General features: G+C 31.7%; 1 protein-coding gene across 1 annotated transcript; it reads left to right on the forward strand.

Annotated features, from left to right (window-relative positions):
* The first annotated feature begins 31,252 nt into the window (after window positions 1-31,252).
* LOC143055170 (uncharacterized) lies at window positions 31,253-36,157 on the forward strand. The gene is made up of 3 exons (XM_076228307.1): window positions 31,253-31,376; window positions 33,926-34,201; window positions 34,772-36,157. Exons 1-3 carry the CDS (start codon window positions 31,253-31,255, stop codon window positions 35,896-35,898), a joined length of 1,527 nt encoding a protein of 508 aa, XP_076084422.1. The 3' UTR covers window positions 35,899-36,157.
* Window positions 36,158-72,089: the final 35,932 nt, after the last annotated feature.

Here is a 72,089-nt window from a genome sequence, read left to right on the forward strand (position 1 = left end):
TGTAAAATGCTCAACTGGTTTAAATAATGCATAAAAATATCCAATATCTCATGTATTAGTCCAAATAATTATGACGTCTGGCAAGGTTATTTAATTTTTTTTCTGTGACGTCTTCCTACGAAGTTCGTAGGAAGGCGTCCCAGAAAAAAATTAACATAGCCTTGCGGTCATAGAAAGGTGTCCCAGAATAAAATTAAAAAAGCCTTGCCAGACGTAATAATTATTTTGACTACTCATATATATATCATTAAAAATACACCAAAAATGTCATTTAGTTGAGAAAAATAAATATATACAAAATGTACAATGAACACCCAAAAATGTGAAAGTTAGTACATTTGTATTTAACTCTTTTTGCTTAAATACTGAAAAAAATTCTGGCAACCCCTTACTTATTTTTACTCTTTTTGCTTAAAATACTGTTAAAATATATATTTAACATGGGTGACGAATTGACTATATCAGGTGTCGATTTAACCAGGCGCTGATTTGTCCAGGTGCCAATTTAACCAGGTGCCGGTTTGACTAGAATTCTTTAACAAATGTTTGAAATTACCTGAGTTTCATTAGACCTTTGATAACAGTAACAAAAATATTATTTACTTAATATTTTGTGGTATCAGGTCTGTTCGCGTCCAATACACTTTCGCACCTTGCAGGTTCGCACCTCGCACGTTCGCACCCAAGGTCCGTTCGCACTCTACTCATTCACGCTCAATTTTAATTCAAATTCAAGTTGAATAATTGGAAAATCATGATTGTTGTTTTAAATTGCTTTGGTGTAAATACTGAATGTATTTATAGCTTGGTATGAGTAAAACATTGAAGATTTTAAAGGAAAAACACAAAAGATAATTGTTTTTAACAGCTTGGTCCCTTTGATCTGAAACAACGAAACAATAAAATATAGGAACCAAAATATTGCAATCCACTATTATAACCAAAACATGATAAAATCTATTCAACACACAGAAAAAAACATAGTCAGAATCTCACTTCATTTTGAAAGAAGTCAATGAAACAAAGTTATAGCAATACACTAACCAAAACATGATTAAGAGTTATTCAACACAAAATAAAACGTTGACAAAATACCACTTTAGTTAGAAAGGATTATTATTATTTTTAACAATACGCTATCCAAAACATGATTAAGATTTATTCAACACAAATAAAAATGCTGTCTCACTTTATTTTGAGACAATGACAACAATTATACACTTGCTTACAGAGTTATTAAACACAAAACCAATTAAGATTGGGTGCGAACATTTAGGGTGTGAAAGTGAAAGGGGGCGAACATGAGTGGGCACGAACGGACCACGATTCAGACTATGTACCAGTGAGAAATATACAAGCCTTTCTACGGTATTTATTTGTACAATTCAGGTAGTCTTGACCTATTCATATGTCTTAAAAAACAGCCAGTTGTCACCTTCACTTCACACACACACATATATACGAATATCAATTATATGCTTACGAGACGTGTTGCATTGTTAAACTAATTACGGTATGTGAAAATCAAGACTTGCATAAAAACTATCCCAATAATAGAGACAGTGGCGTCATTTTTCTTCAGAGCTTTCAGCTCTTTGATTAAGCTTACACTACGGCATATGATTGCTTATTGTTGAATATTGTACAGTTAAATATAGCTGCTTACATCCAAATCAATTTACGTCTATGTGATATTGTCACTAGAAATCATACCACATCTTTGTATTCCTATTTAGTTTAAAACATATCATTTTAATAAAATTAAAAGCAGAATTCAAACAGAGGTGAAATTCTAAAGAAGATTACATTGTTTAATTTTTTTTCTCAGGATTTCGCAATGAACGAAAAAGTAATGGGCTTCTGGAAACTGGAGAAGAAATGGTATAATGCAACAGTCCTAGAAAAAACTAAATCAGGTAAACCATGATATACATTAACGAGAGATTACAAAAGAACGATGAGTAATGAGTTGATTGATTGTCAGGTAGTTTTTTGTTGTTGTTTAAGGCCACATTGTGCACTCTAGGCTATATCATAGATATAGGAAGATGTTGTATGTGTGCCAATGAGACAAGTCTCCATCCATGAATTTTTTTTATAAAAGTAAACAATTATAAGTCAAGGTATGGCCTTCAACACGGAGCTTTGGCTCATACCGAGCAGCAAGCTATAAGGTGTCAGACCACAAATTACTCCCTCAAATTTAGAACGTAAAAGTAGGCCTACTCGGGACAAAAAAGTGCATTTGATGTCATTGTTTACTTAAACTACACAACAAATTTGCAGAAATGAAATTTTTGGTGAAAGAGAAATATATTTAGACCGTTTTGAGCCCAAATTTACTTGTCTATGAGTTGAAATTAAAAATTGAGGATTAATGCGCTCCATAGTATACTAATTTAAGATTTCAAGAAAACCAGGGGTTATTTTTAGTGGTACATCCATTCGGAAGGTCTCTTCTTTCTTATATGGCTTTAAAGGTATGTCGAAAATTGGAATGAAGAAAGGTGATACCTGTACGATTCAGGACATACCTGGTTTGTAAGAGGTTAAACTTAAGATAAAAAATTTAGAAATCTATGAAAATTGCAAAATTTGGTTGAACATATAGGGACTTTTAATTGGTGGTCTGACACCTTTTATAACGGGCCCAAAAAAAATACTAGTTTTAAACAATTCAAACAGGAAAACGAAGAGCGGTCTAATTTATATAAAAATGACCGTTTGCATTTATTGGCTGAGAAAATTGGCGTATCTGGAGAGAACACAGAGCATCACATGTCCAATCAACAGAAACAATGCACATATCATTCGAAGTAAAAGACTCACTAAGGAGTCAACATTTCGATAAAGTCTAGGGAAACATCATATGAAAGGAAAGATGTATATATGTTTGATCTAATTGTATATGCATAATTTGTGTTTGGTTTTCTGTCCCTTTGATTGGATAGTCTCTATTTTACAGGTTACAAAGTCGTATTTGCAGACGACAACTTAGTAAGAGTGTTAGGTCTACAGAATCTACGACAAAAGACATCGAGATGAATTCAGCTGAAGGTGTTTTGTTTTAACAAAACACTTTCATATATATATGAACTTACAAGAAACTCACAAGTCATCTGATAATGTTCTCAAAACAGGATATAATAAACAATATCAACAACAAAAGGAAGCTGTATTTCCTTGTCCTTGAACAAAAGACATTTAACATCAGTCAAATGATCCTATATATTTATACATGTATACAAGAATGAACAAGGTTATATATGTTATTTAATTTATATTGGGACATTATCATGGTATCTTAATGACAAAAAAACAAACATTCACATAATTAGCTTGTTTGGTCTGAATGTGCTTGTAATTTAATATGACAAACTGTATGTAGAATAAGAAGTAATTATCACACCATCAATGAGACAACATCAACGACGAAAATAAATAGATGAAAAAGTATGCAAAAATCATCAACAACAGATAGATGTGCGTAGAATCGCCAAGTGTGTTACAACATTATGCACATAAAGCTGTTCAATATAGTTGCAATATTAAAATATGTAACAATGTGTCATAGAGCACTTTTTATAGTAATTAGTAAACACAATCCTAGCATATTAAAATTTATGATGATGTACTTGTGCAAGTTATTGAGTTTCATCATTAACAGAATTACTTTTATAAATTCACTAAAACATAACCACCGTTTACATACAGGATAGATATTTTCTGAACATCAACAGCTTCAGGAAAACTATTTGAAATTTGAAAATATCGATATTTGGTATAACAAATTGATTGGAATTGATTTTTAGTAGTGCGGTCGGTAGTGTCTGCTTATTACATTTTAAACAACCATAGATTTAAATTCCTTGTTTGTGTGCGTTTTGTGGTTTTTGTGGTTTCGTAAGAATATAACAATCCCTTGTGTTTTTGTGGGTTCTTGTTGCTTTGTCTTTGGTTTTCTATGTTGTGTTTTTTACTATTGTTTGTCTGTTGGTCTTCTTTTTAAACCATGGCGTTGTCCGATTATTTTCGACTTATGAGTTTGAATTTTCTTCTGGTATCATTTGCCTCTCTTTTAAGGAGGTCTGTTCCTAATGATGACGATTTAAAGTAAGCTCCTCATGTTTAAAAGCAATCTGTATTCAAAACATTCTGCCTTCTTCATACGGATAACCACACAAAATATTCAAACATTTTGTCAGGAATCTGATGTTCAGTAGATGTCGTTTGTTGATGTGGTTCATAAGTGTTTCTCGTTTCTCGTTTTTGATATAGATTAGACCTTATGTTTTCCCGTTTTAATGGTTTTACGCTAGTCATTTTAGGCCTTTTATAGCTTGCTGTTCGGTAGGAGCCAAGGCTCCGTGTTGATTACCTTTTTATACCTATAAAGTTGGTTTTTTTTAACAAATTGGGACCTGGATGGAGAGTTGTCTCATTGGTACACATTTGTTTCATAAGTAGTCAACTGTCTAAACACTGTCTAAATTTCACGACTTGGGATGACAGTTTTAGTACATACAATTATTTGATTTGCCGTACATTTGAATCGTATGAGATTATGGGGAAATTTCCCCAATTTGAAGTCAACAATATCTAATATGAACATGATGAGATTATGGGGAAATTACCCCAATTTGTAGTCAACAATATCTAATATGAACATGATGAGATTATGGGGAAATTTCCCCAATTGATAGTCAACAATATTTTCTATGATTTGAACATAATGAGATTATGGGGAAATTTCCCCATTTGATGGTCAGCAATATTAAAGCTTGTATTTTCCAATTAATAATCTTATCGTGGGAATTTCGGCATTCTGATGTTTTTGGTTGTAGATGTGAATGTGGGGATATTTCCCCATTCTAATGTTATTGGTTTTATATGTGTAGTGTATGTGGGGATTTTCCCCACTGGTACGTTTTTCAATTCAAGAATACTAGTTTTCTTCATTGAGTGGGGAGATTTCCTCAAATTTGATAAAATCATGTAAGCGCATTTCCATTAACTTATAGATTTGTTGACAAAAAGTGTTTATTTCAATTCACATCGTCAACCGAATTTGAAACCACCAAAAAAAGAGAATAAAATAGAAATTCTCTTTTTCAAATAGAATGCGTTTACTGTTAATGTTATACCATCTCCCCTTTTCTATTGGCATTGAATGATTCGATGTTCGGAATTTACAAAGTGTATATATATCTCGGTCATTTATATGTTGAAATAATTCTCGATTCAAAATTTTCCTCAAAGAGCCTATAAGTAATGCATTTTGATGTGTTCTGAATAGCTGAATTCCAAATTTGTTTAAACTGGTCAATTAATCTAAGTTTGATAATTTTTGGTAACAATTTCGTGAGGTTTGTATTTTGCACATAAAATAAGTTTGAAAATCCGGCATTGTCCAATATATTTTTAATGTTCTTTATCCATAAAATATCATCATTGTTTGTGTGATATCGGAAATATACAAATTTATATAAGATTGATGATAACTTATTTTCATCAATTAGCAGCCTGCACCAATATGATATCATTCGACATTTAATGCTTATTTCCAATGGGTATCGTCCAGTTTCACCGTACACAATCATAATTGGGGTAGATCTCTTGAGGTGTAGTAAATGCTTTAAAAATTTGAGGTGAACTTGTTCAATAATGTCATTTTTCCCAAATCCCCATACTTCACATCCGTATAAAAGAATTGGTTTCACCAGTTTGTCAAATAACTCTAATTGGCACTCAATTGATCAATTACACAGCCTCCCTTTTTTTAATAACGTTGTACATAGCTTTTGTTGCTTTTTCTGATAGTATTTTTTTGCTTTATTGAAGGATCCGGATCTGGTTAACAATAATTCAAGGTAGTAAAATTCTTTCACTATTACAATTTCATTTTCTTCATCAATGAAATTAATTTTTTTTTGCTGTCTTCCTTTAAAGAAAATTCGAACTTTAGTCTTAGATGTATTTACTTTAAGTTTCCAAGTATCACAATATTCACTGAAGCAATTTAACTGCATTTGAAGGTCTTCCTTTGTTTCTGACATTAGAACAGTATCATCGGCATAAAATAAAATGAACAGCTTTAAATAGATATTGAGGTTAGTTTCAAGGGAGTTCGATATTGATGACAAACCTTTCACATTATGTGATAAAAAATCAGCGAGGTCATTGATATATAACGAGAATAATAGAGGAAAAAGATTATCCCCTTGTCTAACTCCAGTGTTACATGGGAAAAAAATCAGATTTTTGATTATTGTATTTCACTCGTGATTTTATATTGCTGTATATACAATGTTTTACTGTAAGCATTTTTCCATCAATGTGATTCAATGCCATGTTAAACCATAGGCTGTTTCTCAAAACTGTGTCAAACGCCTTAGCAAAATCAATAAAAACACAGAATAACTTTTTCTTTTGCGATCTAGCTAGGTCGAAGAGACTTTATAATATAAATATGTTATCTGTTGTTGAATTTTTATCCTAACTCCACTTTGATTGTAATGTATTATTGAAAAGTTTTCGAAATATTTCGTTAATCGTTCATTTAGGATGGACGTAAACAGTTTTCCAAAACAGCTAAGAATAGTGATAGGTCTATAATTTTGCGGATCTTGTTGATTTCCTTTATTTTTAAATAAAGGGTGTATATTTCCAAATACCCAATTGTCTGGTATGATTCCTGTATCAAATATAACATTGAATACGGGCGTAATCATTTCATTTAATACATTTTTTCGATATATCTTTCAATCTCTTCGTAGTTAAGCTCTTATTCTTCCTCTATATTTCCTTGATTTAAAATTTTGAAGAAATCATAAAGTTTTCCAATTGAAATATTAAGTTGTTTCTTGCTAGAGCCTCCATTAAGAATTTTCCAGTACTCTTTTGAGTTCGTGGTTTTCATATTTTTCATATTATTTCGCACATTTTTCCTATATTTTTTTTATATTTTTGTTCATTGTATTTTTGTATTGTCTTTCACTGCGTTTTTTATATTCCTGGTTGACAATGGATTTGTTTAATTTATATTTTCTTCTGTATTTTCTCGCATTTTTCCTAGCAATTCTACAATCTATGTTAAACCATGGTTTTTCATCTTGTGATCTTGTACGCTGAGGGGTATTTTCGTTCTTTGACTTATTTTTTAAGGTTCTGAATGTTTTCTTTGAAGAAGTAACAGATATGTTCGTAATATTTTCTACAGCTTTGTTAATAATGTTTGAATCAGCGGGAAAAGATTCGGTTCCTTCAAGACAATTTACTAATTCAGAAATCTTTTCTCTGTCTAAATTTAGAATAAACTCTTCTTTCTTGTTTATAACCCATTTCCTTATGTTCTCTCCGCTCATTGAATTAACCGGCACAGATCCATATTCACATGTACATTTATCTATGTCGACATCTATATCTATAGGCCTGTGAATATCGGAGTATTAACAACTAAAATCTAAAACTTTCGAATTTGAGATAATGCAAATAAAATCTAGCGACCCTATGAAATAATCAACAACTGCAGCATTTTTGCTCGTCCGTTCCCCCGTCATATTTTCTCCTATGCGACCGTTTATAATATACATATTTGTAAATTTGCATAAATCAAGTAAAAGTTTCCCATAATTATTTTTTGTTTTATCTTTATTTTTGCTGGCTCTCGGTATGTTATAGATTTCGAATTTATAGGTGTCGTTTTCTGTAATTTCTGGTAAATTCAGAATATCAGAAATGACATTTCCATCAGTTTGGATGAAATCAGCATCAGTCGATGTTCTGCTGTTGAAATCGCCATTTAAGCACATGTATTTGCATTTAGTTGAAAACTTTAGAATATCAGTTTCGATTTCGCGAAAGGCGACGGGTGAACTTCATTTGGTGTTTTCCGGTGGAATATAAACAGACCCAATGATTATTTCAGCATCTAGTTTAGTATATGATGGTGAGATTTCAAACCATATAACACAATTACTATCATTCGATAGGACTTTCATATGATCGCATAGTTTTTCTTTATATAGAACCATAAGTCCACCAGATTTTCTAAATGTCATATCGTGTTTGTTTTTCGTTTTACTGATATAGCCAGGTACGAAAATTTAGTAGATAACAAATATGCAAAGCTAATCGGTATCAACATTTGGACAAAATATGAAAAATTAGAATACGCACCACATATGTCATTTGTATATGATTTTATATTTAAAATTTTAATGGAAAATAAGTTGAAAAATTTTCGGATGGAAACTACTTTAGCATATTATTCCTACAAAGCAGTTCTATTAAAGTGGAAAATATCTGAGAACGATATAGCAATTTTTGTAAATCAAAAGAAGAAGATTACTTGCATTTCTTTATTACATGTTCATTTGGGATATTTGGGAGAAAGTACATTATCTTCTAGCAAAAATGATTTTTCAAAACAAGATATTAGCAAAACATATAGCATTTGTATACAAAATATCAGATAAAGGGTACAACGGTTTTAATTATTTCTTGACAATTAGTGGTTTTTGTATTTACAAGTCGTAATATGTATCCGAGCAAAAACTGAAATTTTTAAATGTGTATGCTATGTTTATAAAGAAGCTACGAAGGTTTATGAATGAGAACAAAACATTATCTCCAAATTTATGTTTCATGAGGTTAAAAAGATTGATATAATTGATGGAAAAAAAAATTTATATCTTATTATATTATGTGTATTTTCCTGGATACTCAGAAAGTATTTCACAGGGATACTTTTGGACACTGAAGTAAAGTTGTAACAAGCAATTTGAAGAATAAAGAAAATTTATTTGTTGAAAAAAAAAATATTATTGAATCGTAAACAAATATTAGTAGTTTTGATACCTCACGCTGACTCGTATAACAAAGTTTATTTTACTGCATCAACCAAAACTGACTTTACTTGCACTTCCTTTTGTTAATATATATAGCTTCATAGAAAGTCAGTTATATTTCTATGTAATTAAGGATTTTACAACAAAGATGACAGCAATGTTGGAACACAAATTACTACAAGATTTGGTCCTCATCAATTTATCTTATTTTTGCTTGCCTTGGATTATCGATTCTGTATTTGCCAAATGTTTAATCGAAAGTTGTTCAGTCTATCCAAAATGTCTTATTCCATTTTTACTTTATAATTAAAAGAAAAACAAGTTCGATTGTTAATAGTATACTGTTAGTATATTATATCGGTTGATTGATTTTGTGTATAGGCTTACGGCCATGGCAAATATATCATTCATCTAAATTGATGAGATGATACATGTTCTTATTTATTCAAACACTGAACAATTTTCGATTGATCATTTAGAAAATACAGAATCGATAATCCAAGGCAAGCAAGTTTAATTTAAGTACATATTAAAATGCAAACGCATCGTAAACATAGTTTAATATGAATAAAAACAAATGTTTAATAAATGTTTACAAGTTTAATTTAAATACATATTAAAATAGGAAACGCATCGTAAACATAATTTAATATGAATAAAAAACAAGTGTTTATGTTAGTCGATATTTGTACATGTTCTTCTGAAAAGAAAATATACAACTTCTATACTTGAAGTTCTCGTAACTATTTTTTTGCTACGATAAAAGTTGATATATAAAAAAAAAACAGTTTTGAATTGCTTCGGTTTTAGACACATATACTTACAATATCAAAGTAAAAGTGGTTTTAATACAATGAAATAAATGTACAAATGTTTCTGAAGTTTATTACATAATTTACATGGATTATGACAGGGTTATAGATATAATAACCGGGCCAAAGGAAGAAGTAACAAAAAGTATTAATGTTTATTCATTAGGAAATACTCCTGTTAAACTATCAGTCCAGGACAATTATTTAGAATTTTACCCATGTAACAATGTAGCACATGAAATTATGTCTAGTTTCACATATGTTTTTTCATTAAAATATTTTGACTCAAGGAAACCAAGGGAGATTCCAATTTAAGAAAATCATTACAGCTACCTAACATGTTGAAAAAAAAATAATGAAGGGAGTTCCTGTAATGCTACAGTATCCCCAGTGCTTGTTAGAGCACTGTCAGTTGTCATGTCAGGTACAAAATAACATTCATCCTCTGATGACGATTCACTAGCTAAGTCTGAAGTGTCTGTAATTATACCTGATTTAGGTTTCTGTGGTGATTTTATCGGTTTTAATCTTGGTTTCGGTTTTGGTGGAGTTTGAACAGTTTTGTCTGAAATATGGCCAATAGGTAGAAGTAGATTTCTATGGAGTGTTCTTAATCTTCCTTCTCCATTTTCCTTTTTAACATTGAAAACAGGTTTTTCTAAATTTGGTTGTGATAAAATAATATACGGTTCATCCTCCCACTTATCGGCAATTTTATGTTTTCCGTGAAATGCAACTTTTCTAACTAAAACCTTGTTTGCTTTTTCAATTGCTACACCTCTTGCTCTGATATCATAACCTTCCTTTTGTTTCGCTTGAGCTTTCTTTGAGTGTGCAGCTGCTATATCATATGCCTTAACTAATCTTTCTCTTAATTCCTGCACATATTTTGTTTGCGGTTTGCGTTGTTTTTCAGTAACTAATCCAAAAGCTAAATCTATAGGTAATTTCGGTTCTCTTCCAAACATTAAAAAGTATGGTGATTGATTGGTTGATTCGTGTTTTGTACAGTTATACGCATGAACAAGTGATCCTACATGTAATTTCCAATTAAGTTTTTGATTCGGTTCCAAAGTTCCTAACATAGATAGTAAAGTACGGTTAAATCTTTCCGTCATTCCATTTCCCATTGCATGATACGGCGTAGTTCTAGATTTTTTAGCTCCTAAAAGTTTACAAAGTTCCTGTATTAAATTCCCTTCAATATTTGGTCCCTGATCTGAATGTATGCGTTTCGGTATTCCGTAATGGACAATGAACTGATGAAATAAAACTTCTGCTGGAGTTTTAGCTGTCTGATTTCTTGTCGGATAGGCTTGAGCGTACCTAGTGAAATGATCTGTCACTACTAACATATGCTGATGTCCTCCTCTTGATTGTTCCAAAGTTAAGAAGTCTATACATACCAATTCCAAAGGTTGTGAAGTTGTTATACTTACCAGTGGTGCTCTAGATGGTTGTTTCTTCCTTTTGATGAAACGATCGGAGTTCTCTATCCAATTGTCAACATCTTTTGACATACCTGGCCAATAAAATCTGTCGTGCAATAATGATGTAGTTCTATCACGTCCAGGGTGTCCCATTTCATTATGTAGAGCCTCTAACACTGTTTTGATATAATCTGATGGTAGTACAAGCTGATTGAGTATCTTACCATTCATATCTGTTACTTCTTGGTATAAGATGTTGTCTATCAGTTTCAGATGTTCAAACTGTCTGAGTAACGGACTCTGTATAATTTCTCTCTTCTTCGGTTTCTTTCCTATCTTAACGCATTCAATCCATGGTTGTAGTTCCTTATCCTGATGTTGTATACTTACCCAATCTATGTCGTTGTAAATTTGATGTTCAGTATCTATTGTTGTTTCATCAACTACTTCTGGTGATATTGAGATAGTTTCCACTAATGGTGTTGAAATCATTCCACAAATAGCTTTAATAGATTCCATTGGTATGTTTGTCTCTTTGTTGGTTGGTATTCTTGATAAACCATCTGCATCAGAGTAGTTTTTGACAGGAAGGTATGTTATATCAAAGTCTATCTGAAAGAGCAGCTAACCACCTATGTCATGTGGCATCTAAGTTGGCCGTTGTTAAAGCATAGGTTAGTGGATTAATTTGAGTGCCGGATAATTCTTTTAAGATTTTGATAGTCCACGGCTTGCGTATGCTATTACTTTATCATGTCCTTCTTGATGTTGATATAAGACAGCACCTAATCCTGATCCACTAGCATCGGTGTGTAATTCAAACGGTTTCGTATAATCGGCATATCCTAAAATTGGTGCTGTTGAAAGAAGTTCCTTTAATTTTACAAATGCATTTTCCTGTTTTTCTCCCCAAGTCCAAAATGTTTGAGTATGAGTTTTCTTTTTGTTCTTTTTAGCTGGTGTCGGCATTAATTCGGTGAATGGTTTAGAAATCTGACTGAAGTTTCGAATAAATCTGCGGTAATATCCTGCAAAACCACTAAATTTAAAGAAGGTACATTTAGATGGTGCAATTTTCAAACAAGCATCTCTAATTCTGTCAAAAACAAGTTTCAATCTCTCCATATGTTCTTCAAATGTCCTAGAAAATATAATGATGTCGTCTTTAAATATGCAACATATTTTCAAGTGTAAATCTCCTAAACAATCTTGCATTAGACGCTGATAAGTTGCAGGTGAGTTAGATAGTCCGAACGGCATCCTACAAAATTCAAAAAATCCTAAAGGGCCTACAGTAAAAGCTGTGCGCTCTTTATGCGGTTCGTAAATCTCTACTTGATGATAGCCTGATTTCATTTCGACGGTAGAAAAGTACTTATTTCCTGCAAGACAGTCGAGTATTTCCTCTAGACGGGGAATCGCATATGCATCAAGACGGGACTTTTTGTTGAGTTGTCTAAAATCCACTCACATTCTTAGACTCTTATCTTTCTTCCTTACTAAGACTTTATTTGATGAGAAAGGACTATGTGATTTCCTTATAATACCTGTTTGCATTAATTGCTGTAAGTAGGATCGGACTTCTTCAAACATTGAAGGCGGTATTCGGCGGTATTTTTGCTTAAACGGTCTATCATCCTCTTATTCTATTCTATGCTGTACAATTGTAGTATGTCCCATATCTGAGTCGCCTTTCGAAAATATATCTGAGTAATCACGGATAAGTTGTTTTCCTTTTTCAAGTTCCTGAGTCATTAAGTTATCTGTACTAACCTTAACTTGTTCTAAAAGCGGTGGAGTAAATTCCAAGTTTTCAGATCCAATATTGTCCTGAATAGATACAGGCTGTATCTCGCAAAGTACAGCATGTGGTTGAATATTTACTATTCTTGTTGTTACATTGCTAATATCAACTGAGATGTCATGATTCTGATGAAATTTATACTAAATGAGTGAAGGTGATAAATCTAAATCAGACGGTATAACGGAATTCTTAGTTGGATGTATCATAGCTGATGTATTGCAATACGGAAGTTCTTTATCTATGTAGCCTGGTAAAGTAACGTTACTGTTAGGTGGTATAATAATGTTGGTATTTCCAGCAAATTTGACAATAGCTAAACGATGGTTGTTTCGGCTTAGTTCCTTTTCTCTAAGTAATATACTTCTGAACGATGAATACCAAGGAGTGTCATAATGGTACTACAATAGTGAAATATTAGGTTGTTTCTTGCTAGAGCCTCCATTTAGAATTTTCCAGTACTCTTTTGAGTTCGTGGTTTCCATATTTTTCATATCTTTTCGCACTTTCCTTCTATATTTTTTGTATATTTCTGTTCATAGTATTTTTGTATTGTCTTTCACTGCGTTTTTTATATTCCTAGTTGACAATGGATTTGTTTAATTTATATTTTCTTCTGTATTTTCCCGCATATTTGCTAGCAATTCTACAATCTATGTTAAACCATTGTTTTTCATCTCGTGATCTTGTACTCTGAGGTGTATTTTCGTTCTTTGACTTGTTTTTGAATGTTTTCTTTGCAGAAGTAACAGATATGTTCGTATTTTTTTAATAATGTTTGAATCAGCGGGAAAAGATTTGTTTTCTTCAAGATAATTTACTAATTCAGAGATCTTTTTCTCTGTCTAAATTTAGAATAAAATCTTCTTTCTTGTTCTTAACCCATTTCTTTATTTTCTCTCCACTCATAATAAAATCTAGCGACCCTATGAAATAATCAACAACTGCAGCATTTCTGCTCGTCCGTTCCCCGTCATATTTTCTCATATGCGACCGTTTATAATATACATATTTGTAAATTTGCATAAATCAAGTAAAAGTTTCCCATTATTAGTTTTTGTTTTATCTTTATTTTTTCTGACTCTCTGTGTGTTATAGATGTCGAATTTATAGGTGTCGTTTTCTGTAATTTCTGGTAAATTCATAAATGACATTTCAATCAGTTGGGATGAAATCAGCATCAGTCGATGTTCTAATGTTGAAATCGCCATTTAAGCACATGTATTTTTATTTAGTTGAAAACTTTAGAATATCAGTTTCGATTTCGCGAAAGGCGTCGGGTGAACTTCATTTTGTGTTTTCCGGTGGAATATAAACAGACCCAATGATTATTTCAGCATCAAGTTTAGTATATGATGGTGAGATTTTAAACCATATAACACAATTACCAGATTTTCTAAATGTCATATCGTGTCTGTTTTTTTATTTTACAGATATAGCCAGGTACGAAAATTTAGTAGATAACAAATATCCAAAACCAATCGGTATCAACATTTGGACAAGATATGAAAAATAAGAATACGCACCACATATGTCATTTGTATATGATTTTATATCTAAAATTTTAATGGAAAATAAGTTGAAAATGTTCGGATGGAAACTACTTCAGCATATTATCCCTACAAAGCAGCTCAGACTATTAAAGTGGAAAATATTTGAGAACGATATAGCAATTTTTGTAAATTAAAAGAAGAATATTACACGTTCATTGTTTTAAAGATATTTGGGAGAAAGTACATTATCTTCTAGCCAAAATGAATTTTCAAAACAGGATATTTGTAAAACATATAGTATTTGTATACAAAATATCAGATCAAGGGTAACACGGTTTTAATTATTTCTTGACTATAGGTTTTTGTATTTACAAGTCGTACTATGTATCCAAGCAAAAACTGAAATATTAAGATGTGTATGATATGTTGATAAAGAAGCTACGAAGGTTTATGAATGAGAACAAAACACTATCTCCAAATGTATGTTTCATAAGGTTAAAAAGATTGATATAATTAATTGAAAAAAAAAGTTTATATTTTATTATATTATGTGTATTTTCCTGGATACTCAGAAAGTATTTCACAGGGATACTTTTTGACACTGAAGTAAAGTTGTAAAAAGCAATTTCAAGAATAAAGAATATTTATTTGTTAAAAAAAAAATATTAGTGAATCGTAAACAAATATTAGTAGTTTTGATACCTCACGCTGACTCAAAGTTTATTTTACCGCATCAACATTTATCCAATCCTGAGAATAATTCAATAAATGATTTTATTGATAAGTTCAGTGCAGTACGTTTCGGTGAACGAAGCTGCATGTTTTATTAATAGACACAACATTTGCCCGTTTTAGTCAGTGTGAGTAAAAGCGTCTGTTCGCTTGTTGCCAATTGCACTGCAGGATTTTGACTTGTTGGAAATAAAATTTACAAGAGCTTCGCATTGGATAATACAGCAAAAAAGCGAAAATGATAACCTTCTCCGTTGTTTAGATGCTTTTCTTGTTGTCGAGTCGAACCAAACATTACAAGTTTGCAATACTTTGAAGATATTCCAAGAGGTATGTGACAAAATATGTATTCCTCTTGCTAATGAAAAATCTACTTTGCCTACTACATTACTTATTTTTTGGGGTTTAGAATTTGATAAACAAAATTAAATTATGCAGCTGCCAATCTTCTTGGTCTGCTGAATTGTGTTTGTAAGGTGGTTGATCAAGGCCACACCTTCTGTTGCAGACTCATAAATTCAACATTTTTTAAAACCATACAATGGTGTCACTGTCATAACCGACAATGTATTGGTTTCAAATAAAAAATTAGAGTAGTTCAATGATAGTGCAGGCGGGTCCAAAAGTGGGTATGGGACTTATTTGGCAGGTCAGTGGGCCCAAGGCATATGGCCTAAACATTAGGTTGAAACTGGAATCACCAGAGATATGACATTACTAGAGTTGTTTCCAGTTGTAGCAGCGCTTACGTCATGGGAATCATATTTTGTTAACAAAAAAGTTATATTGATAATCAGGCGATTGTTCAAATCATTAAGATGAAAACTAGGAAATCAAGTAGAGTTATGACTTTAGTAAGACAAATGGTTTTAATAAACCTAAACACAATATGTCAGTTAACGCAATTTATATCCCTTCAAAACAACACAAAATTGCTGATTGTCTTTCTCGTTCTCAATGGGAGAAGTTCAGAAGCCTAGTAGACCAGTGGCCAACCACAATTCCAACAAAGATCTAGAACATTTAAGTCAGGTGGCGGATTATATTGCCAATCAAATACACAAACATCATACAATTTGGCTCTTTCTTGGGGTACCATATCATATTATATATGAGGAGTTTCATACCATCATGAAATACAAGGCATACAGGATACTACAAAAAAAAATTCTTTATATAATTGCCAAGGCATTAGAAGGAATAACAATACTTCAAGGAGAAATCATATTAGAGCTAATTACAGAGCAATTGTTATCAGATATGATAAGTTGTTTAGATAAAGTATGTAAGAATAATTATCAAGCAGTTTTTTTCAGCAGTTTTTTCAGTTGCCTTCTTTGGTTTGCTAAGGGTAGGGGTAATCACTACTTCAAAAACTAAGTCTGTTATAAATGGCTCCAACCTAACAATTTCTGGAAAAGTCCTGGAGCTAATCGTAAGGTGGTCAAAAACTGACCAAATTTGAAAATCCGTTACTTAATTGATACCTAAGAACAGAAAAAAAAGTACTGTCTGATATGACTCATTTATGAATTCTTAAAGGTACGACCTATCTGTAACAATAAAGATTTGTTTGATCATTATTGGATGATAGCCTATTGTTGTGTAAATTGTATGTTATGTAGTGTCTTTATTTGACTGATGACAAACATTTTGCTGTTATACATATTAACAATAAACCGGTTTATAAGTTCATCTCTCTAAAAATATAATAAGTGAAGTATAGCACAATACAAAAACGGACACTAAAACAGAAATAAAATCATACTATGTATGAGCACGAATAATATCGAAAACTTCGCAACATAGACATAATTGTAAGTCTTATTTCACTTAATTTTATTTCCTTACTGTGAAGTTTAACTAGAATAAAACACTTATGACATGTATGATTGATTGATTGTTGGTTGCTTAACTTCCAGTGGCAAATATTTCATGCATATTCAGGACTAGAACAAGTTCACAATAAATACAATAGGAAGGTTGATTCAATAGAGGCCATCTGGGATGATGGTCGGGGAAATCTAGACTGCCACTGGCAAATGAGGGTATATTGGATAAGGACAGAAATTTTGCCTTGCAACAGGCCACCTACGGACCCCTCAAAGAGTTGTTGCATGGGTTCTTAACGTGCAAAGAGCGTGGCACTTTCTTTACACGAGGCATCGGATTTAACGTCCCCCTTCTGACCGGACGTGACTGCGAACTTTATACATCCCGCACAGCCAAACGGACGTCCCACTTCGGCAAGCGTTTTACTGCCGCCGGTCTGGAGAAGACCAAGTGACCATATTTCTACACCCCAGTCACCCTTGGGGTTTATGACATGTATGATAATCACCTTTAAATGTATTTGTTAAAGTATGAATCAATGAAAATTTTTCAATGAAAAGTATTGGAAATTTCCAGCAGGATTTTCTTTCGTTTTCATCCTTCTACGACTTCATCTTCCTACAACTATAGCGATATATCATAAAAGTGGTGTGGTGGTCAGGAGTAACAACTGTAAATGTGTCTTCGTTGAACAAAGGTAAGATTTCTCTCATTCCAGAAAAAAAACTTCAAAATACTGGTTATTCAAAACAGAAAATTGTCATATTCCTGATTTGGTACACAGTGGTGGATTAAATCTGATCTTAAAGCAAGTTAAAGTGACTAAATATTAGTTTATACATTTTCTTAAGTAGAAAATGGTGGATTGATATGTAAAGTCAGATAAAAAAAATGCATTTACAGTTTTTACTTTTTGTATCATGTCGAAGCCTATTGGCATTGCATTTATAATAAAATGTAGATATTTTAAGTCTTACTTCAGCTACATGTGTCAATCATATTCAAACGTAATTCAACTGTATATATATAGCTAATATAGGACTATGGTAATGATTAAAATTTACACCACTCCAGACCCTTTTGTTGTCCACATAATTAATATTGCCAATAATTAACAAGTTCCGAGTCGAATCCGATACCGATACCAATAGTATATTCCCCTGTTACCTATTACCTTATATGTTCGTTCGGCATCTGACAGGCGCACTATCATACCCTACAAACACGGGTCATAACCACAGGGTTGACATTATTCAATCATTGTCACATTGTTCCCTATTGTAGTATTTTAATCAGCAGGACTTTCTAAGATGACAATACGAATACTAAAAAACTGGACTTAAATTAAGGCGTATAGGTACAGTTTTCATTATTTGTTAGCCGGCATGACGTAAAACAGCGAACCAAAGAATTCAACTTTAGTTATAACTAATATGGAACGATGATGTTGATAAAAAAATACTCCATTCCTGGCACAAGGATAATGCCAGGACAATCAGCCATAGGAATTTAGTAACTGGGATAATGCCAGAATAATCAACCACAGCAGTTTGGTTACTAGGATAATGCCAGGAGAATCAGCCACAGCAGTTTAATAACTATGATATTACCAGGAAAAATCAGCCACAGCAGTTTAATAACTCGGACAATGACAGGACAATCAGCCACGGCACTTTGATAACTAGGATAATGTCAGGATAATCAGCCACAGTAGTTGGATAACAAGAATAATGACAGGACAATCAGCCACAGCAAATTAATAACTAGAATAATGCCAGGAAAAACACAGCAGTTCAATTAGGAGGAAAACATCCGCTCATCAGTAATCTTACTAAGATAATGTCAGGACAAAAAATCACAGCAGTTTACTTACTAAGATAATGCCAGGACAATCAGCTAAATCAGTTTAATAACTAGGACAATGTCAGAACAATCATACAGAGCAGTTTAATTACTAGGACAATGCCAGAACAATCAGCCACAACAGTTTAGTAACTAGGATAATGCCAGGACAATCAGCCACATCAGCTTACTCACTAGGATAATGCCAGAACAATCAGCTATAGCAGTTTAACAACTAGGATAATGCCTGAACAATCAGCCACAACAGTTTAACAACTAGTATAATGCCAGAACAATCAGCCACAGCAGTTTAAAAACTAGTATAATGACAGAACAATCAGCCACAACAGTTTAAAAACTAGTATAATGCCAGAACAATCAGCCACAACAGTTTAATAACTATAATAATGCCATGACAGTCAGTCACATCAGTTTAATTTTTAGGATAATGCCAGGATAATCAGTTAAATCAGTTTACTAAAAAGAATAATGCCAGGACAATCAGCCATAGGAGTTTAATAACTAGGATAATGCTAGAATAATCAACCACAGCAGTTTGATTACTAGGATAATGCCAGAATAATCAACCACAGCAGTTTGATTACGAGGATAATGCTAGGACAATCAGCCACAACAGTTTGATTACTAGGATAATGCCAGCACAATCAGCTACAGCAGTTTCATAACTAGGATAATGCCAAAACAATCAGTCTAACCATCGACCTGTCCTGCATGGGTATCCCTACCAGGAGACGAAGCTCCAGCTGGCATAGCTCCGGGGGTCACTGAGACGCGCAAGCCCCCCGATCCACAGAGTTAATAAAAACCTAGGATCTTTTGATTTAAGGTCCTTTGTCTAAAAAACTGAAAATGAAGGTCATATTCTAAATTTTGATTTTGGCTCATTTTCACTTTTATTCAAAAACGATAAAATATAGACAAATGATTTTTACGTAATGGTTAGTTGCGACATGTCGTAACACGTAAATTTTTATTGCGAGGGAACGTGGAACGCAAAAGGGAGTTTTCTCCCCTCTTGTATTTAAAAATACGCATTTGGTCATATAACTCTTTAACCAAATATAATTAAGAACTATGGTCTTTTGATTTTGGGTCCTTGGTTTATAACCTTGAAATTGATCTCAAGGTCATTTATTGATTTGACTTACTAGGTTTTTACCTTTGCTTTTATTTCATATGTATACATGATAAAGCCATGGAAAAAGCAACTAGAAGTGACCTTGTGTAAACCGGAAGTAGCTATTGTTCATACCTTATTAAAATAAAAGTATATAGAATCAGACATATTTGGAATCACTGTTAAGTAAATATTCAAATAGTATCGGGTGTACCATTTTTCAGACTGGAAGTTACAAATAATCTCCCTTGAATATTGAAACGAAACCATATATTTATTTTATCAGTGTATAATAAACTATCATTTGACGTTTGAAATGACATTTTACACCTAATTTTACTTATTTCATATTTGAAGACATGTTTTTTTGGTGAAAATACCTTCAATTGTTCTCTGAACAATTGGTTTTTAATTATTATTTTTTTTCTTCTGCCAAACTTTATTGTCGGATTACATCCCCTGTAATGGCAGCCACCATGTAATTTTTTGAAGTCCGGGGAAAACAACAAATTACTCAATGAATATGTAATAGAAATACTTAAAAGATTGCAAATATCATAAACAAAACATCGTCTAGAGGTTTTAGTTAGTTCAAAAATATTTATTACGCAATTTTCAATCGTGGTATTGTGACATAGTTTCATCGCTTCATCGTTGATATTTTTGTTTACATGTTACGTCATATATGTACATGTCATTCATAAAGGTAACATTGAAATTGACACACAATTTACTGATATCATCATGGCAAGTCCTTCAAATACAACTATGGAAGATCTGAAAACCCTTATATTGGCAGTAGACACAAAAGTAAATAAATTTAATGAGAAATTAGATACAATTGAAAATAAATTTTCAAATCTAGTGCAGGAGGTAAAACAAGATGTAAAACAAGTTAAGTTAGAGGTCTCAGAAACAGGTCAAGCATTAAAAGAATTAAGGCAAGATCACGATGAGTTACAAAGAGGGGTTGAGGCTATGGAACTCAATGTGCAATCTCTAGAGGTAGAGAAGTTTGAGTCAATGAGGCAGAGTTTTGAGACTGACATGAAAAATTTAAAAGAGAAGCAGTTACTACTTGAAAAACATGACCGCAAATATAACGCTTTAGTGTATGGCATGCCTGAAAAGAGTGATGCAAACATCTGGAAAGTTATTGATTACCTAATGATTAATTATTTGAAAATGGAAAAACCTAAAGCAGAAAGTTTCCCATTTGCAAACGCTCATAGAATACCAGCTAGGCAGAATTCAGGAGAGAAAAAACGACCAAATCCCATAATAATTAGATTTATACATTATGCCGATAAAGAGCTATTCTTATCTCATGGGTCACATTTAGCCGGAAAGAATATCCGTATTGTAGACGATCTGCCTCCATGCATGAAGGAAGCCCGAAATGAATTTGCAAAAATTGCATACAAGATTAGGTCAGATGAAAAACTAAAAACACGCATTCGTCACTTAGGAGTCACTGTGATCCTTGAAACACGCACTAGCTCAAGAGACCAGTGGCATATTCGCAAGCAATTCCGTTGTTGCTAACTTGCATAGAACTTTTATATACTCCGTCACATACTGTTATCACTATTGATAAGTTAATTGACTTTGCCTCAGATATTTTTTTTTTGTCTCCAGTAAAATACATATACTATGCTTGCATATTTGTACATATATCTACCATTTCTGATGTATTTATTATTTCTTTTATACATTTTAGAATACTACAATGAGTGTAAGTATATGTGTGTTGAATTGTTCTTACATGTGCTTCTATGTGCTTTTAGTTTATGAGCTGGCATTTGTTAAAAATCATGCAAATGAGCAATGGATTCAATCCTGAAACTATAAACCTACATGTAACTCTCATTTAAATAATCTAAAATATAGAATATCTCGCGCAAATTACTTTTAAATAATAATTAAATATTCATGAATCAATGAAACAAAAACAAAAATTTGAAGAAAAAAAAATGAAAAGGGAATCAGTTCTCTTTTTCAGACAACTTTCTAAATATACATTTATATATTTATTTTTCATGTGGATATTTAACCACGGGCTGAAATTTTTAATGTCTTAATTGATAAATTAATCCTGAGAGAATAGTTATAGTTTAGGGTTGAACCCAAGTTGTACTTATCAACTACAGCCATTTAGTTTTATTTGCTTTAGGCTTGACATGCTTACTTTTGTAACGGTTTAAACATGTTTGCAATTGCTTGTGTTCATTTATATGAAAGTGCATGCTACTTTATGCTAAATTGGGCTTTTTTGTGCTGCTTTGTTCAATTAGTTGGTTATTTTTTTTTGTTATTGTAGTACATTTTGTACAAGAAATTTGCATCCTCCTTATAAATGACCAACATACATGACATATAAAAGGAAAACATTTTAAAGTGTCAAAATATGTGTCCACATGTTGTATGGTTATGAGACAAATGTCTTTCTTTGGACAATAGTGAAAAATTGAAAAAAAAAATAATACCCTAGAAATTACTAGAATAATTATATAACATTCAAAATAAGACTTTGATAATAGCCATAGAATTACTATACTGACTAAAACCTTGACTGAAACATACATGTTTCGATCTTACAATTAAGGGGAGATAATGTTTTGGATTATCTCTCTTTGATTGTTGAAATTTAGTTTGAGTGGGTATACATTTGTTAGTTTTTTTCTCCATTAACCCCTTTCTTTGGAAACAGGTAATCCCACATTTGTTTTTATTTATAAACAAAAATCAGAAAACATATCATAATATGACAATCATGATTGTTGTTACTCTTGCTTTTTTCAATTCTTATGATGTTTGCACAATGTTTTATAAAGATTTATTTATGCATGAAAGTAGATTTATATACCAACTTGTTTATTCATATATAATATTACAGCTTTGTGTTTTCATTGACAGTTGTATGAGTCAAAGTGTAATTAAAGGAATGAAAATCATAAATGGAATGTTTATGCTTTATCTAAGCTATTTAAATGACTAAGGATTCATTAAAAATTTTCTCATACAACTGTCAAGGTTTAAATTCTAGAGAGAAACGGAGAGATGTGTTCGAATACTTGAAATCAAAGCTCTGTCATATTTACTGTCTGCAAGACACACACTTTACTGAAAAAGATGAATCATTTATTAGAAACCAATGGGGAGGAGAATGCATTTTTAATTCTTTTGCTTCAAATCAAAGAGGAGTTGCCATTTTATTTGCAAATAATCTTGAATATAAAATAAATAAGATAAAGAAAGATAATAATGGAAATTTTCTTGGTGTAGATATTACAATTGAAGGTAAAAATATAACACTTGTTAATTTATATGGACCAAAATAATGACTCACCATCTTTTTATAATAAAGTTAATGAAATAATAGAAAACTTTAATTACCAACAAGTTATTCTGACAGGAGATTTTAACTTAGTTCAAAATCAGGCATTAGATACATATAACTATCTAATTATAAATAATCCAAGAGCAAGAGAAAAAATCTTTGAACTTATTGAAACTTATGATCTAATTGATCCCTTTCGAGAATACTACCCAGACAAGAAACGATTTACATGGAGAAAAGTTAATCCTCTGAAGCAAGCTAGGCTTGATTTGTTCTTATATCTCAGAGTTTCTATCAAAATGTAAAAGAAGTAGAAATTCAAAACAGCTATAGATCTGACCATTCACCAATAGTTCTACATTTTAAAATAAGTGATTTCAATATTGGGAAGGGTTTGTGGAAATTTAATAATAGTTTATTATATGATATAGAATATGTTAAATCTGTTAAAGAAAAAATAAAACAAGTAAAAGATCAATATGCAACTTTAGTATACAATAGAGACTCACTAGACCAGATTGATTGCTTAGATATTCAATTTACAATAAATGATCAGCTGTTCTTAGAAACATTAATGACAGAAATTAGGGGTAAAACAATTTCCTTTGCATCATATAAACAGAAAGAAAAAAATAAATTGAAAAATGCTTTAGTAAATGAAATTCAAAAATTAGAAGAAAATATACAAACAACAGAAGCTCTTGAAGATCTCAACCAAAAGAAATCTAAATTACAAATTTTAAGACAAGAAAAAATGCGTGGTAATTATGTTCGCTCAAAAATGCAATGGATAGAAGAAGGAGAAAGATCCTCAAAATATTTTCTCAACTTAGAAACTAAGAACTTTGTTAATAAAACAATTCCAAGACTAGTCAATAATGAAGGCTGTTTAATAAACAAACAAGAACATATTTTATTGGAAGCTAAAAACTTTTATAAAAATTTATATTCAAAGAAAGATACAATAAATAGTGTTGATCTCAATAAGGAAATTCCATTTTTAGACGTTCCCAAGTTAACAAATAAAATAAGGGATACCCTTGAGGGAAAAATCTCCTATTCAGAATTAACAGCTGCTATTAAAAGAATGAAAAGTAACAAAAGCCCAGGATCTGATGGATACACCAGTGAGTTTTTTAAATTCTTTTGGATAGATTTAGGTAAATTTGTTCTTAGATCAATCAACTATGGGTATAATATGGGTGAAATGTCAGTATCATAAAAAAGAGGGATAATTACTTGTATACCAAAGGGAGATAAACCAAGACAATATATGAAAAACTGGCGACCAATAAGTCTTTTAAACACAATATATAAACTCGGGTCTAGCTGTATAGCAGAGCGTTTGAAGTCTATTTTATCACTTCTAATAAATAATGATCAAACAGGGTTCATTCCTGGAAGATACATTGGTGAAAATACTAGACTAATTTATGATATTTTATTGTATACAGAAGAACATGATATACCTGGTATTCTCCTCCTTATTGATTTTGAAAAGGCATTTGATTCAATTTCTTGGAGTTTTATTGAAAGTGTTTTAGACTTTTTTTAATTTTGGACCTTCTATTAAACATTGGATCACTACTTTTTATACCAAAACTCAATCTGCAGTAACTCAAAATTGCCATCTCTCAGATTTTTTTGAGATACAGAGGGGCTGCCGACAAGGGGATCCCCTATCACCTTATATATTTTTACTATGCGCAGAAATACTTGGTATACTTATACGAAATAATGACAAAGTTAAAGGAATCACTATAGATGACTCAGAGTATCTCATCTCACAATATGCAGATGATACCTCTCTTATACTTGATGGATCACCTGAATCTTTGGATGCATCTCCCCGTACTCTAGATAAATATGCAGAATTATCAGGTCTTAATATAAACTTAGACAAGACCAAGGTTGTTTGGATTGGGAAGAAAAAGTTTAGTCAAGAAACTATGTGTGTTAAGTGGGGATTGGAATGGGGTTCCAGCAGATTTACACTTCTTGGGATAAATTTCTCAGTGGATATTAGTGAAATTGAAAATTTAAACTATAACCCCAGGTTGAAAGAAATTGAAAACATTATAAAAACTTGGACTAATCAAATACTCTCACCAATTGGAAAAATAACAGTGATAAAAACACTTATAATATCAAAATTAAACCATCTATTCCTGTCCATACCTAGTCCAAATAGCACAAAGCTTAAACATTTTACTGAAAAAATATTTTCCTTTATTTGGGATAACAAACCAGATAAAATCAATAGAGACACCTTATCCAAACCGCACTGTTTAGGAGGACTAAAAATGATTAATATTGAAAACTACATAAAAGGTCTTAAATTAACCTGGATAAGAAGAATAAATAGAAATAATTCAAAACTAGTAAAACTATTCCTCTTTTCAGAAAATCTGAATTTTTTGGAAATGCAATTTCTTGGTCCTTATAAAAAGTTGAATAATCCATTTTGGAAAGAAGTATTTGATGCTTGGCAAGATCTTCAAAATGTACAAAATAACTCTCAAATTAAAACATGCCCTTTATGGAAGAATGATGGAATAAAGATTGGTAACCATTCAGTATTATATAAAGATTGGACAAAAAATGGGGTTAGGCTGATCAATGACTTGTTACAGGAAGATGGAAACTTTATGACTTTTGATAACTTTAATAATGTATACAATATTAAAACTAATTTTCTCACATATCAAGGCCTAATTTTGTCAATAAAAAAGTATTTAAAAGAATATCAAATATGTCCAAATGACTTAAAGAGAGAAAACGGTCCAGTTTTGCCCTCAGTATTAAAGGTTTTTTTTAAATCCCAGAAAGGTTCAAAAGATATGTATAATATTTTGAATGGTAAAAAGTCAAATCCTAAACAAAAATGTGAACAAAAATGGTCATTAATTCTCAATGCGAACTTCAATTGGAAAAATATCCATGTATTGCCTTTTTATATTACAAAAAATTCAAAATTGCAGTGGTTTCAATACAGAATAATACATCGAATTTTAGGCACCAATGAACTTCTCCTTAAAATAAAAATTAAAGATACAAATATTTGTAGTTTTGGGTGCGGAGGGGTCGAAACAATAGAACATATATTCTGGACTTGTCCATATATATCAAAATTATGGGAAGACCTTGACTCCTGGATATTTGAGAAGACAGAAATAGAACTAACTTTAAATATTGATTTGGTTTTATTTGGTATTTTAACAAAAACCGATAAAAATGATATAAGAAACATAATACTTCTGTCAACAAAATTCTACATTTATAGAAGCAAATTAGCTATGGAACAAACCAATATAATAGCACTTAAAAATTATTTAAAGGAAAACTTATTAATAGAAAAAAATATATTCTATAAAAATAAATTACTCAGTAGGGCAGAAAACTGCTGGAACCCCTGGACTCCTTTATTATCATAAAAACAAAAAACAAAAACCAAATAGACTCCACATATAATGTATATATTTCATATCCAAACAACCTCTGTCTCTTAAAATCATTATCTGCAATGTATCAAACTAAAACTGCTGTGTCTATTAAATAATATATTATATATCTTCTTTTTAGTGTATATAACTATTATGCATACAAAAGTGTGTAACTTATTTTGTTTATGTGCAAATAAGAAAAAAAGAAATTTAATACAAAGAACAATATATATATATATTTTTTCTAAACCTGTGCATTTGTTATACAGATAATTATGTTTGAAAATCTTAATAGTAAACTTCTTTCTTTTTGAAATTACTGACATGGTATATTTTTTTATTTTTTTTCCAAATATTGAAAATTGAATGTATAATACTAACAAATACTAACAACTGTATAAATATGATGTTTACTAATGTTAACGAGGCCGGGATAAGGTACCGGTACTTGATGTTTTAAACTAACAAATGTACAGATTTCAATAAAATATGATAAATTAAAAAAAAAAAAAACTTTATTGTCGCGTAAAAATTTAGTTTTGCTAAGATATTTCTTTTACAGTTTGATACAGTTTAACATGTTTAATATGCGTTTTTTTTTTTATTTTCATCCATTCTAAGCCGAACTTTTTTCTTTGTAAGAGTTATCTCCGTATTTATTGTTTAACAAGTGAGTGCATCTTCTTCGTAACAAAAAAAAAAAAAAATATCGACAATTTTTTTTTCTTTGTTCGTTACATCCGCTGAATTTTTTGACTAATTAGGACCTAAGTTAATTCATTGACAATCATATAACATCTGTATTGATTTTAAAAACTGTAAAAACTGCATCTTAAGGTGGTACCTAACACTACAGGGAGATAACTCTGTAAAATCAGCTAAACGTTTTAATTACGTTGTGTTGTTAAGGGTATATTAAGCTTCTCAATGATCAAAATAAGAGTGTGTCAAACTGCTATATAACCAGTGTAATTTTTCTGATAAAACGGTTGGTTCAAATTTTTTGAAATTTTTATATTTTTGTAAAAGGGTCAAAGTAAATACTTTGTCAAAATTTTAAGAAAATTAAACAAGCCAAATTAATTTTAGTTAAAGTGTTAGGTACCACCTTAATTTCACTGATGACAAACATTTAGCTGTAATACGTATTAGCAATAAACCGGTTTATAAGTTCAACTCTCTAAAAATATAATAAGTGAAGTATAGCATAACAAAAAAACGGAAACTAAGATAAAAATAAAATCATATTATGTATGAGCACGGGGAAAGTCGAAACATCGCAAAATAAACTAAACATAATTGTAAGACTTATTTCAATGTTTCACTTCATTTTATTTCCCTACTGTGAAGTGCAGCTAGTAATAAACACTTGATCATTCAATCTATTTGTTAAAGTATAAACCAATGAAAAGTTTTCCACGACAAGTATTGTAAATTTCCAGCAGGAAGTTTTTCTTCTTTCGTTTTCTTCCTTCTACGACTTCATCTCTCAACAAGTACAGCGTAATATCATAGAAGTGGTATAGTGGTCAGGGGTTTCAACTGTAAATGTGTCTCCATTGAGTGAAAGGTAAGGTTTCTCTCATTCCAGGGGGTGGGGGATTCTTGTACGACTACAGTGTTAAATGATAGAAGTAGTGTGGTGGTCAGGGGTTATAACTGTAAAAATACGTTAATAGTTATAAAAGGTACCAGGATTATAATTTAATACGCCAGAGGTGCAATTCGTCTACATAAGACTCATCAGTGACGCTCATATCAAAATATTTATAAAACCAAACAAGTACAAAGTTGTAGAGCATTGAGGATCCAAAATTCCAAAAGGTTGTGCCAAATACGGCTAAGGTAGTATATTCCTGGGATAAGAAAATCCTTAGTTTTTCGAAATATTCAAATTTGTGAAAACAAGAAATTAACAAAAAATGACCACATTATGGATTTTCATGTCAACACCGAAGTGTTGACCACTGGGCTGGTGATACCCTTTGGGACGAAACGTCCACCGGTAGTGGCATTGACCCAGTGGTGCAAATAGTTATTAAAGGTACTAGGATTATGATTTGATACGCCAGACGAGCGTTTCGTCTACATAAGACTCATCAGTGACGCTCATATGATGAGTTATACCAATAGTACTTTCATTCTTTTTTAACTCGTATTTCACTTTGAATTATGAATACGGCCTTTTACTGTTAGTTTCATATGCTGATATACCACATTGCACTATTGTTGTTTCTCCTTTATTGGTTTGGACATAAACAAAATTTAATACAAAGTGTGTCCCTATTACATGTGTATATTTACATCAAGCTTATCAGGTACAATCGATAACATATAAAGCAATATTTTGACTGTTTGATGTGGTTTTCTGGCAATGCATGTATACAAATAAGAATAGAGTGGAGATTAAAACAGATGATTCAAAAAGAGATGTTTCGGTTAAGTCCATTGATATAAGTGTTTATCAGGATTTCAATGTGTTTGTTTTAACAAAAACAATAGAACATATCATATGAACAAGTTCTTTACAATAAAACTCAACTCCTCAAACGACGAGAATTACAATAAAACAACCAGGAAGAATATTGTTTTCTCCTTGCTCAACTCCTCAAACGACGATATAAATATTTCACGTGATATTGAGGTAGAAAGACACAAATGTTTATTCAGAACTCCCATGAATGTTTTCCTTTTAATTGTTTTACATTTGTATTTTCGGGGCCTTATCCAATTTAATAACGGGATATCTTGGCTTATTTTTAAAGGCCGTACGGTTACCTATTTTGTAAATGTTTAATGTCATGTGGTATTAGGTGGAGAATTATCTCATTAACTATCATAATACAAACTTGTATGTTTCTGAAAAATATTGAGAAATTGTTTAGTCCAATCTTTTTTTTTTATCTTCATGCGTTTTCCCTCGATTGGTTACATGAAAAGTATTATGCTGTGTTTCGTTTCTGTATCAAACCCGTGTATATCTACACCTCGAATAAAATAACATCATCCTATGAACACAATGACAGTTTAAAACATTGCAAAAGAAACTAATCATAGTTGTAACTCGTTTTTCACTTAATTTTTTTTCCTAACTGTACAGTTGAACTAGTTTTAAACACTTATGATAAGTATCCTTCTATATATTTAAGAAATTATAAGCCACTGAAAGTTTCTTTAGGATAAAGAATTGTAAATTTCAAGCAGAAAGTTTTTCTTTGTTTTCGTTTTCCTGTAACTGCATCGTTAAATCATAGAAGTAGTGTTAGGCAGGGACTATTCTATCACGTTAAAGCTTACTGTCATTAACAAATAAAATATGGATAATTCAGTGTAACTTCAAGTCTCAATCACAACTCAAATATAACAATTAACAATGATTAAGACGAATATAACGTTGTATATCTCAAGTGGTAATTTTTTTTTTAAATGTTTAATAAAAACACATCAAGTCTACATCCAAACTAATCATCAGTAATAGTATCATACGTGTTTGCCCTTTCATTTGGTACACTGTTTGTTATGTGTGTACAACGTTAGGATAACCAGCAACTGCAGTTTACTTATTAGTATAATGCCTGGAAAATCAGCCACATCAGTTGGATTAGCAGCATAACGCATTCTTAGGCTGGTATCCTCTCAACAATCCACAATGTTAAGAGGAACAAAGTTTGAAAAGTCTAATCTTAATTCACTAGCATTGTCAATTGTAATGTGGCCGATCGTTGGTTCTATTCGGAATTCGGAAGTTCTGTGGTTCTTTCTGGTTCCGTCAGCTGTGCGGTTGTTCTTTCTAGGCCCGCCAGCGTCTTATGTCAATAAAACATGAACCTCATGAAAAACCAAAATTACTGAAATTGATGTTAAAAAACAAGAAATAAATAAATCAAACAACAATATTTATATCGACTCTTTTATTTAGTAAAACCATGGTTTATCAAACCCGGGAATTACTTTGTCCGTTTTTTCGAGTTTTGCACACTTTTTGGCATCGATGGAAACACGGTCTAATTAAACGTAGCAGTAGTATACCGCTGTCCAAAATTCATAAATCGATGGAGAGAAAAAACAAATCCGCGTAACAAACTAAAACTGAGAGAAAACGTATCAAATATAAAAAAAAACTATGACACAACAGAGACACAACACCGAAACGTAGCACACAGATAAACAAACTTTCATGTAACAATGGCCATTTTCCTGAATTGGCACAGGGCATTTAATGAAAGAGTTAAATTAATTCATGATGAAAAATATCGAACAGGGCTGTCACATCTCGAATACACTGCTCTTATAAAATAATGTTAGTTTATGATTTCAACTTTGATAATTTCTTTTTTTAGATTCATCATGGACCAGGCAAATGATGACAAAAAGCATTTGATTGGAATAAGAAAATTTACATACTGGAAGACATATGGGGTTAAACGTTTTCCTTACCGTGGAAAGCGCAAATACACCCCATTGGTTTACCAGGCTGATGATGGAGGAATCGTTATCTCAAATGATGTTTTCGGATTGACAATCAGACAGTTTGAACGAATGTATAAAGATTGTTTAGATAGAAGAAAAACACACGAAAACTGGATACTGAATCTTAGATATCCTGACAAAGCTTCAAATGAATATCTGGATTACTTAGATAATTGTATAGACTGCAATAAAGGTACATGTAATTACTTTTTTTTAATTTCTGTCACAAAATAGAGAGTAGTGTGTCTTAAATTTTGATGTAGAACAAAAATAGCAATAATCTTGAAAGATTGCAACAAAAACATGTGTTAATCTAGAACCATAAGTCATAGACAAACAGAGTCAAGACCATATAATTTGTGTTGTTTTTTGTCTTTGTGTATCATCATACTTATTTATTGTTTGTTTGTTTATTTTTTCTTATCAAACCAATCTATTGTTTTGTTTAACATTATTATGAAAAAACCATCAAACGTTTGATTATTGTAATAAGTTGACAACGCCATATTTCTTCTTTCTAGCTTTTTGTATAGATTGGACTGTTGATTTTTTTGTTTGACAAGTTTTACACTAATATGTGCTGGGGTTCTTTACAAAAAAGAATGGCCAACGAAGATACAAGTATCTTGTCTTAGGGAGGGATAAATCATACTTTGTAAAGGATCACTCTGATTCAAACAAAACATTCTCTGAAACTGATATTATCAAGATGCTTGATTTCTTGATTGACAACATATTTGTTACGTTCGGAGGACGTGTTTTTCAACAGACTGTCGACATTCCAATAGGAACAAACTGTGCCCTTCTACTTGCCGACTTGTTTCTTTATTATTATGAGGCTGACTTCATGCAGGAACTTCTTAAGAAGAAAGATAAGAAGTTAGCAATATCATTTAACTCTACTTTCTGCTATATAGATGATGTTCTTTCACTAAATAATTCGAAATTTGGTGACTATGTGGAACACATCTATCCCATCGAGCTAGAGATAAAGGACACTACATATACAGCTAAGTCGGCCTCATATCTTGACTTACATCTAGAAATTGACAATGAGGGTCGGTTGAAAACAAAAATTTAAGACAAAAGAGATGATTTCAGCTTTCCAATTGTGAACTTTCCATTTCCAAGTAGCAACATTCCAGCAGCACCTGCATACGGGGTATATATCTCCCAATTGATACGATATTCCCGTGCTTGCATTTCCTATCATGATTTTCTTGATAGAGGGTTGCTGCTCACAAGGAAGCTATTAAACCAAGAGTTCCAAATGGTGAAGTTGAAATCATCCCTTCGTAAATTTTACGGACGCCATCACGAGTTGGTTGACCGTTATGGAATAACCGTTTCACAAATGATATTGGATATGTTCCTTACGTCGTAACTACAATCCCCTTTCCTTTCATGAATGTGACCTACCGAATTGGACTATTTTACCGGATTTGTTATCACATAAGCAACACGACGGGTGCCACATGTGGAGCAGGATCTGCTTACCCTTTCGGAGTACCTGAGATCACCCCTGGTTTTTTTGGTGGGGTTCATGTTTTTTATTCTTTAGTTTTCTATGTTGTGTCATGTGTGCTGTTGTTTGCTTGTCTTTTTCATTTTTAGCCATGGCGTTGTCAGTTTGTTTTAGATTGATGAGTTTGACTGTCCCTTTGGTATCTTTCGTCCCTCTTTTACAGCTTACTGTTCGATGTGAGGCAAACGTCATTGTTGAAGACCGTACTTTGACCTATAATATAACAAGGAAAATGTGGTATGATTGCCAATCAGACAACTATCAACAAAAGACCAAAATAACACAGACATTAACAACTATAGGTCACCGTACGGCCTTCAACAATGAGCAAAGCCCATATCGCAGAGTCAGCTATAAAAGACCCCGATAAGACAATGTAAAACAATTCAAACGAGAAAACTGACTGCCTTATTTAAGTAAAACAAAATGAACGAAAAACAAATATGTAACACATAAACGAACGACAACCACTGATTTACAGGCTCCTAACTTGGGACAGACACATACATAAATAATGTGGCGGGGTTAAACATGTTAGTGGGATCCCAACCCTCTACCTAACCTGGGACAGTGGTATAACAGTACAACATAAGAACGAACTATAAAAATCAGTTGAAAAAGGCTTAACTCATCAGATGGACAAAAATACAAGTATAATGGGTTTTTTTACAAATTGTGACTTGAATCAAGAGTTGTCTCATTGGCACTTATGCCACATGTTCTCATATCTATGTACAAATACAAAAAAATCCCCCATAACACTAACATGAAAAACATTAAAATTTTGACCTCGAAGGAAATTCAAAACGAGATATTCATCTCTGTAATACCTCTTCTAGGTAGTATTTGGATGAAAACAGTTGCTCAACATTATACATTGTACTGCTTACATTTCTAACACATGTTTATTCAATGATGCCAATAGTAGTACATATTCTTTTTGTAGAAAAGCTTCCATTCCAAATAACATTTACATTGTATCACAATAACATTTACTACCAACTACGGAATGATATATCTTCATCTTCATGTTAAGTAATAGGCCGATGATACGCCAGAGGCGAAATATCCAACAATACAGTTTTGTTCAATTGGTTGTAAGATGCCATTCTTGTCATTGTATAACCTATATCTGGGTATGTTCCTATATATTACGAACGTCATTATACAATTTAATTATGGAGAAGTATATTTATATTTCTTTATTTATTTTATAGAGTATTTGTCTTGGACTGAAAATGATTCTATAGAAAACCAATTAGTTAAACACCTTATAAGAACAGTAGGTACTGAAATAGACATACGTAATAGACAACTTCTGTTTGTCTTACATGATAAAATATGCAATGCAAATAACGAAAATGTAACACATATATCCAGTGGGAGTTTAGCGGAAGGGCTGAATTTACCAGGAAGTGACACAGATATAATGATTGTCGATGATGTAGTAAATGTGACACATATTGACAGGATTATGAAATGTCCAGTACAACGTACTGAATTTGTTATGGAGACAGATACTGATCACCCTGGATTTACTAGACTCAGATTGATAGCAGCAGGGGCAAGGACGAATAAATGTGTATCTAAGGAATGTATTGTCAGTACACAAACAGGTCAATACTTATCAACAACCAACTTTATAAATCGTATGAAGCAGACCATTCCCCAGGATTTATCAACACACGGTCCCTGCTTATCAGATAAAAATCAAACTGTGGATATTGCATTTTGCCTTAGAAGTACATATTTTCCATACCTTGCTATGTCATGGACATTGCGTTATCGACGGCAATGGCCCCCTAATGTCATTATTGACCGGATAATACATTACGGATGTCTGTTTGTAGCTATTGGACCCAGGTATATGCCAAATTGTAATTTATTATGGAGAATATCTTTCTCTGTGGCAGAAAAACAACTTGTGCATTCGTTTAATTTCACCCAACTCTTGTGTTACGGTCTTCTTAAATTAACATTAAAACGTATCGTAAACACACACGACGATGTAAAAGATTTGTTGTGTTCTTACTTTATGAAGACGGCTTTATTTTGGGTCTCAGAGGAAGTTGATATTGACACATTTCAATTACCTAAATTGTTTGTTTGTTTTTTTCTTTGCCTAAATAAACTGATATCATGGGTAAACAACTGTTACTGTCCAAACTATTTCATACCTGAACATAACATGTTTTTAGGAAAGATCAATCACTATAACAATACATCCCTAATCAGTGTACTGAATAGTATAAAGAATAGGGGAATCAGTGGATTGATGCAGAATTTATTTCATTCTTATACATGTAATATAAGTTGTTATCCGCCATATAGTAAACACAGTGACCAATCAGTAATAATGTTAGACTTCCTGTTTTACAGAATTTCTGATATTACGGCGAATAATACGTTAACCATGTCAAATCTTACAAAAAATTATAATGTTCTAACATTTATTGAATCTTTACAAAATTCTGAACAGTCTACATTTAATATCGGTGTTTGTAAGTATCATCATGCTACCATCAGTCAATATGCTGCACAATTATTACCATCACTAAAAACAATGAATACAAATTATAAGATACGCAAACGTTATCATAGACATTTACATGACGGTATACAGAGGGATGCTGTCACAGGTTGGTTGTTATACGCGTCGTTTTATTATGTCACAGAACAATACAATATAACACTTAGACTTACGGAGTATGTGCTATCAAAATTGTCACACGACATGGTATCGAAAAACAAAGCCGACTACAGTGAAGCAGATATAGATAATTACAGACATAATGTACATTCAATGTCACTTAATGTCAGGATGAAAACAGCTGTTGTAGATAATATATTGTACTTAAAGCACTCATCATTAATCCCAAAAGAACTAGAGCTGGAGGTAGAAGACAAGCACTTTGAAATACCACCTATTATAATGTTTCACTTTCTCAGATTTCTATGCTATCATCATATTGGTGATACTTTCAACAGACAAAATGTATTACGTAATTTACGTGTACCATATTATGTGTCAACTGATTCATTTTCTAATTGTTTAACACTAATTGGAGTATGTTGTGAGATATCCGATGATACAGACGCAGCTTTTCGTTATTATGATGAAGCCTTGCAATGGGATGATGGTATATGCAGTTCAGCAGACAAAAGGAAATCAAGACTTTTAAACATCTAAATCAAATTTGTATCGCTGCAATAAGAATGTATTCGTGAACCTTGCTATGATTTTTTAGGACAAAATAAATATACATGTTTTATCGAGTTACCTACATGTCTAGTGCATAAATAGTCGAACATTTCATTCATTCCGCAAAACCAGATCACGTACAGGAGTTTAGCGTCCTTAACAAATATATATATTGAAAGAATATGTTTCGTTTAAAAGCATATTGTAAATAAACATATAACAAAAACATATTTTCAATAAAATACTGTTTTTATATACTTATTTATTTATTTGACTTCGAATTCAAATATTGTTTTATTTTATTGGTCTTTTTTTCATTCATTACAAAAGTGTTCCCTGACTAAACACAAGAGGATACCAAATTGTTAATCTTCAATTAACAATGATTAATAAGAAAACCGATGATGACTGAACAGTTAAAACATATGAAGATATCACATCATGCTGTACATAACTAATGTCTAAATATTCTCATAACTTTTTGACATTACTTAGCCAATGCCAAACATTACAAAACCAAAGATAATAAAAGTGTTAAAACTACGCATAACACATGGAAAGATGAACTTAATGACAATCACCCTTATACAAACACAATCGAGGGGAATTTTCTTAGATATCCATATAGTTAAGTCTTAAATGAGTAAATGCAAAATGCTTATCTTTTCGAAAGTCAATGATAAAAACAAGAAATCCCACAATGTGCAAGTTCTAGATACGTTTTTTTTACAATTGAGCACCTTCTCTTTTCTTTTGCTAGATTATGCGTGAACTAGCTTAGTTTACAATCATTGTCTATAACTTGGACGTATTGGTTAAGTGCTTTACGTTTCTTTAACCAGGAAGTTTATTGGTCTCATTTTTTTGAGCTTCCTTAAACGACTACTTTAAATAATTCAAGTAATATTGAGGTACCAAGCAAAAACTGTTTATCAAGGAATCCAATGATTTTTTTTTTCCTTTAACATGTTTTACATTTTTATTTTCGGTGCCTCTAATACCTTATTAACGCGGTATATGTTTACTATTTTTAAAGACCATACGGTTACTTATTTATTGTTAATATTGTATCTCATGTAGTCACTGCTGGCGAGTTGTTTCATTGACAATCATACCACATCTGTTTATGTTCCTAAAATTGTAAAAACTATTTAATCGAATATTATTTATATCTACATGCGTTTTCCTTTAATAGATTTATTTGTCTAGTGAGACGCATTTTGCTGTTATACGTGTCAGTTATTGACCAGTTTATAAGTTCAACGCTCTGAAAACATAATATTTTATGTATAGCATTACAAAAGAACGGAAACTAACATAAAAATAAACATAATTGTACATTCCCACAATTGTTTTTCCTCAATGTATTGTTGAACTAGTGTTAAACACAGATAAATAAACGTAAATTTCCTGCAGGACATTTTTCTTCTTTTCGTTTACATCTTTTTAAAACTACAGCGTTAAATCATAGAAGTGGTGTCGTGGGCAGGAGTTACAACCGTAAAGGTAACTCCATTGAACTAAATGGAAGGTTTCTCTTATTCTAGGGGGAAATCAAAATACTGAACTCAAGGGAGAACTGAAAAAAAGTCTCTAAGTAAATTCTAAAATCAAAAGCTCATACAAATCAAATGAATGGATAACAATTGTCATATTCCTGATTTATTTCAATAAGAAAATATGGATATTTTAGTCTTACTTCACGTTTCATCACAATTAAAAATTATTAACTCTGTATTTACAGTGTATCTCAGCTCAACTTAATTCGTTCATAGTGTACGTAATTGTGTCACATTGTTTTCTGATTGAGTAAAGTCATTCCAATTGATAAATTATAGTGTGGTTTTCTATGTTGTGATGTTATACTACTGTTTCAGAAAAGAGAGAAGGTTTGGTACCATTACAACGTTTAATCCCGCTGCAAATGTGTGCACCTGTCCTAAGTCAAAAATCTTATGTTCAGTGGTTGTTGTTTGTTTATGTTGTTAATAAGTGTTTCTAGTTTCCTGTTTTTATATGAATTAGACCGTTGTCTTTCCCGTTTTTATGGTTTAACACTAGTAAATTTCTGGACCCTTTATACCTTGCTAAACCGTGTGAGCCTAAGCTCCGTGTTGAAGACCGTACCTTGACTTACAATGGTTTACCTTTATATATTGTGACTTGGATGGAGAGTTGTCTCATTGGTACGCATACCACATCTATTACATCTACAATACATTTGTTTTGTGTTATTGAGATATATAGATCGTCGGTCATCTCCTTTTTGTTTCGAAATGTTTCATAAAAGAAAGTCTTCATCCAAGCTCAGCATCAGTAATGGTATTATGCGTGTTTCTCCTTACTATTGATATAGTGTTAAGTATGTACATTGTGATTAACTTACAAGGATAATACCAGGAACAAACCTTGATGAGCTCGAGAGTTATATCATTTCTTTAACGTTTTGATTGTTTATAATGAGATGTTCTGTACAATGTACTTACAAGAAAATAGAAGAGTGCCAACGTTAATTTGGCTAAACTCCACTATATCTTGTTTCTGTGTCTGGTCAGTCGTGTATTTTTTCTAGTGGTCGTTTTTTTGCAGAAAAGCAGAAATGTATGTAGTGAACTATCTCAATATATTGTTCATTTGTTTAACTCAAATTTCACTTTGAATTATTATGACGGCTGCATACTGTTTGTCTTCATTTTCTGTGATTTCATTATTGTTATTTCTCTGTTACTGGTTTGAACATGAACAAAATCTACTAAAATGTGTGGCAATATTTCACGTGTATATTTACATAAAGGTTATCATTATCAGTTAAAAGGATAAGAAATAAAGCATTCATTGTTACATGTGCATGAGGTTTTATGGACGTGTATGTATACAAGTAAGAATGGAGTGGGGTTTCGAACGATGTTTCATACAGCTTTGCTTAAATGTCCGTTATAATCCATTGTTATAAGTGTTTTACCCTGTTTATCAATAACTGTTCATCTCTTTGTTTTTAACAAAGCAATACTATAAATCATCTGAAAAAAGGCTTTACAACTCGTTCTCTTTCCTTGACTTCCTTAAATGAATGCTTAAATTAGTTCAAGTGGTAGTGAGTTAGTCAGCAACAAAAATGTATTCAGGACTTAAGGTAAGGTTTGCATGAAACCTGGATTTTTTTCTTAGTGATATTATATCAATATGATACAGAATTTGTTCAGGGAGGACTACCCAATCATTTAATGAAAATAAATCGAACATCGCCCGTCCCGTTTTTTCAGGTGAAAAGCTCAAAATTCCGATTTTTACGATTTCTAGTGAAAATTGTATTTGAATTCTTCTGAAATAAAAATGTATGCGAGTGACTATAAAAAAAATAAAACTAAATAAAACATGTATAAATAAGTGTGGTCCCTTCATTAATAATAAATTTTAATTAAAAATATCATAAAAAAATTCCTAAAAACAAGATTTTTTAATTTTTGGGTTAAAAAAAAACCCGTTGCCATGGCAACAAAGAGCCAAAAATATCCCTTTTCCGGGTCCACCGTTTTTGTAAAAGAACTGTGAACTGAAGAAATTAACTATTTGGATTATAATGAGCTAATAAAATTGGTATGTCCCCGAATTCCGTTTTACGGAAATGGCCGTTATATGTGTTTATCTGTCATTTCTGTAAAACACATAAATATTTTTTTTGTTGATTTGCAAAAAACAAATCATCTTTAATAGCATCTTTTTATAGAGAATCAATTTGTCTTGTAACACTTTGGGATTGACCATAATCAATGAGAGAAAACAGTGATTAACTTTAAAAGGGATGACATCAAAAGATCAATGTAGGATAAAAGACTTAATTCAAATAGTTTGGGGGTGGGGGGGGGATAAAAGTTGCTGCAAGTTTTGTTAATTTGACATCGATTTTACATATATCCATATCGGTTAATCAATTTCCTAAATTAAGTTATGAGGGGGAGGGGGATGGTCAGTGAACAAACTGTGGGAATTAAGTTTTTTCTTTTATCCTACATTAAACTTTTGATGTCGTCTCTTAACTTTTATGCCCACAACTATCAGTTGGAAGGGGAGGTGTTTAACTTTGGTCATACTTGTGTATTAATACATGTACAAGACTCTGATTTTGAAGGAAACACTTATATTCTTTCAGTGCTTCAAACTGTAATATTTTAAATCTTAGAAAAGAATTCAAATTGCCATTAAAAGTAATGAAAATTGCTTCATTGCCCCATATTTGGTAAATTGTTTGTATGCAGCAATTGGAAGAAATGACATCAGTTTTGACTATAGTAAAGTCATTTACATCAGCCGTGTTTATTCCATTCATTTAAATCTAGACATCAACAAATGTTATTCAGATATGATCAAACATTTATGACTAAGCAGGGGAAAGCCTTGCGGGAGAAATATAAGATTACTGGTATTATTTGTCCAATTGTTACACATGATGTTCCGATTTGGGGTCTTTGACCAAACAAACAAACTACATGCTCCTTATACATGTTTAAAGACGAAACAGACGATAGCCTTGAAATACAAATGACCAGCCGTATATGTATTGTTGATATTTAAAATAAGAAATGCAGTTATGTAGACCTGTAATATGAAAATCTTTCACATTTCAATAAATTGAAATCAGTTCAATGAAGTTCACAGGAGTAATGGCACTGTAGTTGAGGAATACCCATCGTCAATTTGCAATATGATGTTCGCAAATGCAGTTTTAAAATCCCCGCGTAGGGGAGACAGTAAAACGGAAATTTGCGACCATCAAATCAAAATTCATTGTGGCTACTCTTCAACCACAGTTATGTTATTCCGGTTATAATGCATCACACAAAGAAATAATACGTTAGAGCTTGGAATAAATGGATAATGTGTCTATGGACACTGATGTTGCCCCCTCTTACATAAACATGAAACATTAAAAAACATAACGTATAAATTTTATAACATTTGGTAACAGCAAACTAAAGTTGGAGAACAGAAACGAAAAATTCAGAAAACGACCTCATAAAAATACTCCGAGCGTCGTCACTACTTTATTATGATCTCTTATATAAGGAGAAAGCTTAAAAACTAACAATTTCCCGGATTTTATAGTAAGTCCGTGTGTAGAGACACATATTACCATCCTTGTTTTTAGATAAATTAATTCAAAGTTGACTGATATGCATAGAAGTTTGTTTGATTAGAGGTTGTAAAATGTCCAGTGGCAAATACTTCAGGCATGTTCAGGACATCACAATACAATAGATGTGTCTTAATGCATCCATAGAAAGATACTATTAGAACACGCCGTCAGTTGTAAATTGATTGATAAAAATAAAATACATTTCGAATGATGTAAACGTGTGGGTTGTGTGCGTATTTGCGGAAAAGACCAACTAAATTGACTTAAAGTGTCACAAAAATGTGCCGTTTTTTATTCAATCCTGCGTGTCTATAATTTGTATTTATACTGTATAAAAAATCGGAAACGGCGTGCATCAGACTTACAAATTCAATAAAAAGACAGCTTGACAGTCAGTGAAAAAGTTACCGGGGTTCTTGAAGCAGAATACACAACACTTCTATCTTGTGAAAGGACAAGACGGGGACAAGCCATAAAAACACAAGTAATTAGACCGATTTCTACTGAAATCAGCTTCCCATACATTAGTTGTTTTTTTTTATAGGTTTTATGGGGGGAGACAAGAGAATTGGGACAGGAGAATGAAGAAAGGTATTCACTGTCCGACCATTCATAAATCTAGAACGGTCAAAGAGACGACATCAGAATTCAAATCTATTCTGTGGTTTTGTGACAAAAAGCATTGTGCATAAGTTTTATATCAGTTGGTTGAGGAAGACTAAAGTTAGAGAATGGAAACTAATTTTGGAAAAACAGACATACGCTATGATACGTACATTCGGATCAACGTACAAACAGACAAGGATATAACTCAATGCCCCCTTTGCTATGGCGGGGGCATAAAAATGTACATTTATGAAAAAAATAAAACTCCGCGAAACTTCAAGAATTGTTTTTGCACAAAGACGTTATGGCTAAACGTGACGTCATATAAATGAAATCTAACAAACTGAAGGTCATAACGTTACTTGTACGATTCAAATTTTGATAAAATTACATCAAAACGACGATTATGAGGTAGATGTTGTTTTATTTTCGATAATATTGTAGTTATCAAACATTGTTTAATCAAAGCGATTCAAAATGGCGGGTCCCCTCCTTTTTTCAATTATTTGAATTCGAGTTATCTCCCTGTGTACGCAAACCTTACCTTAAGTGAAACGTTTTTCCTTTGAACTGTTTTACATTTTTATTTTCGGGGCCTTTTATAGCTTATTTACTCGGTATTGGTGTGCTCATTGGTGAAGGCCTCACGGTGACCTATATTTGTTTAAATTCCATATCATGTTGTCACTGCTGGAGAGTTGTTTCATTGACAGTCATAACACATCTGTTTATGTTTCTAAAAACTGTAAAAACTGTTTAATCAAATATTATTTATATCTACATGCGTTTTCCTTTAATAGTTTTATTTGACAGGTGACAAACATTTTTCTATTATCCTATCCAGTTATTAACCGGTTTATACGTTCAACGATCTGAAAATATAATATTTGATATATGGCATAACAAAAGAACAGAAACAAACTTAAAGATAAAACATAATTGTACCTTCACACAATTGTATTTCCTTACTGTATTGTTGAACTAGTGTTAAAGACAGGACAAGTATTGTAAAAACATTCAGGACGTTTTCCTTCTTTCGTTTCCATCTTCCTAAAACTACAGCGTTTAATCATAAAAGTGGTTTGGAAGGAGTGAAAATTGTTTATGAATGTATCTCCGGTGAACGAAAGGGAAGATTTCTCTCATTACAGGGGGGTGGGTCAAAATACTGAACTCTGGGGGAAACGGGAAACAAAAAGTCTCAAGGTATATGATGTAAACAAAAACTCAAAACACATCAATGAATGATAACAATTGTCATATTTCCGATTTATATATACATTATAAAATATACATATTTTAGTCTTACTTCACGTGTCATACGAAATAATTAAGATGTATATAACGTTGATCGTCTTCTTTTTCTTTTTCAAATGTTTCATACAATACAAAGACTAAATCCAAACTAAGCATCAATAATGGTATCATAAGTGTTTGTTCTTACAATTGATAAAATGTTTATTATGTGTGTGCATCGTTTAGCTAATCAGCCATTGCACTGCGATTCACTTACAAGGATAATACTAGGAGCAAACATTGATCAGCTCCAGGTGTATATCTTTTTCTAATTTTTTTATTATTGTGTGAAAGACTCTGTAAAGTGTTTTCAAGACATTTGTGTACTAACAGGAAAATACAAAAGTGCCAACGTTAATTTGGATAAATTCCACCATATCGTGTTTCTGTGACTTGTCAACATTTTTGTGGGTTTTTTTTCTGGTGGTTGTTGTTATAGAGAAGCAGAATGTAGGTGTTGAGTTATCTCAATAGTACGTTCAATTTTTAAACTCATATTAACATGTAACTTTGAATTATCAATGCAGCTTTTTACTGTTTTCCTCATCTGCTAACATACCACAGCGCATTACTGTTATTTCTCTGTTTGTGGTTCGAACATAAACAAAGTGTACTACAGAGTGTGTCACTAGTATACGTGTTCATTTGCATCAAGCTTATCTGGTACAATCGATAACATTTAAAGCATTCAATGGACTGTTCCATTTGGTTTTGGGGAAATTGATGTATTGAGTGGGGTTTTGAAAATTTTTGCTTACAGTTATGGTTCAATAACGTAAAATTCATTTGCTATAAGTGTGTAACACTGTTAATCAGGATTTTAATCTGTTGGTTTTAATAAAAATAACAAAAGCCATCATCTTAACAAGTGCTTTACAGTTTTTTTCTCTCATGTAGTAATTAATCAACTGTTTGACCAGGAATCGAATGAAGTTTTTCCTATAAATTGTTTAACTTTTTATTTTCGGTGCCTCTTATAGCATGTATATGTCTGTAAATATTGATAATGCTTTTTTTACGGCTAAACTAAGAATTTTTGAAAAAAAATCTTATCCTAGAATTGAAAGTTTATATGCACTACATTTTTTTTCAAAGGTCAAAATATAGGGCTGTGCGGCTTATTTTCAACGTTTATATGCCCTGAACATTTCCGAGTTTAAAATAACAAAATTTTCTTAACTACCCCTACCTCGCAGGAAGGGTTACCATATATTTCAATGTAAACAATACGCACATGTGTATTTACTGTTAACATTACCAAGTCGTGTCTTTATGAGACGGAACACAGAGAGCATAAATGGGAACCAGTATGTAATCAAAATAAATTTTACATGAATATTTTAGATCTCCCTAAAAGAGGCATGATGGTTTGAGAAACAGCTGTATTTACATTGAGCAACCTATATCTTATTAACGATGTATATGTTTGCTATTTGTTAAAGACCATACGGCATGTACGGTTATTATCTTTTTCTTAATGTTTAATCTCATCTAGTCACTGCTGGCGAGTTGTTTTATTGACAATCATACAACATCTGTTTATGTTCCTAAAACTGTAAAAATTGTATAATTGAATATTAATTATATCTACATGCGTTTTACTTTTATAGTTTCATTTGACTGGTGACAAACATGTTTCAGTACTTAACTGGTTTATAAGTTCAACTCTATGAAAATGTAGTAATTGATGTATAGCATAAAGAATGGAAACTAAAATATAAGATTTCTCTCATTGTTGTAAGTGTATCTTCATCGAAGGAAAGATACGATTTCTCTCATTGTTGTAAGTGTATCTTCATCGAAGAAAAGGTATAATTTGACTAACAGGTGTATCTCATTGCAGTAAATGTATCTCATTCGAAAGAAAGGTCAGATTTATCTCAAAACAGTAAATGTATCCCCATTGAATTAAAGGTCAGGTTTATCCCACTGCGGTAAATGTATCTCCATGGAAGAAATTAGATTTATTTCGTGGCGGTAAAAGTTGTTAAAAATAAAATATACATTACAATTATAACATTATTGTCTATTTTTGTTATTTTTTGTGGTTTTCGGGAAATCTTTGTATAAAAGTAGGAATGAATAAGGTTGTCGAAATATAATTCATTGTGTGGTCATTAAGTCCATTGATATAAGAGTTTTACACTGTTAATCAGGATTTAAATCTGCTTGTTTAAATACGAGATGTCATATGAACACGTGCTTTACAATTCCTTAACCAGGATTTTTTTTCTTTTTTTCAACTTCCTTGAACGACTACATTAAATGACTCATGTGATATAGAGACACTAATCAACAAGTATCTATTCAGGGTTCGAATTGGTTTTTTTTCTTTTTGAAAGGCTGTACATATTCGATGCCTTGTATAGCATGGTTATTGACAAAGTATGGGTGTTCACATTATTAAAGGCTAAACGCCAACACATATATGTGGGCAGAAGTTACGACTGAAAATGTTTCTCCAATGAAGAAAAGGTAAAGTTCATCTCATTGCAGTGAGTGTTATCAGAAATCAAAAACCCATTTTAATTACAATTTCATTTGTAACCTTTCGGATATAACCTTATTTCATTATAGGATATTATACAATGATGTAAATTGATGTGCAAACATATCAACTCAATCTTTCTATCGTTTCGGTCATGTCTATAAAGTCGTTGATTTGTACCTCAATATCACAACCGTACCTATCAGAGGTTCAAATCTCACAAATTCATTTGAAGAAAATGGAGGACTTGTGAACTTTGTAAAACCTGATCATTGAACACTATTGTGTAATCTTTAAATAGGATGTTATCAATTAAATAATGTTACTAACAACTGATTGTCACTACAAAATCTATTGTATTCTGACATCATTTATATATGAACATGTCACGAGTTTTCATAGAACTTGGCAATTTTTGAAACGCATGTGTATATGCGATAAAGATCTAGTGCATTTGACCAGATTAAAATTATGTTATATCTAACTATTTTATTTTCACCAGATTCACAAGTTTTGCATTTTTAAACCGCGTGTACATATATATTTTAATGTTTTTATTTTAATTCCTTATATATGAACATGTCACGTGTATTATTCGGGCGCCCTATTATTCATTCGCTTGTTTAAATTGTGAAACATGTGACTTTACTAAGACTGTCCGCATTTAAAATTTGAAACAAAAAACTGCAATTGGCGCAAATTGATTCTGCCCAAACGATAGATACATCGAGGTCGTTTTGCTTGAGTGATTTACCTGTAAAAAGCCCGGGTCTCATCCATGTTTAAAACGAATTAATGCATGTTTGAAATAGCTTAACAGGGGCGTGGCCTATTAGTTTGACGCAACTAACCACTAACTTGATTTCAATTGATCGACTGCAGAGAAATCTATTTGACTGGCGTTAAAATGAATTGATATGAATTGAAATGAATTAAACATGATTTTTAATTTTTGTCAATCTTTATCAAATAACGATCAATCTCATTTCAATAGCGTTAACACGTTTTTGTCCGATCAAGTTAAATTCGGGTTACTAGTGTTGGTACAGGCATTTTCAAACGTAGAAAATGGTGGATTAAACCTGGTTTTATAGCGCTAACCCTCTCACTTTATTGACAGTCTCATCAAATTCCGTTATATTTACATTGATGCATTAAATAAACAGACACATAACACCAGGAACAAAAAATGATCAACACAAAAGGTGTATCCTTCTTTTTTAATGTTAAAAAATGTGTGAAACTCTGTCAAATGTTTTTTTGGAAATGTATGTATAAAAGAAGGAATGAAGGGGGGTTTCGAAAGAATATTCTTACACTCGTGTTTCAATTAACGTAGAAGTCCGTGTATATAAGTGTTTTACATTGTTAATCAGTATTTTAATCTGTTTGTGTCAATATAAACAATAAAAAATATCATCTGAACAACTGCTTTACAAGTCTTCAACCAGGAAGTGTTTTTGTCTGATTTAGCTTCCGTAAACGAGTGCTTTGCGTAATGTATCTGATATTTATTTAGTCAGCAAAAACTGTTTATCTAGGAACCAAAGGAAGTTTTTCCAATAAATTGTTATTCATTTTTATTTTAGAAGCCTCTAATATCTTATAAACACCATATATGTTCGCTAATTTAAAAGGCAGTACAGTTACCTGTATTTGTTAAGTATATATAGATTATGTATCTTTATGTTTTTATAGGGCATTTGTTTTTGACTGGAAATGATTCTATAGAAAACGACTTAGTCAAACACCTTATTAGAACAGTAGGTACTGAATTAGACATACGTAAAAGACAACTACTGTTTATCTTACATGATAAAATAAACAATGCAAATTACGAAAATAAAACACAAATATCAAGTGGGAGTTTAGCAGAAGGATTGGATTTACCAGGAAGTGACGTAGATATAATGTTTGTCGATGAAGTAGTAAACGTTACACAGATTGAAAGGAATATTAAACATCCGGTACAACGCACTGAAGTATTGATGGAGACAGATACTGGATTTACTAGACTCAGATAGATAGCAGCAGGGAGAAGAAATAACTTTATAGCGCAGGAATGTGTTGTCAATACACAAACAGGTCAATACTTATCAATGACAAACTTGATAAATCTTATAAAGCAAATAAACCAGCAAAAGAATTTCTCAACACACGGTCCCTGCTTATCAGATGACAAGCAAACTACGGATATTGCATTCTGCCTAAGTTGTAAATATTTACCATACCATGTCATGCCATGGATGTTGCAATATCGACGGCAATGGCCCCCTAATGTCATTATTGACAGGATAATAAATAACGGTTGTTTGGTTGTACCTATTGGACCCAGGAGTGTGCCAAATTGTAATTTATTATGCAGAATATCTTTCTCCATGGCAGAAACACAACTTGTCCATTCGTTTAATTTAACCCAGCTTTTATGTTACAGTCTTCTTAAATTAACATTAAAGCGTATCGTAAACACAAATGACGATGTAAAAGATTTGTTGTGTTCTTACTTTCTGAAGACAGTACAATGTAACACTCAAACTTACGGAGTATGTGCTATCAATTTTTTTTCCTAAGATGGGGAAGTCAGCTGTTGTAGATGATGTCATGTAAACACAACATTTATCATTAATACCACACGACTTAAATCTTGAGGTAAAAGACACAGACTTCGATATATCACCTATTATAATGTCTCATTGTCTCAGATTGTTATGCTATCATCATATTGGTGATGCTTTCAACAGACAACAGGAATTACGTCAAATATGTTTACCCCAATACATGACAGATAATGAAATATCTAATGCATATACAGTACTTGGAGTATGTTATGAAATATCCGTTTATAAAGATGCAGTTTTTAAATGTTATGATAACGCTTTGCAGAAAAAGGAAGTCATCACTTTTAAACCTTTAAACCAAAGTTTTATCGCTGGAATGATAATGTTTAATTGAACCTTACTATGACCTTTAAGCCAAACTTAATATAATTGTGTTATCGGACTGCACTATGGAATGAATGTTAGTCTTTTATAATTTAAATTATATCACGGTACCAAAATGTATTGATACAATGTCGACAAATATAATGTGAAGGTTTGAATTTTGATATGAGCGTCACTGATGAGTCTTATGTAGACGAAACGCAAGTCTGGCGTACTAAATTATAATCCTATTACCTTTGATAACTATTAACACCACTGTGTCGATGCCACTGCTGGTGAACGTTTCGTCCCCGAGGGTATCACCAGCCCAGTAGTCATGATTCGGTGTTGACATAAATATCAATAATGTAGTCATTTTTATAAAATTTCGGTTTACAAAACTATGATTTTTTCGAAAAACTATGGCAAGCCGTTCTCGTCAAAACTATGTTTAAACCATTTTTCGAAAAATTTACACACTGAGAATTACAAAAAAGCACACTGAGATTTAAAAACTTCAATACGCACACTGAGAATTGAAAATTACACACTGAGAATTGAAAATTACACACTGAGAATTAAAAATTACACACTGAGATTTCATAAAGACGCACTGAGATTACAAAAATGAAAAATGCACACTGAGAATTGAATATTACACACTGAGAATTGAAAATTACACACTGAGATTTCAAAAAGACACACTGAGAATAAATAAACTGAAAACACACACTGAGAATTTGAAATTACACACTGAGAATTTAAAATTACACACTGAGAATTTAAAATTACACACTGAGATTTGTGCGCACTGTTTATGCGCACATATCTAATTAGCATACTTAATCTGATTCTATTACAAACTTAAAACAACAAGGGGACAGAACTCGTTAGTCCTTCGATTTGGTTTCAAATTATTAATAAAAAAAAACTTTAGAAATACAAGAACAAGAAAAATACCCACTTACTCTTATTACAAAATATAACCAAATGGTGAAAAACTTTATTAAAATTATAAGAAAACATTGGAACAATCTGCAAAAGAATGCAGTGAATTTTTTACCCAAGTGTCTATTATACCATATAAACGTAACAAAAATATAAAAGATTAACTAGCGAAATCAAGGAAACTGTTGGAAGACTTTTGAAAAGAGACCCATGTTTAATTACTGGTAGTAGTAATGATCTGAATTATAGGCAACAAACTTGTGAATATGAGCGATGTTAAGTCTTGAAATTTAATACGAATGTTGGTTGAAGGAATCGCATTTCATTATAATGACAAGAGTTCTTGAGATCAAGATATTAATCTGTTGAATTATTCATCTCATGAATATTCATTAGTAATTTGCATATTAATCTCAGTGTGTATTTTTGAAATCTCAGTGTGTAATTAACAATTCTCAGTGTGTGTTTTTCAATTTATTTCATCTCAGTGTGTCTTTTTAAAATCTCAGTGTGTAATTTTGAATTCTCAGTGTGTGTTTTTTTTTTTTTTAAATCTCAGTGTGTAATTTCGATTTCTCAGTGTGTTATTTTAGGTTTTTAAATCTCAGTGTGTATTTTTGTCGAAAAAAGGGTTTAAACATAGTTTTGACGAGAACGGCTTGCCATAAAAAACTAAGGATTTTTTTATCCCAGGCATAGATTACCTTAGCCATATTTGGCCCAATTTTTATGAATTTTGGATCCTCAAATATGCTCTTCAACTTTGTTCTTGTTTGGCTATATAAGTATTTTGATATGAGCGTCACTGATGAGTGTTATGAAGACGAAACGCGCGTCTGGCATACCTTATTGAAATCCTGGTACCTTTGATAACTATATTTATGCTGACAATAAACTATAAAATAATGTAATATCTCAAAACAGATGATGACAGAATTTGCTGAATGTCTTCTATTCACTTAGTATGTTTGTTTAACTTATCATACAACATAAGCATATAATAACAAGATATATTTAATTACTTCTGTGGACTTGTTCATATCGTTATGTCTAGTGCATCAATGGTCATACATTTTTAATGTAGATTCATTTATTTTCGAGGGTAGCAATTTTCGTGGTTTGATGAAAACTTGCATCTTCGTGGTTTTGGCAAACATTCTTTAGAAAATTTGTAATTTGTTGAACATTTAACTTCGTGGTTCAACAACCACGGAAATTTGTCTCCAACGAATACTAATGAATTCAAAGTACTTATTCCGCCAAACCAGATCATGTCTATCGTCCTTAAAAGATACTTATACTTGAATGCATATGTTACATATAAAATCATATTGTAAAAATACATATATCTTTTACCCCCTAACCAGGACATATGTTAAAAAATATACTTATTTATCCTTTTAACTTCAAATTCCAACGTTGTTATGGTTTTTTTTCATTCATTATAAAAGTTTTCCCCGGCTTTATACAAAAAGAGGATAACTGAATTATTAAAATCTGCTTACTAAATACTTAACGGGAAACCGAAAATGACTTAAAACAGTTGAAACATATGAAAATACTACAAGCATTTTGTACACAACTTATGTCTAAATATTCTCACAATTTTTAGACATTACTTAGCCAATGGTAAACATTCCAAAACCCCAGACAACAAGCAACACATTGAAAGAATAACTTATGGACCGTCACCCTTATACAAACACAATCGAGGGGCATTTTTTTAGATATCTATAGTGCTTAAGTCTTACATGCTTAAATGCAAAATGCTTATTATTTCGAAAGCCAAACAAGAAAACCCCTTCGAAAATGCGCGATTTATCATTCTAGTTACAGAAAAGCGAAGATTTTATCGTCTATACCATCAATACACAATGTGCAAGTTCTAGATAATATTTTCTCAATATTACGGACAGCATCACGAGTTGGTTAAACGTTATCGAATATTCGTGAAACAGATGATATCGGATATGTTCCTTATGTGGTGACTAATATCCCCTTCCCTTTTCACGAATGTGACCTGCAGAATAAGACTATTTACCGGCTTTGTAACAACTTGAGCAACACTACATGTGCCACATTTGGAGCAGGATCTCCTTCCCCTTCCGTAGCACCTGATATCATCCCTAGTTTTTGGTGGGGTCCGTGTTGTTATTTACCCCTATTTGTGACATTTTGCTCATGTATTATTGTCAATATGATGGAAACTGATGCGACTGTAATACAGGTGAGAAAAATTCAAAAGGTAAGACCCCATTCGAAGTGCAAAATAAAAAGTTCAAACACATCAAACGAATGGACAAGAGAAGAACTAGAAGAATTGCCCATACATTTATTTGATAAAGTCAAAAAACCATTTGAAGAAGCTCTTAAATAAACCTAGTAAGTGTGTACCTTATATGTAAAACTAAACTGGTTGTTAGTGTTTAAACAAACTTAGTCTATCTGTCCATTTTACCAGAAGTTTTTATTCATTTGCCATTATGAATATTAACATTCTTAAAATAGAGAAAGGAAATGGGGAATGTGTCAAAGCGACAACAACCCGACCATAGAGCAGTCAACAGCCGAAGGCCACCAATGGGTCTTCAATGTAGCGAGAATACCCGCACCCGTAGGTGTCCTTAAGCTGGCCCCTAAAAATATGTTTACTAGTACAGTGATAATGGACGTCATACTAAATTCAGAATTATACACAAGAAACTAAAATAAAAAATCATATAAGACTAATAAAGGCCACAGGCTCCTGACTTGGGACAGGCGTAAAATTACGGCGGGGTTAAACATGTATATATAAAATGCAGTTTATATGCTTTCATATGGGAAAATAAAAAATCAATGTATTTAGTTTTAATGCTGGAGCGTTTCAACTTATTTAAATGAACAATCGTGAAAGATCAAAGATTTTACAGTTATCCAGAAGTTGAGTACGGTGATTTTATCTTCCATTGCTACATTGTAATTAATTTCTGAAACAATAATTCAAAATTGCTTTTAGTGTCAATAATTCAAAATAAAACTCCTGATCATTGCACATCTAGCTACATAGAAGGAGGATAGGATCAGGAATATTAAGAAAACAAAAATATAGTTGTGGTCAGAAACTTTGTTAAAAAGTATAGAATTATCCCAATATACAGAGTCACCAAATTTAAATGAAAAATCTGTAGGAAAAGCGTTTTTTTTTAAGTAATTTCTGAGGTTTGTAATAACAGTAATAATTTCACATTTGAATAATATCGATTTTTGTTTTTGTAACACTTTCTTCTCGCAGCCAATACATACAAGTGAGTTAATTGGTGGACACACTAAATTTGTGGGCCTGAAATATGGACGTTTTTCGTGTAAAAAGTGCAAAATATTATAAAAACAATCTTGATATTGAGTTCACTTTAATCCTCAATTGACATAACTGGTCCGATCCAGTTAGTAATTAGTAATGATGATAGATATTATAGACAAATTTCGAGTGCGATGCATTTCCGACAAAAACTTCGGTTTTACTGAACATCAGTTGTGCGTTTAGGTGCATCGTCACTTTCGTTCCAATGTTGAGCAATTGGTTAAAACACTTTAAAGCTATATTGCACGAAAATTTCGGCAAATTGAATTCTAATAATTGTCATAATGCTCTGCTGTAATTAGATAATTGTGATTGAGTATCCACAGAACAAATAGTATTTCAAGTTTGTTCTGCACAATGGCGATCACTAAGACGCTTGATGAACGTTGATAGTGCAGGGATAAAGGTAATCACCTCTTTCTGGTAAATGACGTCATAAAGGCGCGCATAAATGATGAGTTGCTTTTAGTGACGGACAAACTCGAAAGTAGTCTATTGTGCAATTATTGAAATGGAATATCTATAAGTGCAGTTGATGATATGGAATATCACTTAATTTTTTTCAAGACTTGATTTTGAAAGTCGTGACTATCAAAGTTACATCTATTGAAAAAATGTGTGTATTCCTCATATCAGGTATGAACTAAAAAAAACTTTCACCTCATTTCCACATTAATGCATTTTATGTCAAGATGACATATTTTTCAGACCCTTGATTCTGACTATTGCAGATGCATCTACTGCCAAAACATTAGTTCTCCACGACTTGTATCTCAAACGTGGTTTCTAATGCAAGCCTTAATCAGTCACTCATATGTGAAATGTAGGTCAAGATAATCGTAATTGTTATCAGGACCCCTTAGTTTTTCAAGATGCATCTATATACAAAATTTCATGGACAAAATCTCATGAGCTATAACTTATACTTTCTACAGATAGATGGGGAGTCGTAGTGTCGTGGTTATTGCATCGAACAACTAACACAAAGGCTCCTGTTTCGATCCCCGTTCTGGATCTCTCTTGACACCTTTTGCGTATGTGGTCTTGGGAAACAATGGTAATCCCTCGGAAGGGGACAACAAATTGTTGATTCGTGTAAAGACAGCCATATATCTTAAACGACGTAAAAGACACCCTTGTAGATTTCGGTAAAAAAATGTTAATTCCGCTAAAGGGAAGCACTCGCATCGCACAGTGTAAAGAGATTATTATAATTTGCAATAACTTGTTTCCCAATCTACTATTCATAAATATGCTTAAACTAGATAGATAGTGGACTTGATGGTGGACAGGTGAAACAATAAATCCCTTCCCCAACTTCGTTTGATAACAGATATAAACATCTTAAACATCTTAAGGCAAAGAAATATCAAACTATTCCTCTCTGTAAGGTTGAGAAATCCTAGACATTATATTTTCAATTATATTCGCTTCTGGTGAAATTTAAGAATATCAACAAAAAGTAATAAAAATTGGAATGTAACTTTGTATACTATCTAACCATGAATTCTGTTCAAACCAATGGGAAGGGTCAATTTGAACTTACTACCGAGTATGGAAAATGTTAGTTATTGTTGAATGCCTCATGAAACTTGAAGATGAAGGACAACAATAAAAACTTTCTATACTTGAGTTTTACCATGTATTGATATTAATATTGCCTCATGTGCATTTACATCATATCCTCATCATATTTTCATTGGGTATGCGACATATTAAAGAACTGCGTCATGCTACAACTCAAAACCAGAAAGCTTCAGACAGTAAAGCCAATTATTTTTTTCGTTATAATTGACAAATCCTTCAAACTGTTAGGTTGCCCATGTTGCAATTAAATTGCAAAGTATTAACAAAAACCCAGTGGATATCTATGGGGTTTGAAATTTCCTTTCAGTCACTGAAACATGTTACCTATAAACACTCACGATATCGCTTACGTTGAAAGTAATGGTATCTTTAATATGAATATTTGTCTAAATGATGAAAACTGATATACTATAATCAAAATAGAATATAAAATAAGAACATTACGCAAACTATAAATCAGTTCCCATGTTCCGACGACGAGTTTTTGTAGAAACATGCTACCTTGTTTAAATTTCTGAAAATAACCGTGTTTGGGAAATCTCCAAATACGGGTAACGCATTATGTGTATATATTCTTTTTATATAAAGATTAATAAAAAAAATGTATTTATTTCAATTACTAAAAGCAGTTTCTATGATATTGAATGAGAAACAAATGTTTATCCATAGTTCAAGGAAGATTTATATTTCATTTTTATTTTCTGGGCTTTTTATAGCTTACTTTCTCGGTATTTGTTTGCTCATTGCTCTCAGTGACATTTAGTTGTTTAAATTTGAAGGCATGTAGATTATTTTGGAGAGATAAATCATTGACAATCATACAACATCTGCAATCATTCTAAAAACTGTAAAAACTGCTTAATCTTTGTTTTTTTTTTATCTACATTGTACATGCATTTTCCTTAAACAATGTTGAATAGCTTTATTTGACTGATGACAGATAAAGGCAACAGTAGTATACCGCCGTTCAAACTCATAAATCCATGAACAAAAAATAATCGGGGTAACAAACTAAAACTGAGGGAAACGCATTAAATATAAGAGGAGAACAACAACACAACACTACAATGTAACACACACAGAAACGGACCAAGCATCAGACAAAATCCCACGACAATAACAAATATAACATTAACACCAAATACATGAATTTGGGATAGACAAGTACCGTGACACGTCTTATCGCAATGTGAATTTACACTGGATTTTGCTGTTATATGTATCAGTAATAAACCGATTTGCGATTTCGACTCTCTACAAATAAAGTCATCCTATGACATGTACATGTATGAGTACGAGAAAAAATCGCAAAACATCGAAAAATTAAAAAACAAACTATAATTGTCACATTTTTTTGACGGATTTTCCTTAATTGTATTTCCTAGCAGTGCAGTTCAACTAGTATCAAACACTTATGATGATTATCTTTACATCTTTTTGTTAAACTTTGAATCAATGAAAATTTCTCAAGGACGAGTATTGTAAATTTTCAGCAGGAAGTTTTTCTTCTTTCATTTTCATTTTCCTACAATTGAAGTGTTAAATCACATACGTTGTGTGATAGACAGGGGTTAAAACTGTAATGCATGTCTATTGAGCAAAAGGAAAGATTTCTTTCATTTCAGAAATAATTTCAAAATACTGAACTCAGGGAAAAACTCATAACAGAAAGTCTCTAAATAAATGGAAAAATCAAAAACTGAAATATATCAAATGAATGGATAACAATTGTCATATTCCTGATTTGGTGTGGTCATTTTCTTACGTAGAAAATGATGAATAGTCATTTAATCTCAGATAAAAAAAAAAGTATTTTATTTACAACTTTATTTACTTATCTATCACGTCAGACCCTAATTACATTGCATTAATAAGAAAACATGGATATATTGGTCCTATTGTACGTGTCAATCACAACAAAACGTAATAATTAAGATATATTTATATAACGTTGATCATCTACAGAGCTTTATCATTTTTTGAATTGTGTCATAAAAAACAAAAGGGTACATCTAAACTAAACATTAGTTATGGTATTATATTTGTTTGTGTTGTCAATTGATAAAGTATTTATTATGTGTGTACAGCGTTTAGCTAATCACACAATGTGGATAAGTAACTATTATAATGCCAGAAACAGAGATTAATTAACTCAAACTTGCCTCATTGGCAAACATACCATATTGCATTATAGTTATTTCTCTGTTTGTGGTTTGAACATGTGAAGTGTGTCACTATTACACATGTATAATCGCACAACGTTCATCAGGTACAACAGATAAGATATAAAGCATTTAATGGACTGTTTCAATTTTGTGCAATGTCAATTTCATCATGGAACACTTTTTCCACAATCAAAGGTTCATTTAGTTTTACAATTAAAATATCTATCAAATGATCAATTCAAGTTGTACTTTAAAAAATCCATTAGGTCAATGTCGTAAAGATATCAACTTAAGTATATTTCTCAAAACACTAGGTAAGGGCTCTGCAGTACATTAGGATAACAATACGAATCTACCGGCGGAAGATAAAGAGTATGTATCGGCAATTAGAACATTTCCGCATTAATCTTGCTGCCTAATATTTTAATATCATGGACAGGACGAGATACTCAAAAATACAAGGCAATAACGTCATTTATCAGTGCAGTAAGTGACATGTTCTTGTCCATCCGATCTAAATTTACCAATGAAATGCACATGACATCATTCTTACAACCGAACAACGAACCAAACGTTTTGAACACGTTAAAGTAGATTTACTTATTATTTCATTGAACTTCTTATTCTTTACAAAAAACATAGAGTGTAGAAAGATTGCCGATAAAAAGAAAAATGGTATTTGATACTGACTTCATCAGCTCTAATATCATCTCGCCCTCGCAAGCTCGCTTGATATTCTTGCAAGTAAAGTCAGTAACAAAAAAAAAATGCCATTATTTTCTATCTAATTCACCATTCCTATTGTTTTCGGGAAATGTATAAAAGTAAAAATGGAGTGTGATTTCGAGGGATAACTTGTAAAGATGGGTTTTCGTTAAGTCCATTGATATAAGTGATATACCAGGAAGTTTGTCTTTCTGTTTTAGCTTCCGTAAAACATTTTTAATAATATCTTTGAATGTTTTACATTTCAATTTTCGGGACCTTTTATGGCTTACTAAAGCTGTTTTTGTTTGCGAATTTTTTATTGCCGTACGGTGATCTTAAATTAATATTTGTTGCAGTTTTAAGTAATGGGTTGTGGTGGAGAGTTGTCTTATTGACAATCATACGGCATTATTTTTTATTGTTTCTACAAACTGTAAAATGGTACCTTTGTTAACTATTTACATTACTGGGTCGATGCCACTGCTTTTCGAGGGTATCACCAACCGGATAGTTAGCACTTCAGTGTTGACATGAATATCAATTATATGGTCATTTTAATAAATGTCCTATTGCCAAAACTAAGGATTTTCTTATCTCAGGAATATATTACCTTAGCCGTATTTGGCACAACGTTTTGGAATTTTGTGTCCTCAATGCTCTTCAACTTTATACTTGTTTGACTTTATAACTATTTTAATCTGAACGTCACTGATGATTCTTATGTAGAGTAGTCAAGCGTCTGGCGTATTAAGTTATAATTCTGGTACCTTTGATAACTAATCCATATGAATTTTATCTTCATGCGTTTTCCCTAGATAAGTTAGTATTTTGCTTGTATGCGTAGCTATCTTAAAAAGAATAAAAATCAAAAACATCGCAAAATGACCAAAGCCATATTTAAGACATAATCACTTATTTTTAGTTTCTGACAGTTGAACTAGTATTAAACATGTTAAACAATTAAGCTAATTATCTTTTCATCTCTTTGTTAAATTATTAGCTAAATCAAATTTTATCAAGACTGTACGTGCATGTATCTCCTTTGAAGGTAAGGTATGATTTACCCATTACAGTTATTATTGTCAGAAAACCCCATTCTATTTATAGCTGTATTCACTATTCTGTTACGACAAAGAATTTTGTTAGCATTATAATATTAGAATATGAATATTTTAGTCTAACATCAAATTTTAAAATTAAAAGCAATTAACGTTGATCAGCTTCAAATTTATGTCGTTTTTTGTTTGTTTTAATTATTTATTATGTGAGGCTTTGTAAGATATACCCCTCTAAATTTACACGACATTTGACAGTAACAGGAAAATAGAAAAGTGGTTAATTTAGTCAGGATATTAATCTGTTTGTTTGAATAAATGCAATACAAGATATCATCTAAACAAGTGCTTTATAATTCTTTAACCATGACTTTTTTCTTTCTGATTCTGCCTCCTTAAACAACAGCTGGTAGTAATTCATTCGATATTGAGGTAATAAGAAACACATGTTTAAAAAGGAATCCAAGGAAGTTTTTTCCCTTTAATTTGTTTAACATTTTTTTCAGGGACATTATTAGTTTAATCCGGTATATTTTTGCTGATTTTAAAAGAGGGACGAAAGATACCAAAGGGACAGTCAAACTCATAAATCGAAAATAAGCTGACAACTCCATGGCTAAAAATGAAAAACACAATTAGACAAACAATAGTGCACATGACACAACATAGAAAACTAAAGAAAAAACAACACGAACCCCTGTACGGTACAGTTTCCTGGTTGTGTTAATGATCTATGGCATGTGGGATCCGGTAGATAATTCTCTCATTAACTATCATACGACATTTTAGTATGTTTCTGAAAACTTAAATTATCAGCTAATGAAAATTTCTCTTGGACTAGAATTGTAAACTTCCTGCGGTAAGTATTTCTTCTTTCGTTTTTATTTTCATAGAACTACAGCTAAAAAATCATAGAAGTAGTGTGGTGGGCAGAGGTTACGACTGTTAATGTGTCTCCATTGTAGTAAATGTGTTTACATTGCAGAAAAGGTAAGGTTTATCTCATCGTTGTAAATGTATTTCCATTGAAGGAAAGGTTATATTTATCTCATTGCATTAATTATATCTCCTTTGAAGGAAAGGTAAGATTTATGTCATTGCAGTAAATGTATCTCCTTTAAAGGAAGGTATAGGTATGATTAATCTCATTGCAGTTAATGAATCTGCTTTGAAGGAAAAGTAAGATTTATGTCATTGCAGTAAATGTATCTCCTTTAAAGGAAGGTATAGGTATGATTAATCTCATTGCAGTTAATGAATCTGCTTTGAAGGGAATGCCAGGTTTAGATTATACCAATTAATGTATCTCTATTGAAGAAAAGGTAAGCTTTGTTTCATTACGGAAAATTGAACAAAATATACCTACGGTGTATTTCATTGCAGTAAATGTATCTCCATAAAAGGAAGGTAAAGGTTAATATCATTGCAGTATATGTATCTCCATTGACGGAAAAGTAGGTTTATCTCATTGCAGTTAATGTATCTCCATTGAAGGACATGTCAAGTTTACCTCATTGCAGTACATGTATCTCCATTGCAGTTAGATAATATTTATCTTGTTTCAGTAAATGTTATGAAAAAATCAAATACATTGCAACTATAATTTTGTCAATGGTTCTGAAGACTTAGTATTAAAGTAAATCAGACTGAATGCTGGTGAATGGGTGTGATTTTCCTGTTTAAAAAACTCGTCTAAGTTTCCTCTTAGATAAACTTTTTATACTGGTACTGTACAACTATTTCTATTCAACGAACGACAAATAGTACCACCAACTGCTGAGGGAGCTATATTTTTAATTGGTATACATAAAAAGTAGCTCGTTGCTGTCTTCAAGAAATTGATTTCCTAACTATTCTACCACAGACGCTACATCATGGATAAACGACATTTTGAGCACTCAGTTTCTCCTCAAGGTCAGTTATGTCCTCTTTATCAAGAAATCGATATATGACTGTCCCTCTGTCATCTTTCGCTCCTCTTCTAAAACTCATTACTCTGGTGTAAATTGTGTACCTTCAAATCGGTGTAGGCAAAACATTATAACTGAAAGGGTTATTGAGTTTGGATTCATTGTGTTTGAATTTCTTTCCCTCAATGATGTGCGTAGAGAAAGATGTATATAACCTAAATTTAAAATGCTTTATTAAATAAACAGAAAATACGTTTCTCTTTTCAATCTTTTACTCCCCCGCCCAACAAATTTCTTTTTATCTACTGTATTAATTCTTAAGCCACGTCCATCTAAATGAAGTCTGATTGATCCCCAGCTATTCCCCCCTGTTTTGAAACAAACTGAAAATTGATCCTAAAATAGTCACTTTATAGGAATTGATATTCAAATAGTCATTATAAGTTCCATTGAGTCTAAAACTAATCCAAATTAGATTTCTGTTATTCGGATATTCTTAGATACATTTCGTTTTTTGCAGAAATTACCAAATATGTTTTAACTATCTTTCTGACTTTAAAACCCTCATTTAAGATTTACGTTGTACATAAAATATGATGAAATATTTTATTTCCTAGCTTAGATAAAATAAAAAATGAATAAGAAACCTTTTGTTTTTCCTGTTTTGAAACTACGATGTTTGTTCAAAGTTCAACTTTGTCGTAATTTTAAGGCAGATGGCGGATTCGGGTTTGGGCGAATAGATCGTTCACCCTTGGATTGGACAAAGTATTGTGTTCCTAGTCTCGCTTCAAACGGTGGTTTTTTGAAATTTATTTTATAGAATAACGTCCCTTTCAAAATCCAGGAACTGCCCCTAAATTATTATTGTACAGTAAGAACAAAGAGATTGTACCCTTTTCATGTGTTATTCACTTCTGTTTTTCTTTCCGTTTTTTTTTCTGTTGATATGTTGATGTTCGAAGTCCGTCATTTTTGTGTGTTCGATCTTTACAAATGCATTAATAAAAAAATATATATACAATATGATTCAGCATAAGGATGAAACATTACTTTGTTCAACTAATTCACTATCGAGTTTCCTAAATGTATTTGTATGATTCAATATGCAAGAAAAGAAATGCAATATACCAATGATTACATACACTTTAAGGTTGTAGATGGGAAACAGCTTGTACACATGTATTGAAAGCCATTCAAGCGTTTTAACATAGTGGTTATTTAAACACTGAGTAAGCATTCATGTTGTTTACATTTGGAGAAAAACCAATACATAATTGTGATATGTCCCCAGGGTACTCGTCCCATATTGAATATTACTGATTTTCCAATTATTATTGGGACAGTTCAATTTTGACGTATGCTCATTAAAAGAATGACACGACAGCCTGTAGACGGTTTTGTAGGTGGACAATGATTTTTTTACAAAAACTTCCTTTCTCTTGTGCCTTGTAAGCTGACTTGTTTAAAGATTTTGAAATGTTCAAACGTCAAATCCGATAACAATTTACAATTTTCAAGATTAATAACTAATGATTTTAAGCAATTTTCTGTAGGTATTAAACACTAACTTTTTTTCTGGAAATGGTTGGCTAAAATTTGTGTTACCTGAGCTGGCCAGAATTTTCGTCTTAATAATAATTAAATTATGTTTCTTTTGTATGCTTTAACTGTCATGGGTATTTCTAATGATGATAAAATGTGCAAAACACACAATCCTGTTATATATATATAAGTACGTCTGAGTCAGTGACAACTCTACAACAGATGTATCCATCGGATCGCCATCAATGATGGTGATACATGGCTGTGTACATAATGTATATACAACTCGTCTAAACATCAACCCAACAATGTTAGATCTGTAAATTTGCTTTCGCAAATTTTTAGTTCTTCCCTCGCAGGGATTCGAACCCATGCTACTGTGATATCGTGACACTAAATCGCCTGCACTGCAGCCGTCCCGCTAGACCACACGACCACCTGGGCTCTCAAAAAAAGAGCTTTCGCTGGTCGTGTGTTACCTTTCCTCGTCAATTTTAATCTAGCGGCGTACTACAGTACATGATATATAAGGCATGAAGATGTTATTGTTACAGATCAGCTAAATTATCTATAGTTAAGGATCCTACAAATTAATGTAATATACAGTCACGAGTTATATATATATATATATATATTTGCTAAAGCAAATTTACAGATCTAACATTGTTGGGTTGATGTTTAGACGAGTTGTATATATATAAAAATAATATGAGTCTGAAAGATCTTTCAGACTCATATATATATATATATATAAAAGTCTATAAAAACGACCAACCATACGAGTTATATATATATAAAAATGATATGAGTCTGAAAGATCTTTCAGACTCATATATATATGAGTGGTCTAGCGGGTACCCCAAGACTGGTCATATTCAATATAACCTAAACATGAAAATCACCATGACTTCGGCATCTGATTCATGTACCCTACCCTTTCATTGATATAAATATAAGAAAAATTTAATGAAAGAAAAACATTGGTGTTACCTAGTTATACCCACTTAAGACCCAATTATCTTTTAAATGCCCCAAAGTCTGATTTAGTAAATTTGGATTACGAAAGTGGAAATTCCTGTTGGATTCGATCCAAGTGTTCATTTATTTTAAAGTTCCAGTAAACTTGTTTTATAGCAACGGTAGAATGTTTTTGTTATTGTATATTCTTCAGAAGATGAATATATTTTATATCGTAAATAATTAGTTTAAATTTTAATATATTTCACTACGTCATACCTAAACGAAATTAAAAGCAAAGTTAAACAAAAATATAAAAACCAAAGATAACTAAAATAAGAAAGGAACTATACAAACTTTCAAAACAAAACGTTACACTTTTTGATCCAGCGAAACGGATGAAAAAAAATGTAACAATCCTGAATGCTTCAGATTTATATGATAATGTTGAGGAAAACAATCCTTACTACTGCAAGACTCTTGCATTATGAAAGAGCATTTCTTTGTTTTGAATTAATCATTTGTTTAAAAAAATCAACCGTTTTATACTAGTGTTATGTAAAGAAGATACAACATTGAGATGGAATACGAAATGTTCGTTCCAAGCAAAAATCTAAACCATCAAAATATTATATATATCATTAAAGATAAACTGGTATGATTCCTTCTGTCATACTCTTTTTTCCTGCTATTGTAAGTTATTCGTCGTCTGTTGCCGTTTCATATAAACTTTTCCTTAATTTTACTTATTCAAAGCATACATGCTTTTATATCGCCGAGTTTTCTATCTAAATATGTAAATGCTATTATCATGATTAGGCACGGACTGTTGTTTCTCTTTCTTTATTTTTACTGTTGTCATGTTGATGTGTGTTGTCCGCAATCTTGGTTTGGTTGATCTGAACGAATGCATAGATAACAGGCTAAAGAAAACGAGTCACTTTAGGATAAAAGAGTACTTTGCTTCAACAATATATTTTTGATTTCGGGTTTTTCCTTCTTAATTTATATGGATGATTCAATATCTAAAAATAGAAGTGTAACATAGCAATGATGATATAAACTTTAAACAATAATTAACTTTTAAAAACCTGACAGACTGGATGTGTAAATTTGGATAACGAAAGTGAAAATTCCTCTTGGATTTGATGCATGCGTTATTTTGTTTTTAAAAACCAGTACGATTAATTTGTGGCAAAGGTAAGTTATTTTTTTATACGATATTCTTCAACAAATAGACCTTGTTTACTAGTATATCTTAAACATTTAAATCTGACTTTTAGTATATCAAACTACGTCATACTAAAATGATTTAAAAAAGAATAGCAAAATATCGAACACTCAAGGTAACTTAGAAAAGGAGGACTATATAAACTGTTAAAATCAAAAGTAAAACAGTCCAGGCGATTATTGTTATTCGTAATATTCCTCAAACTTGTAATATTACGACAAATAGTAACATTTTAGCTTTGTGTATTATTTTCTCAGTCACGGTCACATATTATGTGACCGTGACTGAGAAAATGGGTCCAGATGAGATTTATACATATTTTCAGTTATTTGCATTTTTCAATGCTACTAATGTGCTTATGTTCCGGACCATATGAGTATTTGGACCATACGCGTATGGTCATGACCATATGTGTATATACTCATATGGTCCGACCATACGCGTATGGTCCAACCGTACGGGTGTGGTCGGGGTAATTAACAGGTTTACTTCTAGTTGTCGCGTCATTAAAAAGACACTACCAAAGGTAACTTTATTATAGATCTATAAAAAAATAAAATATAACAAGATTAACAAAATGAAATAAGCAGTTTCACACAGTAAATTTCATCACTAGTCAAAACTACAGTAAAAACATTTTTTTTTTCATTTTTCGATATGTTATTACGAGTGAATGGCAAAACGTCAACCTGGGAAGATGACTTCCAAAAATATCTTAATGAACTCTGATACACAAGAAATCAATTGTTTTACTATAAACTGACAAAAAAAGTCGACAGGATAAAGAGTCTAATAATTTGCTTATTTTTGAAACTTTATTTAATAAGCATGTATTTAGCAGTGCAATATTCCGAATTTTTATACTAATACGTGCTTGGTTGTTAAAAATGACCCAAGGAAAGCTATGGTACCGTATGGAAGTAAATGTCACCCTACGCATACAAGCAAGAATACCATTAGCGATGAAAAGTAGCTTTGGCATAACTATTTAATGCTATTTGAATTGTAAATAATACAATTGCATGTAGAAATCATTGTTTTATATAAAGTTTTCTAATGCATATTATTGAAAAACAAATACCTATATGGTCCAAATACTCATATGGTCGGGCCCGTTAATAACCAAACGAGTATCATACTCATATGGTCCGACCATACGCGTACGGTGGGACCATACGCGTATGGTCGGACCATATGAGTATACGCATATGGTCATGACCATACGCGTATGGTCCAAATACTCATATGGTCCGGAACAGCTACATTGTAACATAAATGCAAAATTGTATGATGATATCTTAACTGGTTACGAAAATACAGCACATTCTAATAATGAATGCATTTGGGTACATCAATTGGAAAAAAAAAAAGTAAACAAAAAATCTGACTCTATATTTTCTTTGGTACTTTGAATGTTCTAAATGAGTCCAACCTCAAAATTGCCATGCTAAGTAAATATGTGGTTTCTATGGAAACAAAAACATATATGATTTTTCAGTTTGTTAGCTTTTGTCTTTTATTTAACAAAAGTCATACTGTTTTTTTGTGTTGTTTCTATGGCATTGTAATATTTCATATCATTACCCCACATCGGTTATAAAATAAAGGAAAATGTATGTTGCCTTCCCAAGGCTAGAGCTAGTAGTGCAGTGGTTCACGTTGGTACATGTATGTCATATTTTATTTTTGTAAATTGATTTTCTTCAAATTATGTCTTTAGTTTTCTCGATTGAATTGATTTATATTTTTTTATATTGGGTCCTTTTAGCCAACTATGCAGTATGGAGTTCTGTTATTGTTGAAGACTGTACAATTGCCAATGCTTAAAATCCACAGCATTTGAACTTGCTGAAATCCGCAACATTAGACCTTTGAATGGTAGTTGGCAATCATACCACAGCTCTTATCTTTATATTGTTGATGATATCCATAATTTTGATATTGTTATTTAATGAGAAAAGAAGACAAAAATCTATTTGTGTGTATTTTAATTAAGTAGATTCTGCTTCCTTGATGGACATTTGTGTGTATTGGTATCCACATCACTGGTCAAGTCAACCTCACTTTTGGCAAATGTTGGTTTTGGACAAATGACATCTTTATTAGCCTCGCTATAACAATATTCCCTGATTTGTTCGTACAAATACCACTGTCTGGCTGCATCTAATCCTTTTGATGTTAAAGTGTTTGGCATAGTAAATTTGAAATTCTAGTGTTCTTTTTAAACAAATTGATGGTTATAGGTACAGAGTCACATGACTCTTTAAAAACAACATATTCTGGTATAATTGAATCAACTATGAAGTGGTGATAAGTGCTTATATGCTTAAGTGTTTTAAAATACTGCTGAAGGTATTTCTCACAATCATAAAATATGACCGGTTTCTCCATAACTTTAACTAACTGAGAAATATTACGACCATTTCTGCTGGATGTATATATACTTTCTGCAATCTGCAAGATATTACAACAATTTTGATATTACACAATCAACATGTAGTGTGCATGTAGTTTGATTTAAATGTATTTAGATGAGACAAGAAATACAAAATGGGTGCGACATGACTTTTTTTTCCTCCAATGGATATACTAGAAATGTTGGCATGCATACATGTATCTATACTATTAAACGAGAAGACCTCATTTTGTGTGTCGCTTCTCTTTTTTCCACAACAAATTAATCATCATGCCTCTGTGTCTTATATGTACAGTGCATAGTTGCATTTGTTATTCATTCATATGAATATTCAGATTGAGTTATTTTGGGAGAAAAACGAGAAAAAAGGTATTCGGCTAAAGTGTCCGTCATAGGGCAACATTTTAAGTCAGGTTATACTTCAGGTTTGTGTTTATCTGTATATCTTGAACATAAATATACTTCGAATAAAGTGTATTTTCTATCTGATATCATAATTATATGGATCATTATGGAAAAAAACAATGAATGATAATTGCAACTAACCCATCAATGCAATTTCAAATTTAATATGATAAGAACTGACTGTCTCTATGAATACTTATAAAAACAACATTAAGAGGATTTTAAGACGGGTACTTTTTGAACTTATGAAAGTTAATGATTTTTCATTTTTAAGTTTAGAGGTGATTCATGTTTTTTTTCCATTTAAAGAGAACTATAAATGTATTTTTCGACCTTGATAAATGTAAATTACAGGTCTTTCATGTTTAATGACGCACTTAAAAATTGTTTTGGTCACAATTTAGAACGTTAGCACGGATGACATATTTTCACATTTAATTTGAAATATAAATTCGGTGTTCTATTAATATAAGTTGCATCTTTGTTGAAAAATTCTCAGATTAAGAATGGTCATGGTATAACAAAATCACACGTATTTCAATTCATGCTCTGTATCAGCATTGTATTACCCTTCCAAATAAAAAATAAAAAACAAAACAAAACAAATATAAACCAAAAATAAACCAAAAAATCGTCTGTATCTTAAAACGGAATGCTCAAATCATCAAAAAGAAAACAACAACGATACAATGTATGTATCGAAAAGGGACCTTACTGCTATTATTCTGTGGTTACATGTAGTAGCGACTTTTATGTTACTAATTTGTTCGTTTCACAGAAATGAGTGTTCTTGTGTTTGTCATGTTTGTTTGTGCTGTATTTCTGTTATGTAATGTTGTTATTTAAGCGATGTTTTTTCATATTACTATATATGCAGTTTATTTAGCTAAGCATTATTCCTGATTCAACCACCATGTTTTTCTTTAAATGTACTGTCGTTTGCACTTTTTTTTTGTTGCACTTCAGTATTTTTGTTGTTCCTTTATTTTTTCTCGTGAGGTTGATTTGTTTCCCTCAGTTTTAGATTGTTAAAATGCTTCCCTTCTCAGTGATTATGAAGACAATTTTAATCAAACGTAAAAGGTGCTTTTCTGTATTCACTGCATGCGCTGAATATCCATGTCATCCTAGATAACTTTTCGAAATAAAATACCCAACATATTTGAAACAGTTGCCTAAATGTTTTCATTTGGAACGTAGCATAATATATTTATTAATAATTCATAAATCATACATCAAATACCTTATGCTTTCTTGGATAATGTACACCTAGCATGTTAACGACCGCCATAGTAGAGCTAAAAATGCGAGACTAAACCCACTTTGATAGTTGTCTCACCGTGAATCGTACCACATCTCTTTGTGTTTATACTGGAACCATTAAATTTAAAAACTGAGATACTTTATTATTTTTTGTTGGGGACAATGCATTTACAGAGCATGAATTGCAAAGAAGTGTGATTTATTTTATCCATTACCAGTCTGAATATGAGAAGGTTATTTAGGCTAACCGTTTCATTTAACAAAGATGTAATTTAACAGAACACGGGATTTCTATTTTAAGTTAAATGTGAAAATATGTCAGGTATGCTAATGTTCTAAATTCTGATCGAAATATTTATCAAATGCGTCATTTCATACAACACATCTGCAAACTATTTACCAAGGACGAATATATTATACTGATGGCGTGATTATATACAAAAACATAATATCACTTTACAGCATTAACAGTACAATATATTTATAGTTTCTCTAAATGGACAAAAACATATCACCATCAACCTTAAAAATGTCAAATCATTAACTTTTATAAGTTTAGCAAAATGCAAAACTGCAAATCGTCTTCAGGTAGCTTAGATGTCTTCGTCCATCTTAAATTTTGAAATAAAAAATACCAATCGGTCCAAATCTTATAAAGTAATTGATATTAAATACTTTTTATTCTTATTAAGAACATAACAAATATTCCTTTTTTCGACTTTGTCTGTATAAGGAGAAAACTCAGATAAAGTAACTTTCATTATATAATGTGTTGTGTGAATTTAACTATTTTATTATATAGCGAAAAACGAGTCCGGTGACCCAATTTTGTTCATTTTTTTAACCGAAAACATGTTAATAGAGATATATCAAACTTATATGGTGTAGTTTTCTTTTTATCAATAAAAGTAGGTTTTCCAGGTATATTATATACAAAATCAAACCTATATCTTGATAAAAAAAAACGGTGATCCATACTTTTTGATAACTTGTTTGTATGTATGTTGGCATTTGTTTTTGTAGAAGTTCAGTGTTTCTGTTGTTCCGTTGTTTCTCTTATAATTGGTGTATTCCCATCAGTATTTGGTTTGTTATCCGGATTTGTTTCAGTTAAATCGATTCATGACCATTGAACAGCGGTATACTACTGTTGCCTTTATACAATACTTTTTAACACAAATTATTAAAAATATCTTAATTTTGTATGTTTCCTGATTGTAAGTAGTTATAGAGACATTATGTTCTTATTACATATATGTTACATTTGTAAGTGTTTTGATTTTGGTTCGTTGCATTTATTATCCTTAGATAAAAGAGAGGTATACGATCTGTCGTTCAATATGCAAGACATTTTAATTGAGTTTTCCTCTTGTTTAAAAGCGTTTTATAATATATTATTCTCTATTAGCTATTACCTTATGGAACTCCTTTTTTTTCCTTTTTTTCGTATGTTCTTTTGTTCTTTTTTCTTTACTTCCATACTAGTATGTGACAATATCTTACTGGTTAATTGCTTAACTCGCAAACACGTTATTTGAATCATGAAGAAGAAAAAAATGCCCGAGGCAGTGATAGGTCTTGAAGATACATGTAACTAGTTGATACTTAGGGGACAACCATTTGATATTCTGGGGGAAGGGGTGGCAGGATGATTTGGTTTTGATCCGTTATTTATTTTCGTAAACTAAGAGGACAGATTATTCATTTTCTGCTCTATTGAAACAAGATTTTTCCTTTTCATTAAAGCAAGGGACTGATTATTAAATTTCACAACTATATTTATGATATTCGAAAACATACAATTTTTAAATGATTTGTTTATTATAAATAAAACATGTATAGTCAAGTCATTATGTACCATTTAATCAGAATTAATCATCATCTGTGCAGAAATGAATCTTTTATGCCATCTTTTTGTTTTCAATATATTAAGTAGGAATTCGGTCCCTACTTTAAATTGAACATTCTGCTTTCAATCATATTATAAATATCACCGGGGGGAAACGAGAGTACATTCGGGGTGAAAGATAATTAAAGCTAAAGTCTACACATTTGCAGTTTTCATGTTGGACAGATATCCGTTCTCACATCATTGATTGGTATTTAAATGATTCGTTTCGTTGAAAACGGTCTCCGACATGATTCAAACTTAATAAAAAAAATAGCCGCGGATATCAACATAAAAATATCCGTCTCTGAATATTATACTGTCGTACAAGTGAAAAGTTTCTGTCTCAGAAACCAGATTTAACCCGACATGGCTACAAATGTACATATCTGTATCAAGTCCGGACTTTTCTAATCGTTTTCCAGTCGTTTGATTTTTTGATTTTGCCTTATTATAATGAATTATCCGTTTTAAATTGATTTGAAGTTTCGAATTTTGTTGTTTACTTTTGAATATCGAATATTGTATCAATATTTGTAGAACGTGGTGGATTAAAACTGGTTTTAACGCTAGCAAAAAAACTCTCATCTGTATGTCAGTCACATCAAATGACTTTTTATTGACAACGATGTGGGAAAAAAACAAACAGTCATACAAATGTACTATTGCAAAGGCTCTTATTCTTATTTGTTTAATTGTCAGATTTTTAAAATGCCTAAACAAACTAAAGGCTGTGTTTACACTAGATGTTTCATACTCTTTACCTGTTTACAGTTAGTTTCATGTAATCAAACAAATGTCTGGTTCGTTTTTTTTTTATTATTTGTGTTTTAAAAATGTTTTATCAGAGTCAAACACAATTGTTAGTAAAACAAATAATGTTCTGTGCCTTACAAAACAGTTCTTCTGATTTTCGAGTTACTTTAGCGTTCTTAGGATGGCACGATTATGTAATCAGAAAAATAGTCAGCAACTTCGTAATGATAAGGGGAAAAAGATGGAAAGGAATAGATATTTAGCAACACAGAATTACAGCATTTGTCATATATATGTCCTTCGTTAAAGGGGCACTAGCTACGAGATGCATAACAAATTAAAAGTATGATGGTTTTTTTTTGTTTAATTATTATTGAAAGTGAAATAGTGAAATACAATTTACACTTAGCAGACGGTATTGTTATTTTTTTTCAAAAAAAGCCAAGAAATATGGTTGTTGAGTGAGTTTTTTTAACCTTAAAATTGAAATCAAACAGACAAAAAAGTCATAGTAAAATCCATTTGCACGAGGTCTTCTATCTATGCTGTCCATTCGTTTAATGTGATTTATCATTTGATTTGATTTTCCAATTTGATAAGAGACTTGCCGTTTTTAGTTCTTCTCTGAGTTCAGTATTTTTGTAATTTAACATTTTTATATATTTATGTGTTTATGTTTGTATCGTGTTATGTTACCCTCGGTTGTTTTCAGTGGCAACTCGAAAGTTCATTAGTTAGCGTCTAGCTTAAAATTCATTCGAAACAATTCTACATATACTGGAGCCCATACCCTGTAATTTGTTTCATTTGGACTTTTTATAATAAGTTTTACATTGTTATAAATCTAATATGATAAGTTACCTCCCTTTAATACTGCACAAACTGTTTGACTGTCTCTGCATATTGTTCAGTTGTCAGTCTATATTGAGATTAATAACGTTTTTAGAATTAACACTTGTTTTAAAAACGGATCAGTTTGGTTGAGTTTTGGACTATGTCTTTGAAGTTATGACTGTATTCATTAACGTACAGAACCATGTTTTTTCAATAGACTGTTTCTTACTGCTCTTATCAAATCATGTAAGTTAATAATTTAAAATCTTGCAAAATTTTATTTTTAGATTTATTATGGACACAAATCTCACAAACCGGAAAAATGACGACAGACAACATATGTATAGCAGAAGCAAAATTACATACTGGGAGAAATATGGGGTTAAACGTTTTCCTTACCGTGGAAAACGTAAATACACGCCATTGGTTTACCAATCGGATGATGGAGGAATCGTAATCTCAAATGATGTTTTCGGATTGACAATCAGCCAGTTTGAACGAGTGTATACAGATTGTTTAGATAAAAGAAAAACACACGAAAGCTGGATAATAAATCTTAGATATCCTGACAAAGCTTCAAATGAATATCTGGAATACTTAAATAATTGTACAGACTGCAATAAAGGTAATTACTGTTTTTTTATTTCTGTCACAAAATAGAGTTGGATTTGTGTCTTAAATTTTGATGTAGAACAAATATTGCAATATGTTTGAGATTGGATT

Source organism: Mytilus galloprovincialis, chromosome 12 (genome assembly GCF_965363235.1).
Source record: "Mytilus galloprovincialis chromosome 12, xbMytGall1.hap1.1, whole genome shotgun sequence".
Classification (NCBI taxonomy): domain Eukaryota; kingdom Metazoa; phylum Mollusca; class Bivalvia; order Mytilida; family Mytilidae; genus Mytilus; species Mytilus galloprovincialis.

Excerpts from the sequence above, each read along its gene's own strand:
- LOC143055170 (XM_076228307.1), top strand. The coding sequence starts at position 31,253 with ATGTATAAAGATTGTTTAGATAGAAGAAAAACACACGAAAACTGGATA. Across the intron at positions 31,377-33,925 it reads TTGTATAGACTGCAATAAAG|AGTATTTGTCTTGGACTGAA; the intron begins GTACATGTAATT and ends TTTATTTTATAG. Across the intron at positions 34,202-34,771 it reads TATGAAATGTCCAGTACAAC|AGGAAGTTGATATTGACACA; the intron begins GTACTGAATTTG and ends TTTGGGTCTCAG.